Below are 72,089 nucleotides of genomic sequence, written 5' to 3'. Positions count from 1 at the left end.
TTAAAATATGAAGCATAAATTCTACATTCTTGAAAAAAACAAAACATATGTTTTATGATTAAATACAATACCTTAAGTATACAGAGAAAATATAATCAAGTTAGTAATGTATTTATAAGACTGCTATTTACCTACAAATTTTTGTATTTTATCTCTAGGAAACTACAGTCTTATCTGGCTTTACTTATCAGTTAATAATAGTCTTATTTCATGCTTAACTTAGAATAAACTATTATAAACTATTTCTAATTCTCTAAGTCTGAACTTTGCAGGTTCAACCTTCTTTAAGCTTTTATTAGATAGTTATATTAGGTTAGCAACTAGAGGCTCAAAAATTAAGTGTTTTTCCATTTAGTTGCTAGCATAGATAGGGCATTTTTAATAATGTCCTTGCTATAAGTAGGTGTTGATGTTCATTAGGGACATATTTGAAGATAATGATAATAAGAACCATAAAATCACTTGAGAAAGATCTTTGTGCCACTGGAGAAATGACTTTAAGAACTGATGGCCATGTACATTATTAATGAATGATAACGACTTACCATCAAAGCACTACTCAGAGACTTCTAATCTGTTATTAAAACCAATATTTACTTGTAAATGAAGTAGTTTTATTAAAAAAAATTGATGACCTAGGATGATCACAAAAGATTGAGTGTTTCTACTCCTTCTTTCAGGGTAGGGTAGGGTAGAAGTCTACTTCTTCACTAGGAGTTGAATGTTTCCTACAGTTCATTGAGTGAGAATATTTTATTTTATTATTTTTTTATTTATTTAAGTGTTCAACTTTCTTTTTAAAAATTTTTATTTTAAAGATGTGAGATACAATTCAGGGTTAGGTATACAAATTATCATTGTACAGGTAAAGTTGGGGCCTTACTTTGGTCCTCATATACCCTGGTTTGAGATCAGGTACGCTTAGTGGAGAATGATTTTATTGGGCCACTTTTAAAACAAGAATTTTCAAGATTCTGGAGAGCTTCCAAATCCCTTGGGATCTGAAGCAGGGAAGGGAATTGGTGACTGAATTATCTATGACAGTTCTTAAGTTCTCTTTCATCCTCATTCTGGAGCCCTGGCTTCTAAAACTCTCTCTGTCATTTCTACTCTTGTGCTTTATTCACTGTGACAGTCTGGACCAGAGTGATGGAGATTGATTGAAAGTTTCTCCAACTCACATTAGGTGAACAATGTTTGAAGTAGTTGGCAAGAAGACATTATGCATTTCTGAAAATATCAAGACACTCAGGAAAGACTTCAGCTTTGAAGTACCAGGATAGGGATCATTTTATGCTTGATTTCATGCATAGTGACAGGCATAGGCACTAGTAGGCATTCAGGAAATGCATGCTGAATGAAAGACTTAGTGAATGAAGTTATTACACGTTGAAAACAGGATGCTGATATATCTGGCTACTTTGATGCCAGATAAAAGTAACGCATTTTTGGCTGTCAAGGCATCTAAACAGACTTTCAGAATTTCACCTAGAAACTCAATATTCAAACAAGAAGTTGAAAACTTACTAAAATTCTCAAATGAACAAAGAGCTAGTGAAGGTTGGTTTAAAAAACAGATGTACACTGAGTGAGTATCAAATTTGTAGCTGTACAAATGACTAATAGCATAGAATTGAGCCTGGAAAATATCCAGGAATACTTGATTACATTATATTTCTTTTAAATACTTCTCTACAGCCTAGCTTGACTTCTTTTACATTTGGATATTTCCTTCTGGATGAGATTCACCTGTGTTTTTTTTTGTTTTTTTTGTTTTGTCTTGTCATCAGATTTCCTGTTAGATTCCCTTAAAGGGCCAACGTCTCCTTTTTCAATGCACTCAAACAAACAAATCTTTTATAAGATGATAGAGGCAAATAAATACTCATTTACCCCCTTTTCCTTTAGGTTGAATATACTGTGATCCCTCAATCTCTCCCTGTAAGTTCCTTTCCTCTAAGACACATAGAAGTATTATACAGGCCTATTATCTTCCAATGAAATGTACTGGAAGAAATTATTCAAAGCAAAAGATGCATAAAAAGAAGGATCATTATGAGTACTGACATCTATAGACTGCTTGATGGTGAACAAAGAAACTGAATTCATAAGCAAAAAATAATTTTTGATGTGGCATTTCTGTGGAAGCTTCTCTTATAATTATAGGACATTAAAGTGTTTAATAATTATTAACATTATTAGTAAGAACTTCACCTGAAAAACCAGTCACTGTAACCCAGTCATCTGTAAAAATCATGGCAGATTCTTGTCTAATAAGTACTTCAAGCTTTTATCCACAAACAAATGAATGTGAATTTATCCAGTTTTTAGGTTTTAGGGCATGCTAGATGGCAATTGTAATATCAGAAATTTTGTTAAGTATAAAAATTGCTTAAGTTATTTTCTTCACAAGTAAAATAAAATTATTTTGTAGTTATTATTATGTCTTCCTCTGAATGATAAATGTCTCAGAATTTGGGGTGATAATGATGACAATGATAATAATAATAACAGTAGTGCCTACTTAGTGAATACTTCATATGTTTCTCATTTATTTTGCTAATTCACAGACCTTAAAGGAGATGTAATCCCACGTTACAAGGGAAAATTGAGGCTTAGTGAATTACAGTTGCCCAAAGACACTTAACTAACAGAAGAGTGAGAAATCCTAGTCTTTGATGATAAAACCTATCTTTTTTACCCTATTGGCAGTGTGTGTCTCTGTGTGTGTGTGTGTATGAGTGCCTGTCCATATATAGAACCCAATTCATTATGAAATACAACAAAAAGCTGTTACTTTTGGGACTATTGCCATTGCTAAAGCAGACACAGCTCTTGACACTGACTGGTTTCTCATCAGCACTATTATGCCTGGGAAGGTGTCATCAACCTGTTGATCATACTAGCTGGAGTAAACCAGTAGACACTAATGAGGACCATTCTCCAGGCTTCCTAATCTGATAATTTCAGGGATTCACACATGTAATTCAGAAAGTTTATTGTACAGTTATCTAGAAGCTTAATTGTTTCATCCATATACTTTATTGAATTCTTTCTATAAACCAGGCATTGTTTTAAATTCTAAGAATTATTATTTTTTTCTGTTTTACTGATGGAAAATCTGGCACACAAAGAGTTTATTTTTTAAAATTATTTTTATTATAAAGATGTGAGGTACAATTCACGGTTAGGTATACAAATGTTGATTATGCAGGTACCCTTGATGAGGTATGCCCCTCCTTCCCCTAGCAGTTTCCCTCAACTGCCAATCCCACCACCCCTCCCCTGACAGTTTCCCACAACTACCAATCCCTTTCTTATAGTGTTATAATTGTTCAAGGTCTGCTTATGAGTGAGAACATATGGTACTCTGTTCTTTGTTTCTGTGATAGATCACCGAGTATGATCAACTCTAAATCCATCCAAGTTGCTGCAAAGTCAATATGTTTGTCCTTCTTTATGGCTGCATAATATTCCATTGCATATATGTACCACGTTTTTAAAAATCCAGTTTAGTGTCAATGGGCAACATGGCTGGTTCCATGTTTTTGCTATTGTGAATAGAACTGCAACAAACATCCATGTGTAGGTATCTTTTTTGAGTTCCTCTGGGTATATTCCCAATAGGGGAATTGCTGGGTCATATGGAAGGTCAATTTCTAGTTCTTTCAGAAATTGCCACACTGTCTTCCAAAGAGGCTGCACTAGTTTGCATTCCTACCAGCAGTGTAGAAGCGTTCCTTTTTCTCTGCATCCTCGCCAACATCTGTTATTGTTTGTTTTATTAATGATGGCCATTCTTACTGGGGTTAGGTGGTATCTCAATGTGGTTTTGATTTGCATTTTTCTGATGATGAGTGAGGCTGAGCACTTTTTCATGTGTCTGTTGGCTGCCCATAGATCGTCACTTGAGAAATGTCTATTCATGTCTTTTTTTTTTATTATAAAGATGTGGGATACAATTCAGGGTTAGGTATACAAACATTGATTATGCAGGTACCCTTGTTGATGAGGTATGCCCCTTCCTCCCCTAGCAGTTTCTGTCGACTGCCAATCCCACTCCCCTCTCCTGACAGTTTCCCATTACTGCCAAATGCTTTCTTATAGTATTATAATTGTTCAATTCTGCTTATGAGTGAGAACATATGGTACTCTGTTCTTTGTTTCTGTGATAGATCACTTGAGTATGATCGTCTCCAAATCCATCAAAGTTGCTGCCAAGTCCATATATTTGTCCTTCTTTATGGCTGCATAATATTCCATTGTGTATACGTACCACATTTTCTTTATCTGGTCCAGCTTCGATGGGTAACATGGTTGGTGCTATGTTTTTGCTATTGTGAATAAAGCCGCAACAGACAATGTGTGCAGGTATCCTTTTTGCAGAATGATTTGAGTTCCTCCGGGTATATTCCCAATAGGGGAATTACTGGGTCATATGGAAGGTCAATTTTTAGTTCTTTCAGAAATTGCCACACTGTCTTCCAAAGAGATTGCACTAGTTTGCGTGCCCATCAGCAGTGTAGAAGTGCTCCTTTTTCTCTTTATCTTTGCCAGCATCTGTTGTTGTTTGTTGTATTAATGATGGCCATTCTTACTGGGGCTAGGTGGTATCTCAATGTGGTTTTGATTTGCATTTCTCTGATGATGAGTGAAGCTGAGCACTTTTTCATATGTTGGTTGCCTGTATATCTTCTTCTGAGGAGCGTCTATTCTTGTCTTTGCCTGCTTTTTAATGGGCTGTTTGTTTTTTTCCTTTTGGTACATTTGAATTCCTTAAGATTCTAGATGTTAGGTCTTTGTCAGATATACAGTTGGCAAATATATTCTCCTAGTCTGTGGGCTGTCTCCCTGCTCTCTTGATGGTTTGTTTTGCTTTGCAGAAGCTTGTTAGTTTGATGAGGTCCCACTTGTCTAGTCTTATTTCTTAAGGTATGGGCATTTAGGGTTCTGAATAGGAATTGGTTGCCAGTTCCAATTTTCATAAGGCTGTCTCCTGTGTTTTCAAAGATTCTTATAGTTTGAGGTTTTACGTTTAGGTCTTTGATCCATTTAGAGTTAATATCTGTGTATGGTGATAGGTAGGGGTCCTGTTTCAATCTTCTGCATGTGATCAGCTAGTTTTCCCAGCACCATTTACTGAACAGGTTCTCCTCTCCCCAGTGGTTGCTGTTGGAGGTTTTGTCAAAGATGAGTTGGTTGAGAAATTGAAGCTTTGCTTATGGAATCTCTATCCTGTTCTGTTGGTCTATATGCTTGTTCTTGTATCAATACCAGGCTGTTTTGATTACTGTAGCCTTATAGTATCGTTTTAAGTCAGGAGATATAATACTTCCTGCTTTGTTTCTTTGCTAAGGATTGTTTTGGCTATTTGTGGTCATTTATGTTTCCATATGAATTTCTGTATTGTCATTTCCAGGTCTGAGAAGAACAATGTTGGTATCTTAATGGTTATTGCGTTGAATCTGTAGATTGCCTTTGGTAGGATGAACATTTTAAAATGCTGATTCTTCCTATCCATGAGCATGGAATATTTTTCCATTTGTTTGTGTCTTCTTGGATTTCTTTGAGCAGTGTTTTGTAGTTCTTATTGTAAAGGTCTTTCACTTCTCTGGTTAGGAATATGCTGACATATTTCATTTTTGTGTGTGGCTATTGTGAATGGAATTATGCTTTTAATTTGGGTCTCTGCCTGCTTGTTGTTGGTGTATAGGAATGCAACTGTCTTTTGCACATTTATTTTGTACCTGAGACTTTGCCAAAGTCCTTTATCAGTGCAAGCAGGTTTTTAACAGATTCTCTTGGATTTTCAAGGTGTAGGATAATATCATCCGCAAAGAGGGATAACTTGACTTCCTCTTTTCCTATCTGGATACCCCTGATTTCCTTCTCTTGTCTAATTGTCCTAGCTAGGACTTCCAACACAATGTTGAACAAGAAGGGTGAGAGTGGGAAGCCTTGTCTTGTTTCAGTTTTCAGAGGAAATATTTCCAGTTTCTGTCCATTTAACAATGTTAGCTGTGGGTTTATCATAGATGACCCTTTCTATTTTGAGGTATATTCCTTCTATACCAGGTGTTTGAGGGTTTTTATCAAGAAGGGATGCCACAAAGGGTTTAAGTAGGTATTCTACAATGATAAATGACAGTGCTAAGATTATAATCTGATCCCCTGACCACATAGCCCATGGTCTTCTCCATGACAGAGACATTGCTGGGTGCTAGGAACTGAGTGGTGAGACTCTTTAACCCTCAAGAACATAGAAGAGAGAGCTACAAGTAAGCAGTTTACTGCTTTAATCTATGAATACTCCATGAATTTTCTAAATCAGCACTTCAATGGACAGTATAAACTTCCATTAGGTTGTAAGAAAACTTTTTCCTTGTGATGAATTTGACTATTAATAAAGCCTTCAACTAATAGAAGTCAGGCTGACAATAAGTGCCTACTTTATTCATACCTTTAAGCTTAACTTGACTTGAAATCCTACACCTGGTTAATTTATGAAAAAACAAATATTTTAAAGCCAGAATACTTAGCTAAAGATAGTAGCCAATAGAATATCTGTTCTATGTTGATATTTTTCCAAATTTTTTCATGTATATGAATTCAGATTCATAAGCCTTGTATAAGATGAAGCTCGCACATCTTATAATAATATTTTTCAATCAAATACTCTCGTGAGGTCAAATTATAAATGAGATGGCAAAACTAAAAAAAATCTGTGAGCTAAAAGTCAGAATACAGATCAAGATATATGGTATAGAGATTGGATAGAGACAATGCTTATTGCTTCATTCGTTTGTTTCTTTCGAAACCCATAGTGTTCCATAAATGATTTAGAGTGGCTCACAACTAAAACACACATAAAAATATGTTAAGAACAATATAATTTTCAAATAAAAATATCAAGTAAATATAAATTAGAAGGGTAAGGGAAAAATCATGGGCAGAATTAAGTAGAGTTTGAGGTAATTATATCTCCGATTCACTTCTTAAATTGCTATATATGAAAAAGTAAGAACTTACACTCCTACATTAACCACATTGTGTATCTCCACCAGATGATTTGTCTGGGTAGATGCAGACTTCCCTGGGCATTCCAGTATAATTTTTAGCACATGTGAGTGTTACAACATTGCTCTGAAAAGCACAGGCCTATTCATTTGTAAAACAAAAGCTGAGCAGACACAAAATCAAGAAATGATGTCACAGTCTTAGCTGAAACATCAAGTTGGTCTCATTATGTTTTTCATCTCCATAGATTGAATTTTCCATTGGAAATTGTATTGTGATTGACTTGAAGTGCACTGTTGACACAAACTTGATGAACTACAATGCATTTGACTGTAGTAGACATTTCATTGTCAGGAGGATTGGCAGTGAAATGATTGAAGTGGGCGGCTTACTGGGTACCATCCACACTCTCCCACCGCCTTACTGTGATCCAAGAAACCAGCCACTAGACTGATGGGACTTGGGAAACCACCTGTGATCACTAGTGGAAAGTTCTCTATGTTCCTGCAGCATAATCGGCAGGCAACAGCTTCCTATTGTGGTTGGTATCATTGTCATTATTTCTGAACAGAATGGGAAGGAAGTCAGGAATTAGGAGAACAAAGGGAATAGGTGGATATGGTAGATATCATGGGGAGAACAAAACTCAGGAAAATATTAGATGGAGGGGAGAAGCATTTAAAAAGGGAGAACTGAGATGAAAAGAGAAAGAGAGAATGAGAGAGAAACTGATAGAAAGTAATAGATTTGAGTAGTAGAAACAGAGAGAGAATCAACAGAACACCTTTCCTTGTCTTAATGTGACTCAACCAGTTCCCTGTGGATGCCAACTTGTTCATTTTTGGGGTGCTGGAGGAGAACAAGCAATGAGATATTAGAGGTCACTGTTTCAGTCACTCTTCAGGAACTCTCTAACTGCTGTGAACCTGCAGGCAACTGTGTCCACTGGGGAACAAAGCCTAGGGGAGGAGGAAGAGTGTCTCAGTGTGCTGGTGACTCATTCTGGCACTGGCTAGGCCTTATGAAAGTAATTTAGCTCTGCTGGGCTGAATCTAGTCATAATTAATAACAGGATACCTGTTTATATGGTAGGCCTGTATTACTGACAAAGTGTTGCCTTAGGCAGGGGCAGAGGAGAAGAAACAAAGGGAGAAGAAAATAAAAGGAGACCAAGAGACAATGACTTCTAGTATTCTTTAGGTTGTAGGGCCCTTGTGGAGGGTTTGTGGGTACATGTGTATATAACTCAGGTTTAAAGGAATGAATATTTCAGGGCCAATTTTGTGCCAGACAGAATACTGGAACCCTTACAGTCTGCTCAATAGTCTTGTGCAGTAGCTGTTATTATCCCCCTTTTACTGAGGTTAGGAAAATAGCTTACTTGGTATAAACAGGTTCAAACTTAGGTGTACGTGACTTGAATTTTAATACATGTTTTTAACATCATACTAATTGTAAAATCTAGGTTACACTTAAAGAGATGCGTCTTACCTATGTATTTAAAAGCAAGTAGTCATGACTAGACCCTACCAGACTCATTGCCTCTCTTTTGCAGTGTCTAACTTTGTCTTAAATCCCAACGTATTACTCTATGCTTCAACCTTACAAAACACTGCATGATTTTATAGTAGAAAGAAAATGGATTTTGAAATCCAACAAGTCTGGCCTCAAATTTTACTTTCACATAGTTCATTAGCTATGTAATTTTAGGAAACTGTACAATAGGATCCATAATACTAGTTTTTTTGAGGATAAAATGGGTAATGAAAACATACCTAGCATAATGCTTTCCACTTAGGGGGCATTAAATTATTGATTTCCTTCCTTTCCCTAAAATTTCAGATAGAACTCACTGGTTCCAGAAATTCCCAAACTATGCTCTGCAGAACATTAGGAGTTCTGAGAGAGGTGATTAATGTTTTTTCATAACAACATTTTTCATGGTCAGCTATGTTGGCATGAAGTGAATTGCTATTTCTTCTTGTTTCTATTCCCTCTCCCTTCCCTCCACGTGTCCCACCACACAGAGCTCATAGATCATTTTCAGGTGGATTAAGGAACAAAATACAAAAAAGTAAAAATTGAAACCAGTTAGAAGAAAATATGGAAATGTATTTATATATTTTTTTCAGAGTGGGGATTTCTTTAAAAAAAGACAAAAACCCAAAACATGAAGGAAGGAATTTTGAATATACTAAAATTCAAAACTTCTCTATGACAAAAAACACAATTAAAAAATTATATATAATTCATAAACTGTATGAAGGTATTTCAATGTACTAACTGACAAATACTAAGGGTTCCTAAAAATCAACATGAAAAAGGCAAGCAGTGCCATAGATAAAAAAGCAAAGCATTGAATTGACAGTTCACAAAAGAGAAGTTGGATGGCCAAAAACATCTAGAAAACAAAAACAAAAACTCAGCTTCAGTAGTTGTTGAGGAGATGCAATCTAGTATAAAAGTGAAATCAAATTCACAAAAATTCACCTTCTAATTGTTAGTTATAATTTCTTCAATATTATACTGAAAACTTTAATCAGCATGGTATCACATCTAAATACACAAACAAATGAGATAAACAGTATAAAGATTGGGAAAGAAGACACAAAACTGTCATTATTTGTAAATGGTGGCAGCACATTTACCAAGAAAATCCAAGACAAACTATTAGAACTAACATGATAGTTTAACAAGTTGATTTAATTTAAAGTTAAAATTTTAAAAATTAATTTTCTGAATTATATCAAACACATGGTAAAAGATATTATAGTTATTTATGCTGTTCACTAAATATTTTTGGTTCTGTCTTTGTACATGGTAGGATTTTACTTTCTTGTCTCCTTGGAAGTTGTTTGATCAAGTGACTTGATGTGAACAACAAAGGTTAAGCAGACTGCCTATCTCTTCCAGGTAGAGGCTTTAAAAATTAGCACAAGATTTGCTGAACTTTTTCTTAGTTCCTCAGAACAGAAATGGCTATAGCTTTCCATGGGGCAAACTGATAGAGCAACCATTATCTGGAAGACATCTTCCAGAGGAGGACCTGGGGTAAGGACAAAATATACCAGTGACCTACCTGATATATGATAGATATGCAGCATAAACAAGAAATAAGCTTTGCTTTTAGTTACTGAAATTTTAGAGTTACTAAAATGTAGCATCCTTATCTCATCCTAACTGATATGATCAATTAACATTTGTTAATCATTTACTTTGTGCTAGAGACTACTTTAAATTTTCTCTCTCTTTCCTCAAGAATCTCTCATCACAAGACTCCTATGAGGTATTATTAGAATCCTTGACTTGATAGATGAGTGAACTATTTCCCAGAGGCACTGAAAGATTAAATAATGTGCTTTAGGTAATACACCTTGTAAATGTCAAAGCCAGGATTTGAACTCAAGTATTTTGGTTTCAATACTTAAACTTTTGCTGTTAATCATGTGGTATACTATCTTTCTTAGAAAAGGTACTATGCAAAATTTTACATATCATTTATAATGGGAAACAAAATTATATCTAGAAAAAAACTTATAAAAGATTAGCAAGATTTTTACAGAAAAAGTTTAAAAAGTTAATGAAAAGAAGACTTAAATGATTGGAAAGATATAATATGATTATGATACCATGATTTGTGGATGAAAAGTCTCAAATTCATTATGATAGAAACTTATCTCAATTAATCTGTAAGTTCAGCACATACAACAAAGAAGTCATAAGTTTCTTTTGAATGGAATTTGGCAAACATTTATATGGAAATATAAAAGATCAAGAACAGTCAACACAGTCTTGAAGAAGAATAATAATGGGGGATTTGCTTGACCAGATATTAAAACTTCTGTAAATCCATACGAATAAAAACGGTGAGGGTTGACACAGAAATAATCATATGAATGGAAAAGAAAGGGGAGTTTAGAACCCAATCTGTTTATATGATGAAAGTGGCAATAAAATTTTGGTGAGAGCAGGATGGATTATTAAGTAAATGGTACTGTGGCAATTAGTTACTGACATGGATAAATTTTATGTCTGTACATTTATAAAAATTGAATTCTAGATAGACTAAGGGTCTACATTTAAAAAGTAAAATAATAAATACTTAGAAGAAAACATGTAAAAATAATATTTTAATGATATTAAGTAAGGGTTTCTTATACATGATGCAAAAGCACAAACTATTATGCAAAATATGAACAAATTTGTCTACATAACTTCTGTAGGATACCATAAAAAATATGAAAAAGAAGACAAAACCTACAAGAAATTTGTAATGCATATAACCATCAAAGGATTAGTATCCAAAATATATAAAGAGCTTCTACGAATTGATGATAAAAATAAAAACAATCCAATAGAAAAATAAGCAAAAGTCATGTTAGGTAACTCACAGAAGAGGAAACTGAATGCCAATAAAAATTTGAAAAGATTCTCAATATTGCTAATATTCAGGAAGATAGAAATTAAAACATTCAGACATACCCTGAACTACCTATCAAGTGAGTAAAACAATAATTCTGATGACACCTACTGGAGAGGTTGTGTATTTTCCATGGGGTTGTAAATGAGGAGATGGTCACTTGCTGTCACTCAACGATTATGTCATTAGGGAGAGACTCCAGTGTTTAAAAGGAGACTTATACATAGTTGTTCTTCAACACCATGCTATAGAACTGTGCAAATAAAGTAGATATTCAGGTATTAACATAGATAAACCAAAAAATTTTAAGAGGAAAAAAATAGGTTAATGAGATATAAATATATATAGTTTGTATGTAAGCTTTAAAATACATGAAACAGTAGCATATTTTCTTTATGCAGGTAAATGTCTCAAAACTTACTATATTCAAAAACTTCAGAAAAGTGGTTGTTTGGAAAGGAGGAAAAGGGACACAAAAGGGAGGCAGGGTTTAATTTTAGCTGTAACATTTTATATCTTCAAAAAAGAGATCTAACACACATTATAGAAAATGCTAATGTCTGTTTAATGTTAGTGATGTGTTAACTGGTAACTAAGGTAGTATTTTCCATACTTTTTATATTGAAGTATTTTTTCGTTAAAATTTAAATCTAAAAAAAATCCTTAGATAGTATCTTTTTTTTTTTTTGAGTTGGAGTCTCACTCTGTCACCCAGACTGGAGTGCAGTGGCCGCTCCCGGCCACCGCAACCTCAACCTGCTGGGCGCCGGCGATCCTTCCGCCTCAGCCTTCCGAGCAGCCGGAATTACAGGCATGCGCTACCACGCCCGGCTGATTTTTTGATTTATTGTAGAGATGAGGTCTCACTGCCCAGGCGGGTCTCGAACCCGCGGGCTCAGGCAATCCACTCACCTCAGCCTCCCAAAGGCGCGGGATTACAGGCTGAGCCACCGAGCCCGGCGATAGTACCTTTTTACATATATATTGCAGTACAAATATTCTCAAATCTTACAGCTAAGCTTTATAATTGGTTGGTTGTTTATCATAAATGAGATAGGCATTTTCTTTTTTTTTTTTTCAGGCTTTTATTTTAATTCACGAGTTTAAGTAGGTGACATTACTTCTAGGGTCTTCAGCAATAATCATGTATGTTCCTAAAACATTTAATCTATTTATATATACTTATATATTATTTTTTTAGATACAAGTTCTCACTGTGTTACTGGTCTTGAACCCCTGGGCTTAAGCGATCCTCCCATTTCAGCCTCCTGAGTAGCTCGTACTACATGCATAAGCCACTGAGTCTGATTTGCTCTGAAAACATTTTAAAGTCTACAGACATATTTCAGAGATGTTGGCTTTATTGTCACACATTACTCCAGAGGTAGGCATTACAATCTTCAATGAAGAAAATGAGACTTGGAGAGATTGCCCAAAGTCTTTATCTAAAAAGTAGCAGGACTATTACTTGTATGTATGATTTCAGTCTCTAAATCAACTGCTTGCTTCTTTATTTTTTGGACTCCATTTATTTTTGTTTTGTTTTGTTTTGGTGCACAGTGGAGTTCATATGAGGCCAAAGGTAGTCTAGAAATACAGCTGTTAGCCATGGCCTCAATGATCTCTTTTTTTTCTAGTATGCAAATTACCCTCGAATGGATGGGAATGCTAATAATTTTAAGCCTTACTACATAAAGGCAGTCTATAAAAACTGTAAAAGAAATACTTGAGCAAGCTGCATAAATTCTATTAAGAATAAGATGCCCTTAAGGCAACAACTATATGGAAGAAAGAAGCGACAAAGGTGGGGTGAAATGAACAAGGAACAGGATAGTGGAAAGGCTTTTGGTAGGTGACCACATACTTGGGTGAAAAAGGTCAAGAGCAGAACTCACTTCAGCTCCGGGAGGAAGAGAAAAGCAGGATGTTGGAGGATAAAAGAGGAGGAGAGATACATGTGATTCTGGGATGATGAAACTCTGCTGACAAGCACTTCTTGGGCTTCTCAGGGGCACCCAGGTTCGCCAGCATCTGCTGTAATCCATCCTTTCTGGTCATGCAGGTTTTCAAGGAGGGAGCCTGACATTTAGGAATGAGGTTCACAATCTAATCTGGTGCAATGTGTGCACTGACTGTATGTAAAATGGGCAACCAGCACCACTGAAAGTAGAACCAGACAAGATATTAGAAGAGTAAGAAAAGAGGAAAAACTTGGACATGTGGGAGCTGCATGAGGAGAGTCACTGAAGCGTGTGACATGTAGGTCTTCTGCCTGCCAAGAGGAGATTGTTAAGTGGTAAGAGTCTGTTGCTTTCAGCTCACAGACAGTTCACAAACAGAAAGATGGGAATGACAGTGCAGTCGTCACTGTTAGAAATGACAACTCTTTTAAAAAAAAAATTTTATTTTGAAATTGGGGGGTACAATTCAGCGTTAGGTATACAAATGTTCATTGTGCAAGTGTCCTTATTGATGAGGTGTGCCCCAGAAATGACAACTCTTTGCAACACTGTTCCCCCAATTTAAAAAGTATCAAATCAGACATTGGGATAAGTGTAATAAAAATATATAATATGAAAAATTTCTATGTAAATTACATTCTAAAATATCGGAAGTAAAGACATTTTAGCTAGGTTCTAGCTGGAATTTGTACATGAAAATTGGGAAATGAGCTTGGAAATATTTTTTATAAATGTGTATATATGAATGACCTTTTTAAATACAAATAGATTTTAAAATACTACACTATTACTATTACTAAATTAAGAGATGCAGATCTTAAGAAGAGAAAAATAAGGACAATAATAAAAATCAATATACATGAATAAACTCATTGCATTTATTTAGCAAAATACTCATCTTTATGAGAGACATTTGTTAATAGTAATTCAACCAATTTTTCATTTATTCATTTATAAATATACATACTAAACTCATTTATTGAATACCTTTTGTGTGTCAGTATAGGGGAGGTAAATCTTTACCTTCTTAGGAGTCCCCATAGGTGAGTGAAGACCCATTCTTTTTGAGAAATGGTGAAATCTAAATGCTTATTAGTAGGTTGGACAAAGAGTGGCAATCGTAGAAAAGTAACTAAAATATATAGGAAGGCTAAAGAAGGTGAGTTATTTTAACAAGGCTTGTTTATACAAACTTTTCTTGGTTTCTACTTCCTGTCTCTGGTGACAAAAAGTGTTTCTTCTCTCCTGGCACAAGGAGGACAGAGTGCCTCTTTTATGTCTGCTGTTTTTCAAGTGCCTTTTGCTAAAAAAAAATCCTTATGCCCGAATGGCATTTTTTGGTGTAGCATATTCTGCCTCCTTTCTCCAGGGATCATTCTAGTTGTTTAGGACATATCAATAAATTAAAGACACAAAAATCCTTGCTCATATGTCCTACATTCTAGGAAGAGGAGAAATAAACATAATAAATAAATGAATTATATAACACATTGAAAAAGGTGGTAAGTTCTATGAAAATCTCGTAGAGAAGGGGACATATGTGTATGTGTATGTATGTTGGGGAGTGAGGAAGGGGGCTATAGAGTAGAATTTTGTTGTAGGAAGGCCTCACGAGGAGATGATATATATATATATATTTTGAGTTGGAGTCTCACTCTGTCGCCCAGACTGGAGTGCAGTGGCCGCTCCCGGCCACCACAGCCTCGACCTGCTGGCTCCGGCGATCCTTCTGCCTCAGCCTTCCAAGGAACTGCGCTACCACGCCCGGCTGATTTTTTGATTTATTGTAGAGATGAGGTCTCGCTGCCCAGGTGGGTCTCGAACCCATGGGCTCAGGCAATCCATTCACCTCAGCCTCCCAAAGGCGTGGGATTACAAGCTGAGCCACCGAGCCCGGTGAGGAGATGATATTTAAGCAAAGACTTGAAGCAGAGGAAAGATCATTTGAGGCAGTGAGAACAGCCAGTCAAAGCCCTCAGGTTGGAGCAAGGCCAGTCTATGTAAGGAAGCACGAAGGCCAACACAACCAGAGCAGAGTGAACAAGAGGGAGAGCAGAAGATAAAATCAGTGAGGTCACAGGGTCCAGAGCACCCAGAACCTACAGGTTGTTGTCAAGGTTTGCCTTCAGGAGTCACTGGGGAGTTCTGAGCAGTGTGATAAGATCTGACCTCGACTTTAAAAGGGCCGCTCTGCTGAGAACAGACTGTGGAATGGTGAGTGTGGAAGCATGTAGACTGGTAAGAATGCTACTACAGCAATCCATGTAAAAGATGACAGATGAAGCAGGTAGGAGCAGTGGAAGTAATGACAAGTGATTGGATTCTGGTTTTATTTTATAGGTAAGGCCAACAAGTTTGTCAGATAAAATGTGTAGAAAGGATGTGGAGCGAAAGAGAATGACAGAACTCAAGGAAGACTGACATCTTGACAAGAGCATCTGCAAGGATGGATTTGTCAGCTGAGGTGGGAATTCTACATGACTGGGTTAAAAGATTAAAAGTTTTAATTTGGACCTCTTAATTTGAAATGACCATTAGATACCCAAACAGATGTGTTGTGTAGGCAGCTCAACAAAGGAACCTGGACTGTAGAAGAGAAGTCTGGATTGGAGACATAGAAGTCATTCTGTGGCCCAAAGTCATGGTACTGAATGAGATTACCTGGATAATAAATGTAGGTGGATAAGAGAAGTGGTCTAAGGACTAAGATAGGGGGTCCTTCAACATTTAGAGGTAGGGAGAAGAGGAGAAACTAACAGTAAAGACCAAGAAGGAAACCTCAGTGGGGTAGGAGGAGGGGCAATGAAGTGCGCTATCCCAAGACAAATGAAAAAATGTTATCAGGCAACCCCCTTGGGTCCACTCCCACTGTGGGAGCCTTTCAGTCCTCTCCATAAATCCTGCTTTCTAAAAAAAGAGAAAATGCTATCAAAGAGAGTGCTCAAATGTGTCAAATGCTGGTGATGGGAGCCAGTAACAGAGAAGCCATTGCTTTGCGTTTTGCTGATGATTAGTAATGGTAAGCACATTTGCACATACCTGTTGCCCATTTATATTTTTTCTTCTTTGGAAAACTGCCTATTCAGGTCTTTTTTTCATGTTTTAATTGGGTTATTTATTGCTATTGAATTGCATATGTTTTTAATGTATTTTGAATATTAGTCTCTTATCAAATATATAGTTTGCAATTATTTTCTTCCATTCTGTAGGTTGTCTTTTCGTTTTGATTGTTTCCTTTGCTGGGCAGAAACTTTTATGTTTGATATAGCTCTAATTGTTTATAATGATTTTTGTTGCCTTGTGGTTTTGGTGTCATATCCAAAAAATCATTGTCAAGGCCACTGTCAGTGGGATTTCTCCTATATTTTCTTCTAGGAGTTTTATTGTTTCAGGGCTTACATTTAAGTATTTAATTCATTTACAGTTAGTTTTCATGTACAGTGTATGATAAGGGTCCAATTTCATTCCTTTGCACATGAATATCCAGTTTTGTCAACAAGATTTGTTAAAGGAATTATCCTTTCCCCATTGTGTATTCTTGGCACTCATGTTAACTATTAGTTGTTCTTATATGTGTGGGTTTATTTCTAGGCTCTCCATTCTGTTTCCTTGTTTGACGTGTCTGTTTTTATATCAGTACCATACTGTTTTAGTTACTATAGTTTTGTAATGTATTTTGAAATCAGGACTTATGATGCCTCCCGCTTTTTACTCTTCTTTCTCAAGATTGCTTTGGCTGTTTGGAATCTCTTGTGGTTCCATGTGAATTTTAGCAATGTCTTTTTTCATTTTTGTGAAAAAAAAACATTTGAATTTTGTTATGGACTTAATTGAATCTGTAGATATCTTTGGGTGGTATAGACATTTTAACAATATTAATTTCAGAAACACATAATATTTTCCCATTATCTGTGTCTTCTTCAATTTCTCAAAGTCTTATAATTTTTAGCATATAGACCTTTCACATCCTTGGTTAAATCCATTCCTAAATTTTTGATTTTTGTTTTTTGTAAATGGGAATGTTTACTTAATTTCTCTTTAAAAATAGTTTATTGTTAGTGTATAAAAATGCAACCGATTTTTAAAAGTTGACTTTATATACTACAACTTTACCGAATTTATGTATTAGTACTAACAGTTTTTGGGCGGAGACTTTAGGGTTTTCTATATATAAGGTCATTGCTGGAACAGTTTTTTAACAGTGCTTGTATTTTAAAAACATTTTTCAAAGCTGTACTAAAAATTGCTAATAAGCTTGCCATTTAGAGTAGATTTTATAAAGTCAACAACATTAATTTGTCCAATACATATATTCTTGTTTTTACTTTTTCCTGTTTTTTTCTGTGATGCAGCCAAGAATATATAATTCCTAGATCATGTCAACATGATATAGCTTATAATTGTATTGCATTATTCAGTCGATTATGTTCTCATTTGGATTTATTTTTCTTCACAGCAATAACTATGGTAATTTAGGACCAATAGTATACAACTTTTTCATATATTTCTAAAATATGATCATCTATTAATTGAAAAAAACTTTGCTTTAACCAAGCCAAGCACCTTGGCTGAAGGTTTACTCCCAATATGAGAACATGCTATTTTTAAAGATACAAGTGCTGAGATATTTCATCCTTAGATGTGAGTTTACTGTGACAGAACAGTCTGAATTCGTCACTCAGTTTGCTTACTAAACAAAGTTCAGCAAGTAACTGATTCTTCATCCCTCTTTACATCCAAATCTTTGTAGTACCCTTCCACCATGGCTGGGATGCCCTGTTGCACTGTACTTACTCTCCTTGTTCTCTCCCATCAGCATACAGATGATTTCTTGTTTCTTCAATCCCATCTTATGGGTATACTCTGCCATCTCTTCCTATTTTTTTCACCTGGTGCCATCTAAAGCCTACAAATTAGAATTGCTCTCTTAAAGATCACCAGTGATCCTTTTCCAGGCTTATAATATGCAAACTCTTAAGATCATTCACCTAGGTTACTTGCTTTGGTGCGTGGATATTAGCAGACATAACACAGCAGAGACTTGAGATGGACATGTGTGTTGGAGTATGCTCTCTTGTGCCTCTGTCATTGCCATGGGACCTTGCCTGAGCTTTTCTGCTAGAGGGTGAGAGACATGTGGTACAGAATCATGTCACTCCTCTTCTTTCCAGATAAGACTAGCTTAGGTTAGCCAACTGCCAGGTGATGCCCAAATATCTGAGCAATAAGAAATGATTGTTAAATGTCACTGAAGTTTTGTGACAAATGATTACTGATACTGTGCCCTTTTCTGACACAGTAGAGTCATGCCATTAAAAAGAATTGACTTATAGGCAGTGTAGCTTAGAAAGTTTTATATTTTTCTATCATTGACATATTTCTAATTTTATACTATTTAATTGTCAATAAAATATGGATATTTTCCAGGAAGAAAGTTAAGGGAGCTTATATTTACTGAACTTGGTGGCTTCACCCTCTACTTTTCTGAAAAGATTGAGTTCAGTAAATATAAGCTCCCTTAACTTTCTTCCTGACAACACTCTAATTTGACTTTCAATTATTATCTTTTTTTACTTCTTCCAAGCTCATAAGAAGAAACATCTATCCCTTTCATGCCACACTGTTCTCGTGAGTCTATCCCTTTGATTCTCTTCCTTCTAAACTTCATCAAATATCTTTTTATGCTCTAATCTTCACTGTATTTTGTCCTTTCCCTCAGTGTATAAATCATCTCATGTTTCTTCAATCTTATCTTTAAAATTTTTTTAAATTTTAAATCTGTAGGGTACTATTCAGGGTTAGGTATACAGATGTTCATTATGCAGGTACCCTTGTTGATGAGGTTTGTCCCTCCTCCCCTGGCAGTTTCCCACTACTGCCAATCCCTTTCTTATAATATTATGATAGTTGTTCAAGGTCTGCTTATGAGTGAGAACATGGGATACTCTGTGGTAGAACACTCAGTATTATAGCCTCTAAGTTCATCCAAGTTGCTGTGAAGTTCATAATTTTGTCCTTCTTTATGGCTGCATAATATTCCATCATGTATATGTACCACATTTTAAAAAATCCAGTCCTCTTTTAACGGGCAGCATGGTCGGTTCCATGTTTTTGCTATTGTGAACAATGCTGCAATAAACATACGTGTGCAGGTATCTTTTTCATAGAGTGATTTGAGTTCCTCCGAGTATATTCTCCATAGAGGGATTGTGGAGTCGTATAGGATGTCAATTTTTAGATCTTCTAGGAATCGCCACACTGTTTTTCACAGATACTGTACTAGTCTACACTTCTACCAACAGTGTAGAAGTGTTCCCTTTTCCCTGCATCCTGTCCAGCATCTGTTGTTTTTTGAGTTATTGATGATGGTCTCCCCGACTGGCGTTAGGTAGTATCTCAGTGTGGTTTTAATTTGAATTTCTTTGATGACTAGAGAGGATAAGCATTTTTTCATATATCTATTGACTGCTCATATGTTTTCTTTTGAGAAGTGTCTATTTGTGTCTTTTGCCCACTTTGTAATGGGGCTGTTTGTTTTTTTCCTTTCGGCATGTATGAGTTCCCTGTAGATTCTAGATGTTAGGCCTTTGTCAGATATGCAGTTGGCAAATATTTTTTCCAGACTGTGGGCTGTCTCCCTGCTCTCTCAGTCATTTCTTTGACTTTGCAGAAGCTTGTCAGTTTGATGAGGTCCCACTTGTCTGTCTTCTCTCTTATAGCATGGGGTTTTGATCAGGAAGTGGTTGCCAGGTTCAATTTCCATAAGGATGTCTCCTGCATTTTCTAAGGTTCTTGTAGTTTGAGGTTTTACATTTAGGTCTTTGATACATTTAGCTGATTTTTGTGTATGGTGATAATGGAAACGACAATACGGGAATACATATGGAAACATAAACAACCATGAATAGCCAAAACAATCCTAAGAAAAAAAAAAGCAGGAGGCATCATGCTCCCAGACTTTAAGCTTTATTATAAAGCTACAATAATCAAGATAACCTGGTATTGGTACCAGAACAGGCATATAGACCAATGGAACAGAAACAAAGCATCAATTTCTCAACCAATTCATCTTCGACAAAGCCTCCACCATCAACCACTGGGGAAAGGAGAACCAATTCAGTAAACGGTGCTGGGAAAACCAGCTGACCACATGCAGAAGATTGAAACAGGACCCCTACCTATTCCCATATGCAAATATCTTCAATCATATCTTATTTCAAGCTTCTGTGTCTTCAGGTTACCATTCCAACTCTATAGTTACTATTATTGTACATATCTTTTCAACTCATCCTACTTTTTCACCAGGAGCTCTCTATATTCTATCAGTTGGAATTGCTCTCTTAGAGACCATCAGTGATCCTTCTCCAGGCTTAGAATATATAACCCCTTAAGATCATTTAACACAACTGATTGCTCTACTTGCTTTTTCATGAAGCTCTTTCCTAGATTCATGAGATATAGCACTCAGTTTTTTTTTTGCCTCTTGTTGATCCTTATTTGCTTTTCCTTTTCTAATCTGTCATATTCAGACATCCCCCAGAGCTCCTGTTTTGGCTCTCCTTTCCTCTCCTCTCTTTTCCTTTCCTCTCCTCTTTTCTCTTTGCCTTTCCCATTTCTCCTTGGCAATTGCACAAGCTTCCTTAACTTCAACTTATCATCTTTATGCAGAGAACTCATAAAACTACATCTTTTGACTCTATCTGACTCCAAGTATGTTTTTTCAATTGCTTGCAGGATATATCTAGTACCTTACATGTAAGGAGCAACCTTACATGTTCAATGTCAAATAAATATTCTCATGCATTAGAACTTTACAACCCACTGTTGATCACTGTCTGAAAATATTAAATGGAAAATTCCAGAAATAAGCAATATTTGTAAGTTTTGAATTGTGTGTTGTTTGAGTAGCATAATGAAATCTTGCATCATCCCACTCAATCCTGCCCAGGATGTGAACCATCACTTTATCCAGCATATCCACATTGTCTATATCACTTGCTTGTTAGTCACTTAGTAACTTGGCTAGCAGATCAACTGTCATGGGTGGTGTCCAGTGCTTGTGTCAGGTAACTCTTATTTTATCTAATAATGTCCCCAAAGAGCAAGAGTGGTGAGGCTGACATATTGTGATAATTGTTCTATTTCATTATTAGTTATTATTGTTCATCTGTGATACCCAATTTATAAATTAAACTTTATCACAGGTATGTATAGGAAAAAACATAGTATTTTAGGGATTGATTCTATCCATGGTTTCAGGCATCCATTGGGGGTCTTGGGAAGTATCCCCTGCAGATAAGGGGTGCCTACTGCACTATAAGAATGGTGTAATCATCTTCTTAGAATGTTAACTTTTGATCTATTTTTAATTCTTGCATCTATTTTATATTCAACCTCTAGTCCTTTTCTATATCCCGTGGTGTGTTCTTTTTCAATATTTCCTTCAAACTCTTTTCTTCTGATTTCCCAGTTGTTACCTTGATTTAATTCTCATTATTTCTCAACTGTATTGTTGCAATAATAATTCGTTAACTGGTATTTTTCCTGATCCAATATGCCACATCTAATTTCTAGAATCTTTCTAAAGTAGAGCTCAGATAAGATTATTCCTTGCCTCCAAAACCTTTACAGGCTCTCTATTACCTACAAGTGAGAGTCTAAACCAAGTTTTTTTAAGACAATCTGAAATATATTAAGCTGGGATAATTGTTGAAATGAAGATTTCCAGGCTTATCCTCAAATGCTCTGAATCAGAATCTCTGGGAATAGGGATCTGGCGTGTGCAACCACCTGCTTTCTGAACGATTAGCTTAATTTTTTTTTTTTTTTATGGAATCTTTTTTCCCCCAAATTCTAAAGATACAGTTCAGGGTTAGGTATACAAACGTTGATTATTCAGGTACCCTGGTTGATGAGGTGTGCCCCTCCCTCCCCTAGCAGTTTCCCTCAACTGCCACTCCCACCCCCTCCCCTGACAGTTTCCCGTTACTGCCAATTGCTTTTTTACAGTATTATGATAATTGTTCAAGGTCCGCTTATGAGTGAGTACATGTAGTACTCTGTTCTTTGTTTCTGTGATAGATCAATGAGTATGATAGACTCTAAATCCATCCAAGTTGCTGCAAAGTCCATATGTTTGTCCTTCTTCATGGCTGCATAATATTGCACTGTGTATATGTACCACATTTTAAAAAATCCAGTACAGCTTTGATGGGCAACATGGTTGGTTCCATGTTTTTGTAATTGTGAATAGAGCTGAAACAAACATATTCGTGCAGGTATCTTTTTATTGTAGAATGTTTTGAAATTCCTCCAGGTTTATTCCCATAGGGGAATTGCTGGGTCATATGGAAGATCAATTTCTAGTTCTTTCAGAAATCGCCACACTGTCTTCCAAAGAGGCTGCACTAGTTTACATTCCCACATCTTCACCAGCATCTGTTGTTGTTTGTTATATTAATGATGGCCATTCTTACTGGGGTTAGGTGGTATCTCAATGTGGTTTTGATTTGCATTCTTATGATGGTTAGTAAGACTGAGCATTTTTTCATGTGTCTGTTGGCTGCCCGTATATCATCATTTGAGAAGTGTCTGTTCATGTCTTTTGCCTATTTTTTAATGGGACTGTTTGTTTTTTTCTTTTGGCGTGTTTGAGTTCCTTGTAGATCCTAATGTTAGGCCTTTGTCGGATACACAGTTGGCAAATATTTTCTCCCATTCTGTGGGCTGTCTCCCTGCTTTCTTGATGGTTTCATTTGCTTTGCAGAAGCTTGTCAGTTTGATGAAGTTCCACTTGTCTATTTTATTTCTTATGATATAGGCATTTAGGTTTCTGATCAGGAATTGGTTGCCAGTTCCAATTTCCATAAGGGTGTCTCCTGCATTTTCTAAGATTCTTATAGTTTGAGGTTTTATGTTTAGGTCTTTGATCCATGTAGAGTTAATTTTTGTGTATGGTGATAGGTAAGGGTCCTGTTTCAATCTTCTGCATGTGGTCAGCCAGTTTTCTTAGCACCATTTACTGAATAGATTCGCCTCTCCCCAGTCATTGTTGTTGGAGACTTTGTCAAGGTTGAGTTGATTGAGAAATTGAGGCTTTGCTTCTGAAATCTCTATCCTGTTCCATTGGTTTATGTGCCTGTTCTTGCACCAGTACCAAGCTGTTCTGATTACTATAGTTTTATAGTAAACTTTGAAGTCTAGAAGTATGATATCTCCTGCTTTGTTTCTTTTGTTAAAGATTGTTTTGGCTATTCGTGGTCGTTTATGTTTCCATATGAATTTCTGTATAGTTATTACCAGATCTGAGAAGAATGATGTTTGTAACTTAATGGTTATTGTGTTGAATCTGTAGATCACCTTTGGTAGGATGTACATTTTAAAATGCTGATTCTTCCTATCCATGAGCATGAAATATTTTTCCATTTGTTTGTGTCTTCTTGGATTTCTTTGAGCAGTGTTTTGTAGTTCTCATTGCAAAAGTCTTTCACTTCTCTGGTTAGGAAGATGCCAGGGTATTTCATTTTTTTTGGTGGCAACTGTGAATGGGATTATGCTTTTAATTTGGGTCTCTGTCTGCTTGTTGTTGGTGTATAGGAATGAAACTGTCTTTTGCACATTTATTTTGTACCTGAGACTTTGCCAAACTCCTTTATTAGTGCAAGCAGGTTTTTGACAGATTCTTTTAAATTTTCAAGGTATAGGATCATATCATCAGCAAAGAGGGATAATTTGACTTCCTCTTTTCCTATTTGGATACCCCAGATTTCCTTCTCTTATCTAATTGCCCTAGCTAGACTTCCAATACAATGTTGAACAAGAGGGGTGAGAGTGGGCAGCCTTGTCTTGTTTCAGTTTTCAGAGGAAATGTTTCCAGTTTCTGTCCATTTAGCAATATGTTAGTTGTGGGTTTATCATAAATGCTACTTACTATTTTGAGGTATGTTCCTTCTATACCTAGGTGTTTGATGGTTTTTATCAAGAAGGAATACTGGATTTTATCAAAAACTTTTTCTACACCTAATTAGATAATCATGTGGTTCTTGTTTTTATATCTGTTGATGTATTTAATTATATTTATGGTCTTGCGAATGTTGAACCAGCCCTGCATCCTGGGGATGAAGCCTACTTGGTCATGGTGGATGATATTTGAGATCTGTCTTTGGATCCAATTTGCTAGTATCTTGTTGAGGATTTTTGCTTCTATGTTCATAAGGGAAATTGGGCTACAGTTCTCTTTTTTTGTTGGATTTTTACTGGTTTGGGCATCAGTGTAATGTTAGCTTCCTAAAATGATTTGGGGAGAATTCTATCTTTCTCAATTGCCTGGAGTACTTTCAATAGGGTTGTACTCTTCCTTGTATGTTTTGTTGAATTCTGCTGGAAAGCCATCCGGTCCAGGGACTTTTTATTGTAGGTAGTTTTCGTATGACAGAGTCAGTTTCCTGGGTTGTTATTGGTCTATTTAATGTCTCAATGTCTTCTTGTTTCAACATGGGGAGGTTGTGTGATGTCAGAAAGTCCTCCATTTCATTTAGGTTGTTAAGATTGTTTCCTATACAGGTATACAAAGTAATCTCTGATAATCTTTCGTATTTCTTCTGGGTCAGTTGTGATTTGATCTTTTGTATTTCTGTTTGTGTTTATTTGGGCTTTTTCTTTCTTTTTCTTAGTCATTCTGACTAGGGTTCCATCAATCTTGTTAATTCTTTCAAAGAATCAGCTTTTGTTTTGTTGATGTTTTCTATGATATTTTTGTCTTTTATGTCTCCTATTTGGGCTCTTATTTTGGTGATTTGGATTATTCTGCTAAAGTTGGGACTTGGGTGGTCTTCTCTTTCCAGCTTCCTTAGGTGATTTGTTAGAATCTCAACTTGTGATCTTCCTGTTTTCTTGATGTGTGCTTGTAGACATATAAATTCCTCTCTTAGAACTTATTTCATGGCATCCCAGAGGTTTTAGTAAGATATTTCTTCATTTTCATTTGTTTCCAGGAATCTTTTAATTTCTGCTTTAATTTCAGTGTTGACCCAGTAGTTGTTCAGCATCATGCTGTTTAGTGTCCATGTCTTTGTGGGTATTGGGGAAATTTTGTTGTTGTTGATGTTTATTTTTATTCCACTATGGTCTGAGAAGGTGCATGGAAATATTTCAACCTTATGGAATTTGTTTATGCTTGATTTATGGCCAAGGATGAGATCAATCTTGGAGTACGTTCCATGTGGTGATGAGTAGAATGTATATTCTGTGGTTGTTGGGTGGAATAATCTGTAGGTATCTATTAAGTCCTTTTGATTGAGTGTCAAGATTAGGTTCTGGGTCTCCTTGTTGATTTTTTGCCTCAGTGATCTATCCAGGGCTATTAGTGAGGTATTCAAGTCCCCTGCTATAATGGCGTTAGAGTCAGTATCTTTTTTCAGTTTACTTAGTATTTGCTTTATAAATGCTGATGCTCCTGTGTTGGGTTGATATATGGTTAGGATGGATATGGATATTTCTTGTTGATGGATTAAACCTTTTATCATCATGTAGTGTCCTTTTGTATCTTTTAAAATTTTTAAAGGTTGTTTTGTCTGATATTAAGATCATGACTCCTGCCTTCCTTTGTGATCCATTTGTCTGGAAACTCATTCTCCATCTTTGAATTTTAGTCTGTATGCATCCCTTGTGTTGAGATGAGTTTCCTGGATGTAGTAAATAATTGGGTCATGGTGTCTTATCCAGTTTGCCATTCTGTGTCTTTTCAGTGGTGCATTTAGTCTGTTCACATTCAGGCTGATTGTTTAGCCCTGTCATGAAGTTCTTAAGTTTTTTTTCCTTGCATGTTTTATTTTGGCTTTATGGTTGATGTATGTTTGTGTTTTCAAGTTTCTTGTTGAGCTGTATTCTCTGTTGATTCTGTGTTCTGCTGTTCTCTTGGGAAGTGTGTGGTCATTCTTTTTTTCTGTCTTCTGTGCTTAATACCTTTTTAAGTGTCTCCTGTAGAACTAGTCTAGAGGCTGCTTAATTTCTTAGGGATCGGATGTCTGGGAAGGATTTTAATTATCCATCACTGATGAAGCTGAGCTTGGCTGGATAGGAAATTCTTTATTGAAGTTGTTTTTCACTGAGGACTTTGAATATAGGACTCCAGCTCCTTCTTGCTTGTAGTGTTTCTGCTGATAGGTCTGCTACTATTCTGATTGGTTTTCCCCAGTAGGTAGTCTGACCTTTCTCTCTTGCTGCCTTTAGGATTTTTTCTTTTGTGTCTACTTTGTGTAGGTAAATTACTATGCATCTAGGTCTTCTCATTTGATGTCTTGTGGGAGTTGTCTGTATCTCTTGTGCTTGGCTGGTCACAGCTCTGGTGAGATGGGGAAAGTTTTCTTGGATTACCTCCTGGAATACTTTCTCCAAGTTGTTCTACATTTCCCTTTCTTCTTCTGGGATACCAATCAGGCATAGGTTCAGCCTCTTGATATAATCACACATCTCTTATAGGCTTCTTTCCATGCTTTATAGATCAGGTTAGTTCCATGTTGTGGTCTTCAAGTTCTGTGATTCTTTCTTCAGCTAGATTAATTCTGTTTCCATGTTTGTCATCTTGTTATTTCCTGGATGAAATTTTTATTGCCAAAATCTCTGTTACAAGTTCTTTCAGTGTTGCATCTTGTCCTTCTTGAGTCTTATTCGCTCTTTCCATTCATTCTCTAATCCCTTTGATTTTCTGGGTCCAGTCATTGGTGACTTCCATTGTTTGGGCACCAAGGTCTGATTTTTCAGGAGTTTTCTCTTTGTTACACTTAAAATTGCCTGTGGTCTTCCTTTGGTTTTTCCTCATTTGTGACAGATCTCTTGTTTTTCTCTTTAGTTCTGTTATTCAACATCAGTGGGAGAGGCTTTCCCTTCTGATGTTTGCTCAGCCTTCTATTCTTCCCTGATCTGGGCTCTGGATCTGTTCTATTTTGAAATAGGATGGTGGGTGGGAAGATTTACTGTGTCTTGTAGTTTTTGAAATTCAAATAAAGTGGGGGATGGGGTGATAGGATTCAGAAGCTACTTGAAAATTACAGTGTTCACTGATTTTGGTATGTGTTCCCTGAGACCCACTCCCCACCATCACTCTGTATGATGATGCAATGCAGAAACCAATGCAAAAAACAATTGAACATACACACTCTCTCTCTCTCTCTCTCCCCCCAAAACAAACTGGAATAACAACAAAGTGATATAAAACAAACAACAACAGAAAACCAAGAAACCTGAACACACACACACATACATGTCTAGCACAAAGTGAATGGAGAAGGAAAACAGAAAGACTTGGAGGAAAAAAAAGGAATTCAGATTGAACCCTCACACGTATATTGACACATACTTTGAACTATAAAAAATAAAAATAAAAAACTTCAGATGAACAAAAGAGCAAAAATAAACCACCACCAACAACAAAATCGAAAGATGACTAGTCAATCATTCACATACACACATAAACAGAAAACAACAAACAAAAGACTAAAGAAACAGAAAAAGAAAAGAAAAAGGAAGACAAAAAATGGGGGGAATGCTTATCAAATCCTCATATATGCATTCATGAGAAAAGAAAAAATATTTAAAAATAGATGAACTAATAAACAGGCAAAAACTTTTTTTTTTTTGAGTTGGAGTCTCACTCTGTCACCCAGACTGGAGTGCAGTGGCTGCTCCCGGCCACTGTAGCCTCGACCTGCTAGGCTCCGGTGATCCTTCTGCCTCAGCCTTCCAAGTAGCTGGAACTACAGGCGCGTGCTACCATGCCCGGCTAATTTTTTTGATTTATTGTAGAGATGAGGTCTTGCCTGCCCAGGCGGGTCTCGAATCTGTGGGCTCAGGCAATCCACTCACCTCAGCCTCCCAAAGGCATGGGATTACAGGCTGAGCCACCAAGCCTGGCTGGCAAAAACTTTTTAAAAATTAAAAAAATTAAAAATTAAAAATAAAACCTGTCTCTTGTGGCAAACTCTGTAATTGTTCCTCTAATCTGGTCTCTCCTGCAGCACTGCCACCTCTTTCATTCTCTCCTTATTGTCCAGAGCAGGGAAGGAGGAATGGCAGTGGAGTTGGGTGGGGCTGGAATCCTCCCCTCCCACTCTTGTGTGGTCAAGGAGATCTCCTCCTTTGGGGAAGTACAGGATTGTCTCTTCTCCAGGTATGTACTTGTAGTGGTGCCCCAGCCAGGCCTATCCTGGGATGGAGTTCTCCTATTGTGACTGATGTCCAGGTTCCACCTGGGTTTGGCCCTCTTAGTCATAGCCCAATTGTGTGGGTCTGATGTTCAGGGGATTGCTGGGGAGTGGGGGTTTGGGTCAGCCCCAAACTTGTCACTGATATCCTTGGAGTCCTTCCTCATCCTTTTCTGGCCACACCCTTTGTTCAGTGCCTGGATCAGGGTAGAGGATGGGGATCCTGGGACTCAGCATTTGTCAGGTCTCTCCAAAGTTTGTGCTTTCAGGATATTCCCTCTGGGTCATGATCAACCCCTGAGTAGTTGGTCCGCCAGTCACAGAGATTAGGTCTGTTGTTTCGTGGTGAGCAAGTTGGAACACTTTCCTGCCCTGCCTTCAAGATGGTGGTGGGGTGCCTCTCTTGTCCTCTTCTGTGGGTCTCTGCATCTGGACTCCCTCTGCAGCCCCTGCCGCCAGTGCCTGGCCAGGCGCCGAAGTGGTGAGGCAAAGCCTGGGGTCAGCAGTCTTTCCTGCTGCAGTGGTGAGGCAGAGCCTGGGGCGGTAGCCTCTCCCCACCACTTCTTCACAGGAAAACTTTTGTTCATTTAAAAAAAGTAGCACTCAGCTTCTGTGACCTGGGAAGAGCCGGGGATCAAGGAGAGAAGCTGTAGCACCTGCTGTTGCACCAGGGCCTTGGCCACTTGCTCATGAGCTCCCACTTAGTCAGTCTCTCCCAGCATTTTCTTCTCAGCAAAGGTTTTGTTGATTTAAACAAATGGCACTTGGCTTCTGCATTCAGGAATCACTAGGGCCAAGCCGAGCAACTGAGGCACCAGTAGCTACACCAGGAGAGCCCTGGTCACTAGCTCCCTAGCCCTCACTCAGACAGCCACTCACATGCCCACTCACTCACTAGCATGTACACAGAATTATTTTCCATACACTCACTCACTCACTCCAGGACTCCCATAGTCTGATGGGCTCAGATGCCATCTTCCTCCTCAAATCAATTAGCTTAAATTTGATTGCACTTTGATTTGGATACATAGATTATTTCCTTGAACCAAACTCAATTTGTAATTCCACTTGGGTTTTTTGTTATTCAATTCTACCTGTTTTTTTTCTGATTATTTTGAAAATAAGAGATGCATATCGTCTTATTTTTCAAATTTTTGTTTGTTTTTACATACTAAGATGATTATATTTAAGGATTAATACTCACTGTTACTTTTCACAGAATAAAGTTATTATTTTGGTACTTCTGAGGGAGGAAAATGTCCTGCAGTGACTGAATCAAGCTTTTCTTGTCCCTTGTCTTTTGTCTTTCCATCACTTTTGAGGAGGTGAGGGGTAGAGCATGTCATTATTCATTCAGGCTCTGGGACATGTCTTTTCTGCTTTCTCTGGAGTCTACACAGAAAGCGAAATATACTTAGTGTCTCAGACTAATAGTTGATAAACTGGTCTGAAGTGAATGACCATATAGGCCAACGATAACTTACTGCACCAGTTGCAGAGAATGTTGGTTGTCTGCCAATGCCTATTATTTTCTTATTTCTTTATTAATAGAATTCCTCAATTTTAACAGGACACATGGCTGCTCAAATAAAACTGTATTTCCCAGCCTCTGTTGCAGCTAGATGTGATAACATGACTAGATTCCGGCCAAAGAAATGTTATTAAAGGTAGGTACAATCCAGGTAATGTCTTTAAAACAGAAAGGTTGTGCTTTCAACTTTTCCTTCTCTTCCTCTAGTTGAAATACACAGGCACTGGAGCAGTCATTCTGGACTACAAGTTGGCAATATTGATTTGAGGATGAGAGAATAATAAAATGGAAAGATATGAGGTACTTGATATACCCAACTGTAATATATTCTTTGGATCACCCAACTAGGCTTTCAATTGTGAGGGGGGAAAAGTCTCATATTTTATAAGTTACTGAATTTTAAGGTTTCTTGTTATAGCAGCACAACCTCAGCATTGCCTAATATATCCAGGTACTGTGAAACATTGATAAATCAAAAAGTACTTATTGTGATAAACTTGCTCTGATTCATTTACTGTACTTACTGAGTTTGCTGAAGACAACTGTCCATAATATAATTGTGCATCAGTTAAATGGTTGTGACTTGTTCTAAAATATTATTCTTATTTTTATATTAGTTTCCTTTATTCATGTCAAAATAATCAATTAGCATTGGTTTTAAGAGCCCATTTGTAGGCTCATGCTCATTTCAATCATAAATAAAGTTGAGTAACAGATTTCTTTGAGAATAACATTAAGTACAAGAAATATGTAGACACAAAACAGTCTCTACCACAGAAAGGTTTGTAATCTATTTGGAGAGATTAGGTATAAACTTTAAAAATTCCTCTCACTCTCCAGATTAGTATATGCCATGGGCCTAATATCTGCTAGAGCCCAAAGGTGTTGTGGGGATTTGCTAGGTCCTTAGAACTGCAGCCTAGGAAGACATCTAGCATGGTGTCCTTTAAAAGTGGATGAAAAGGTATCAGGAATGGTGACTCATGCCTGCAATCCCAGTACTTTGGGAAGCCAAGGAAGGAGAGTCACTTGAGCCCAGGAGATTGAGGCCAACTTGGGCAACATAATGAGACCTAATCTATATAAAAAATACAAAAATTATCAAGGCATAGTGGCACATACCTCTATACCCAGTTACTTGGGAGGCTGAAGCTGAAGGATTTCTTGAGCCCAGAAGGTCAAAGCTGTGGTGAGTCGTGATCATGCCACTGTACTCCAGCCTGGGCAACAGAGTGAAACCTATTCAAAAAAAGAAAAAAGAAAAAAAAATTGGGGTGAAAAGGGATGAAATTCAAGTAAAGTGGTTAGATCAAGATTACTTTAAACATCTTTCATTTTCAAGTATTAGAAGTGCTGGATACAATTTGACAAAATTAAAAAAAATACATAACTGAGTTTATAGGACGAAAGAGAACGTTTTTTTTTTTTTGGAGTCTCACTCTGTCGCCCAGACGGGAGTGCAGTGGCCGCTCCTGGCCACCGCAGCCTCGACCTGCTGGGCTCCGGCGATCCTTCCGCCTCAGCCTTCTGAGTAGCCAGAATTACAGGCATACGCTACCACGCCCGGCTGATTTTTGATTTATTGTAGAGATGAGGTCTCGCTGCCCAGGCGGGTCTCGAACCCGCGGGCTCAGGCAATCCACTCACCTTAGCCTCCCAAAGGCGCGGGATTACAGGCTGAGCCACTGAGCCCGGCTGAAAGAGAACTTTTCAGATGGCAAAAATAAAAATGAAACTGAAAATGAACAAAGCAACAAGTTGCCAAAATATTAGCCAGATGGTCAAAAATATTACTTAAATCTTAATATGTGTGAGCTTTGTTAATTGTTTTTATTAAACAAAGTGCCACTCTTCAGTGTTGGCTGAGAAGGAAAAAGAAGATTCCCAAGTTATTGAGAGTTAACCACAAAGTTTTAGTTTACTCTCCAAAGAATGCGACTTCCTTGTGAAAAAAGACACTACGAATTAAATGAAAAATATATGCCACAGATTGGTAGAAAATATTTGCAAAGCATATAAAGAACAAAGGATTGATGTCTAGAATATACTTAGAATTCATACAAATAAGAAAGAAAACCACAATCAACCTTAATGGGAAAATATGTAGTATACAGACAGGAAGTTATTAGAGGAAAATCTCCCCCAAACAGGAAAATATGCTCAACTTTATAATGATCAAAGAAATTCAGATTGAATAAGAGTAGATATCATTTCATGTCCATTGGATAGACAAACATCAGTAAGACAAACAGTAAGTATTGATTAAAACAAAGGTAAACATAAATAAATTGTTATGAATGAGGAAATTAGTGTAAACACTTTGGAAAGCAATTTGCAATACTTAGTTTTGTGGGTGTCTTTAGCTCTTTATGTTTATCTCTTAAAAAAAGAACAACAATTCAAGGCAATTATAGCAAAATGTTAACACCTGCTTAATCTCTGTGGAGACTACATAAGTATTGAATTGTTTTCTGTTTGAGATGTTTTATAATTAGATATCTTAAAAAGGAGAGAATAGGGAAGAGAAATTATTCTTAGGATGATTCCAGAATGTTCTTGTCACCTCAGATTAAGCACACATTAAATTCAAGACCTCTAGGTGATATATGTGTTTTTAACCTTTATAGATAAACGGAGGGAGTTTCAGACTTTGTGTTTAGATTTATCTAGCAGACAGAAAAAGATTTTTAATATTTTTAAAAAGCAGGTGCTTTTAATAGATTCAATACTAAACACCATGCAAAAATGTCATGAGATATAATAGAGATAAGTGTAAGCATATCCTTGATATTTTGCATAAATAGTAACACATCTTTAACACTTATGGACAGGTTACCTTCTTGCTGACTGCCTCAGTACACACTCGCACATTTCATAGTCACTTGAATCAATATAGCTGACATTTCCCATCTTGCTCCCAACCAAGCTCTTGCCTCCGTTTCTGCCTTTGCCCAGATCTGCAATCAGTTTTACCTCCCTTCTCTTATGACCCTTGATTGGCTTGACCTGACAATACCTTCAGGCTGTAGGTACTCTTGGATGAATCTACTTAATCACTAGCTCTATGTTCTCTGGGCTGATGTCTCCTGGTTCTTGATAAAACTCTTACATACCTAGCCCACCAGTTTTGTCAGTGCATTTTCCCAACCTGGCCCAGACTTCGTGTGAGCAGTTCCACCCGTGGCACTGCTTAAACTTTGAAGGCAGCTGTCTGGTGAGCCCTAGAGGTTTGTAACAACAGTGAAGAAAAGAGACGAAGATCCAAAATACAGCTTTGGGAATGATAAAAACATAGTCCATGAAAAAAAACAATGGCACTGAATGAAATTATCCCAGACGAAAACTTGGAGATAAAAAACGAAGAAAACAAAGGCTGGGCCAACCCCTTCGGGTCCCCTCCCACTGTGGGAGCTTCTCTGTCTTCTCAATAAATCCCTGCTTTTTCACTTAGAAAAAAAGAAAGAAGTTAACAAAGGCCGAGCTCTGGGACAACCCAACATGCATGGTCCAAGGCAGTGGAGGAGGATTCAGCAAGGAGAACAGGAAGAAGAGATCAAGTGAGTAGGAAGACAACATGGAGAGAATAATATCTTGGAAGCTAAGAAGTGGGAAGTTCCAAGAAAAAGAAGGTGGCAAAAATGTTCATTGTTTTAGGGTAGTTCATAAGAGTTATGTCAGTGGAGTTGAAAATTAAGACATCAGTGGTTGTTTCTGCCAGAGAACAGAGTGAGGCAGTAAAAATCAGACTAAAATGTAATAAGATGAGATGAGGAAGTGAAAGTGGGTATAAGCCATACCAAAGTTTGGCTCGTGAGCATCAAAATCATTTGGATAGTGTGGTGAAACTGTTAAAAAAAAAATTAGAGATTTCTGAATCTCACCCTCAGAAGTTCTAATATAGTCTGAGCAAGGACCAGACATTTGCATTTTATAAAGCATCCCAATTTTAATACAATCTGGACTATATTTTTAAAAAATTATAAAGAAAAAGAGAAAAGCTGTGGAGAGGAAGCCTAAGTATTGGTGGGGGTGACAAACACCTTATAATTTAAAATTACTTTCTTGAAAAAGCTTCTCCCTGGGACAATAATGCATTGATTGGTGAATAGAAAGAACAGTTTGCTTAGCAGTTGTGCTTGTTTTCATTATAAATTATTTAATTGGCTTTTGGTAAAATCACTCTCCTGCGAGTTTGGCCACCATGACCTAACATGTCCCAGGGCCTGATGACTCTTGGATAAACTAAATGTTGATATTTTAGCCTTCAGTAAATATTTATTGTTTGATTTTAGCTCTGCAAAGCCTAGAAACCAAGTACTTTAGAATTTAAAAAAATATGAATTATTTTCTGACCTTCATTTTTATCAGTCTCCTTTTCTCTTCACCAAGAACAAAGATTACTAGTTGATAACTTCTAGACAATCTCTGGGAAACAAAAACGAAACCAAACCAAAACAAAAAACCTCTTACTGTTTTCGATCTTTGCAAACAAAAGCCTTTTACTATTTTCAAGTCCTTGAGAGCCATTTCTTCCTAAAACCTTGACATCTGAATTCTAACTCTCCTATTCTACTAAAATAGTCCTATTTAAGATGTAGGGGAGTAAAAGCAATATCTTTTTGCCACCCATCACAAGGGTCATGGCTGAATACCTCTATAACAAAGACAGATTTACATGACAAAGGCATAACAAATTTATTTAACAAAGCTTTATATGACATGGGAACCTTCAGAAATGAACACCCAGGGGAGATTTTGTGTGTGTTTTTTAAGTTTTTTTTTTAAACTAATGGGATCTCTCTATGTTATTCAGACTGGACTCAAGCTCCCTGGATGGAGCTGTCCTTCCACCTCAGCCTCCTAAATAGCTGGGACTACAGATGTGCTCCAAAGCACCTGGCTTAAAACTATGTTTGTATGTTGTCTGATGAAAGAAGTAGATAGTTGTGGATAAATATAAATATAATTGGACAAAAAGGGTGTGATATAATGTTAATAAGCTGGGGGGAGCTTAGCAAGACCTGCTTGTTCAGATTCTCCTTGGCCTCTCTGTGTAGCATTCCTTTCCTGTGGGTTTAGGGCAAGGACACCTGGCATGTGAGGGTCTTACCTAACTTTCAGGGGAGGTAGGTTAGAGACTGACCTTTCTAGGTTTTATGGCTTGCTTTGGGGAAGAAAGGAAGGCAGAAGAAGATCAGAGAGACTGTCTTACTTCTATACAGAAATTATAATGCTTTGTAGATACAGGTATCCCTTGCTAACCAAATCTTACTGGTTCCGGCGTTCTTGAGAGCAAATAGCAAGAATTCAGCTAGTGAAATATACTGGTCCTGTCTTAATTTGTTGGAGTCTTTGACCTCAGATAGTGAGAGGAGAGTGCCTGGTCCCAGAAAAGTTTCTTGTATATAGTGGGTGCTTAAGGAATATTTATTTAATAGATTTAATTAATATTCATTAATTCCACATTGGAGTAGATTTCAGGTGAGCATGGTGAATTTATTTTTAAACACTGAGATAGAGACATCATGGAAATGTGAGATGGGAGCTAAAGAGGGAACACAACTCGAAGCAGAAATTGCATAGAGGTGTTAACTGATGCCAAAAGGTAAATAAAGTTCCTTAGGGGGAAAAGAAAGGATGATGAAAGACAGAGCTGCAAAAGCTCTGGGGATGCAAGCATTTCATAGTGCTTACCAGGGTAGGGCTGAGATAATTACAGAATGGGTACTGCAAAAGCATTAGCAGAATATGCAGGGAATGGGTGAGGTGGTGAAGAGGGAGTGGGAAGGTGAAATGATTGAACATTTATTGAATGACTATTATGTGTCTGCTAGAGATTGATAGTCAATTTACATATTTTGCCTCATTTAATCCTCATAATATTCCCTATGAAAGAAGTAATATTATTCTCCTTTTATGGATGAGAAACTTATGCTCAGATAATTTAATAATTTTCCCAAGATAATATAGCTGGAAAGTGGTATAGCTGGTTTAAATATTAAGCACGGAGAGTGCATTTTGTTCCATGTCTGCCTTATTTACCATTGATCCACTGAACCCAGGTTGGTCCCTGGTACGGACTGTGCATTCTGTAAACACTTATTGATCGTATTAAATCAAGTTTAGGTCTGTTTGATTTCAAAGCGCATGGTCTTTGCACAATACCTTATTGAATAATCACAGAAACCAAAGAAGGTGAAAGTTTGAATTCAAAAGTGAATGCTAACTCATTCAGAGATGTTGAGTCATCACAAGGATTTAGAGGAGTTTATTGAATTTCTCAGTATGGAGGTAGTCACAGGCAACTTTAAAAAGAACATTTTTCATAGAGTAGACTTAGAAGTCAGAATGTAATAGGTTGGAAAGTGCCTTGCCTCAGCATACTCTGCAATTGAAACCTGTTCCCTATACATGGCAGCAACACTCCATTGCTTTGAGATAATTGCAGCTCATTAGTTCACTTCTATTGCCTCCAGATTTTTTGGGTGGGAATCAGATACCAGCCCACCACATTCCTCCTAGCTTCAGGGTTCGCATGCTAAGCTTCCAGAGTGCACTCACTGATACTCCCTCATTAGTCTTGAGAACTCCTCTATCCCCAAGGAGGAGACTTTAAGCACAGTCACAGAAAGAAACCCACTAAGACAGTCCTCCCCTATCTTCATGTTCATTCTTTATATATTTTAAATGTGGATGAGGAATTCAGGTGTTGTTTCCAATTAATTATTTTAAAAAATTCTATAAATGGTCTAGCACATCCTTTGGAATGTAACATCTGTTGTGTTTGGTGCATCCATTGAAACATACAATTTAGCATCCTGTTATATCAGCAATTTTTTGCAAAGCAGTGTAATGAGTGCTATATAAGAAGTATCAAAAATTATGGAGCAAAAGAAGGAGTGATCAAATCTCACCTGGAGTGGGGATGCGGATAGGCAGGACTTCACGGGAAATGCGATGTTTGACTTGGGATTAAAGGATGGCAGTGTGTGGGTGGCATGGGGCTTTGACAGTGGGAAGCACATAATGTTCTCCCTGTAGCTATGTCTTCTTTACTGGTCTCTTTCCAAATTGCTTTAGTATAGGTGGTAACCTACAAGTGCATAGCATTGCATTTTTGTATTAGGTGGAATACAATTCTTTTTCTTTTTTTTCCAGTTTATATATAAAATAGTTTTGCTGCCACTGCTGTTGGCTCACTTTAAGGTTTTCTCATGTGCATTTGGTGGAAAATAAAATGAAATGACTTGAACAAAAATACAAAGGAAAAATAACTACATAAAGAGGTTCAGGAAATAAAGCTTTTCAGAAACCAGTAATAGGAAGGTTTACTATTAAATATATGGGGTGACTATCAGGAATGTTTTTGTGTCTATTGAATTGCTTTATATAGACAAGTTGAGTCACAGACATAATTTAATGTGTTAAAATACATCCTCACAGATTGAACCAAACCGCATAACATTAATATAAATGTGATAACAGAATAATATTTCAAGTTGAATTTTAGACCATGCAGATAGAATGAAAAAATGTTGAAAATGCTTGTCATTTAGGTGATCACAAAGGACCCTGTTTTGAGGTGGTTTGAGTTTTAACCTTGGAGTGCATACCTGGGTTGAAAGCCCAATTTTGCTATTTGTTGTGTTTTGGCTTCAGGGAAGCTATTCTTTCTAAGCATTAGTTCCCTTATGTCTAACATGGAAATGATATCTTTGTTACATTTTGTTATGAAAATTAAATGAGCTTATGTATCCTATGGTGCCTCACAAAGTGTCTGGACCAAAGTAGTTGCTCAATAAAAATTGGCGAGTTTCTCTTGTCCCTTGTTTTCTTTTCTATTCCCCCTTTACCTCTTCATGTCTTCCTTTCTACCTCTCCTCCCACCAAAAGTTATAAAAAGAAATCTGTATTTGTAATTAACAATGCAAGAGTTAAGGCTCAATTCTTACATAAAAGAGTAATAGAGACTCCATGTTGAAGATTTTACTATTACCACTATCAGTTTACATAAAGGAAACTGAGGTTTGAAGGGATTAAATGATTTGCCAAGATTAATCTTCAATTAAGTTCAGATCTAGAACTTTAACCCCCCATCCTTTGACTCTAAAGAGCAAGTTTCTAAACAGCAATTCACACTGACTAACGGTGACCTTACTGTGAACTCAACTAAATTCCTCTGTCCTTGTTTCACCTGTTGCCTTTAAGCCATAGCTTCCTCAGCTGTACTTGAATAGCAGGCTTCCTTTTCTTTCTTTCTTTCTTTTTGTTGTTGTTGAACTGACCTTACATTTATCCTTATTCAATTCCATCTTGTCAGGTTTGGCCCATCTTTCTAGCCTGTCAAGATCTTTTTGACTCAATGATACTAGCTTACTGTCATCCAGCATATTACTTATCCTTTTAAGCTTTGTATCATCTGCAAATGTAATACACATATATTTTCTGTCTTCATTCAAGTCATTGATAAAATTGTTGAACAAGACAGGGCTGAAGCCAAAGCCCACGGACAGTGACATCATTTTATTAATCAGCATCCACAAGAAATGGCTTTTCAATTCACTTCAAATCCATCCAGTTGTATTAGCATTCAATTTCTTTTCCTCTGTCTCTTTTACAAGAATATTGAAAAGACTTTGTCAAGACTTTTAGCCTTGATGAAGTCTAGATACCTGATATCCACTGCATTCCCTGATGTACAGTTACATAACCCTGTCAAAAAGGAGACTCTTCAGTTTTCAACCTAACTGAATACATCACATGTTGTTTGCTAAAACGTTTCCTTTTGAAAGAGGATAAAGTCCCATTCAATATTTTTATTGACAGTTGCCTACTTTAAATGAAACTTAAATCCAGATAATAGTACTCTTGATTATAGCTGTCACTGTATAGAGGTTTCACCTAATGCCTTTAAAAATACAGTTAGCCTTCCATATCCATGGGTTCTGCATCCCTGGATTTAATCAACTGGGAATAGAAAATACTCAAAAAAATTTTGCATTGGTATCAAACATGTACAGACTTTTTTCCTTGTTATTAATCCCTAAATGATACAACTATTCATACGGCATTGACATTGTATTAGGTATTATAAGCAATCTAGAGATGATATAAAGCATATGGAAGGATTGTATGTTACATGCAAATATAATCCCTTTTTATATCAGGGATTAGAGCATTTGTGACTCTTGGTGTTTCAGGGAGTCCAGGAGCTCATTCCCTAGCTAGCTGATACTGAGGGGTGACTAAACTATAGGCTTATCCCTCATTGTCTTAGGCATGAAATTAAATAAAACAACTGTTTATTTTTATAATTCACACATTCTCAAGACAGCATATTTAAAATTTCTAATTATCCCAAGATCAGGAATTTGAAGATCAATTCCAGGAAGTTGACAAAATTATATAGTTTTATATTAAAAGTGACTGACAAAACACAATTTATTTAAATCAAAAATATTTAAAATTTAAAGCATATGTGATTGTATTATTAGAATAGAAATATGAAGCATATTTTCTAGGCATAAAGATAATGATCACAGATTATGGAGGCTTACAAATCTGTAAAACCCCTTCTGGCTTTAGGAACTTTTAGTTTACAGATTTGGTGGTATTGGGAAAACTGGGATATGCATAAAAATAAGTTTATCAAGTAACTAACACAATGTTTATGGGTTTTGTCTCAGTACTGAAAAACAGTAAGCTATACTTGAATGAGTTCAATTTCTAAAAAGTTAGCCTAGAAAATGACCAGATAAGATTCTCTAGATTTAGAAAATCATGTTTACTCATTTTTTTTTTAATATGTGAGGATTACTATTTTAGAATAGTATGCTAGTCTAAAGATTCTGGGATAAAAAAGTAGGCAAAGAGGTAAATAAATTTTCCATATTGAGGCTGAATTTAATACAATAATTTCAACCTCTATACTACAATGAATTTCTTCCTTCATACTATTTTTAAGAAATATTATTTCAAACTTAAAAATAAGACAAAGTGAAGAGGGTCAGTAGGTTTATTCATTATCACACTGGGGCATTATTTAATGAGCTTACCTAAGGATATTTAATTAAATTAATTAATTTATATGAGTTAGGATCTCACTCTGCCTCCCAGGCTGGAGTGCAGTGGCATGATCATGACTCACTGCAGTCTCAACTTCCTGGGCTCAGGTGATACTTCTGCTTCAGCCTCTAGAGTAGCTGGGACTGTGGACACATGCCACTATGCCTGGCTAACCTTTTTTTTAGAGACGAGGTCTTGTTATGTTGCCTAGGCTGGTCTCAAATTCCTGAGTTCAAGCAATCCTCTTTCCTTGGCCTCCCAAAGTGCTGGGATTACAGGCATGAGACACCACCCCTGGCCTAGGCTATCTAGGAGAAGAGTTCTGTGCTTGACTTTGTTAGTTTTTATATGTTTGAAGTCTAGACACATGTTAACTTGAATATTTCTGTTCAGAAAGAGACGATAAGAAAGAAAGAGAAGAAGATAAACTAAAAGGTTATGGTTTTACTGCTCTGCAAGACACAAATCAAATTTTTATCTTACCTAGCAATCTTATTTTTATTCTTATATTGTTTTCTCAAAATGCCTATATTTGCCAGTTCCTCAAAATGCTCTCAGAACCAGCTTTAAGATCTTATTGCATGCCTTGTTATTTAGTTAATATATTTTGTACGTGTGTTCCAAAATATAGATATATTTGTAAGGAAAGCAAATCTTTACCTTTTTGAAAATTATACTTTTATACAGACAAAAGGCAAATAGAGTGTTATAAGGCCTAGCTTTCTGTGATCTGAAATAGCTAGAAAATAGGAGCCAGGTATGAATCATTTCTTTTGAGTCTAATATATTGATGTTTCTTCAAGGTAGATAACTTTTAATTAGGGAGTAAAAGTATGAACAATCTGTTTCATTTCATTAGGCAGGCGGATATGAAATTGACATTTTTATAATTCGAACAATTGACTATTGGAAACCTCATATGATTTAACCTAATCATTATTTGCGATCAAGAAAGAAACGTTATTGAAGAAATTTCTCTGTAATTGCCTAATAGCAGGAAGAAACAAGTTTGTGTATGATTTCTGATGCAACAGAGCCATTATCATCTTGAAGTTTATTCTTCTAATTGGCACTGAATAAATTTCCCATATTATGAAGAGGAATGAATGCTCATGTGATGCCAGAGAAGAAAATATACAGCATTTGGATGCCCAAATATAATCTTTATGGTGATGAAACAAACAATACATGCAAGGCTTGCCAAAGTGAATAATCACTGCTGTAAAAAAGTTAAGGCAGAGCAATGTTTAGCTTTCGAGGATAATGAACAGATGGCCTGTTTTCATAATAGAAATGACGCTGGGTCACTTATTTGAGTTAGTTACTGTGATTCATTGGTCTTACATCACATGTTGGAAAACAAGATTAGTTATAGGAACATTTGGATGACTTTGCTTGTCAACTTCCTTTAAATACACTTAAAGTATTGAAACCCTGAAATAAAAGAAGTGAGATGGAAATACTGGATGAATTATATCTTGTTCATTTATGGAATCTGGTATTGATCTCAACAGCAATTTTGTAAGCACCATAGAATGAGACAAGCCACATGGTTGTAAGCCTTGGCATAAATTTTTATTATGAAATTCTGTGCCTTTTCCAAAGTAGCACTTTGTCCTTGGATTGTCTTCCTGTACTTCCTTTACCTTAACCTATTAAGCGGACTCTTTCTGTCAGTTAAGTGAATCTTGAAATCTCATCTCTTTTTCAGAATCTGTCAGTACTGACTATACTGTAGAACCATATGCTCATGAAGCTTTAGCTAATCTTTCTTCAGTTTTGAATTTCATTGGATATATGTCTTGCTGTATATGTGTGTCTTACTTAGAAGTTCTTATTTTGTTGATTTTCATAAGCATGCCATCAAGGTTATAATAATATCTCTAGATAGGTAACTAGAGCAGTGCACATATACCAAATGAGATATTGCATGTGAAGTATTTTTTGAATTGTAAAATAGCATGTAAATAAAAATAATAATTCTTAACCTGTTTCTATTGGATTATAAAATCCCATAGAGTAGTGGCTAGGCTATATTTAAGAAATTCTTTGTTATCTCATTATATGTCAATTACCTGCAATTACTTGTGTTGATGGTAGCTAGAAAGGGGAAATAATTAAAACCAGCAAAGCTTTTATAGGTTCGTGGTTCAGTTTGAGATATAAATAAAAAACTTACCACTTACTGTAGAATTCTAAAAATTGTTAATTACTATTGTGATATGATAAGAGCTTTGTGCTCTTTGCTAGAATCTCCCAGTGCGCATTGCAGTAAGAGCTTAATAAAATGTGTTAACGAATGACTGAAAATGTGGCTATATGGAAGATAAAACTGCTATTTAACTTGGCTATTTAAAGCTTTAATGTTTGCTAAGTTTTATTTTCAGATATAACCCATTTGAAATAGTGGTCAATAAATATAGATGTATGAGAAGTTAACCATTGACTAATTGGAGGAAGACACTGAATATTTAACATACCCCAAATTACCTCTGTGGCATTGTAAGCTCCTGCATATATAGGTATACTCTATATACTTTTTTATATGTATACACATACATCTACACACACACACACATATGTATGTACTTATAAATGCTAGAAATTTTTGTTGTTTTATAGTGTTTAGGTCTTTCTTATTCATTCTTTTTACCTCCTAAACCAACTTTTTTTTTCACCTGTATTTACCTAGCAATTAATCTTCAAAGAAATTCTGTGCTTATGTATTTTTTAAGAAATTAGCTGTGACTGTCTCAAGATAGACGATATATGTATGGTGGTCTTTCATTATGATATTATACATATTTAAGGTATTGATTGATGATGATAGGGTAAAATGACCATTTAGATGTCACATCAATGTAAAATGAAAACCAGCAATTACCAAAGCTGTTTGAAAAGGCTCAGGTTGATAATTTTTCACAATAGTACTATCATTTTATTCTTGAAAGAAATCCATTCACATTTATAGTAAACTTTAACAATCACTTTCCCCTACATTTCACTTTAGAATGCTTTTCTACAATAAATGCTCATGGATCATAGAAATAAAATGAAAACTACAATATAATTGCACATCAAACCAAAATAGCCCATCATGCTTTGTTTATACCTAGGTACTGATCATAATGCAGAGAATAAAAATAAAGGAAAACTCATATGTGTACCAAGTTTTGCAGCTACTGTGTGCAAAAATTCTGGATTTGTTCCCTTGGTGATAAAGAAGTCTTTAATTTAAATACAGAAGACTTAGATTTTGTTCTTTCTTCTGCCAAAGAGAACTTTAAAAGAAATCTAATGACAAGACAAATATCTTTTTCTTAATTTGATTCTGAAAACAATTGATCTTAAACAGTTAAAGATTTTTATAGCCTATATAGACTTTTTAAAAAGTCTATATAGGACATTTGCACTTGCTAATCTCCATTTTATCTTCTTTCTGTACCAGGATAAATTCTAGTGGTCTTTAACATTTCAACATGTGTCCCTTGAAATCTGTTTATTATAAGATTTCATATTACCATGTTCTTCTCATTTTATAGCAGTTATTAATTTTATCTTTTGTATGATTATTTGATTGTCCTTCCTATTCCTCACACCAACTGTAATCCTGGAGATTAAGGACTGTTTTCATTTTTGCCACTCATTTTTTTCTATCACTAAGTGTAGTAGCTGGATCATTGTAGGCATTAAATGCATCACAGTTGAATGAATAAATATGGATGTTAACCTGTACTCGGTAAATTTATGGAAGATAAACCGTGGGAGGAGAAAAATAAAATGAAGGAAATTATATTGAGGATGGTGGAATGAAGTAGTGAAATATTATCCTTAAGTTGAAAGGTAGTGCGCATCAATCATTATATCCTAGTATATCCCATCACATTGTTTAATTTGAAGTTATGTAAATAAAAAATGTAATGGATGTAACACCTATATTTTAGTGAGGATTTTTTTATCCATTGAAGACCTACTCACGGTGCATAAGACCTAATCACGGTGCATAATGTCCTTTGTTATAGTTTTACAACTCCCTATTAAAGAAAACTATTGAATTGACAATAATTACTAGGTGTTTGCCCACTGTTTAATTCCTTAAACCATTATTTCTCCCTGTAGAAAATGGAGGAAATCACTAGTATAGGAAGTTGGATATAATACAGTTTCATAATAAAGTCTCAGATACTTTAGAAGCAAGGAATTGTCATTGTAAAAATTTAACCAAATAATTAAAAAAAAATCTTCCTTCCAATATTGTCAAGAGACTGGAAAATAAGAATATTTAAATTGGGCATTTCAACTCTACAGTATATGCTTAGCATTTATTTTGGCTGTTTTATTAAAGAACTTTGAAGTGGTCAAGCTTGACAAAGAGGCTGATCCATGTTATGGGAAGACATGTTCTTGATTCAGCCTCGTTTTTGGCTTTAATGTATGTTTCGGGTACAGAAACTCTAATTCTCCCCTGGACAGTATTACAAAACAATTTGTAATAATGAGTGACAATGACACCAGTAATTCTGATTAAAAAAAAAAAATACTATGTTATGTAATATGGAAGTGTCCCCACACAAATACTCCTGGTGGCTTGGGCAGTGGGTTTTAACTGCCTCTCCTGTCTTCATCCCTTAAGTCTTTTTGTCATGAATCAGGTTCAGATACCAACTTCCTGGTGTTTTCACAATGACGGATAATGTGGACAGAATTACCTCCCTCTGGAGAGTCCTCAGAATCTGTTACGATGGGGCCGACAACCTGCTTGTCTGCTGCAACCTAATACGTTTTGTCCTCTAAAAAGGTTCTGGTTACAGATAGTAAGCTCAGTTGACTAGGTTGCTAATGAGGCCAAGCTCAAGGGCAGAGCTTTAAAAGAGTTGGTCAGCTTTGTACCATTTTTAAACCACACACTGTACCTAAATCCTTTCCAATTGTCTTATAAAATGCATGCTGTCATTCACAACAGGACCTGGGCAAGAGAGGAAACGGATGATGGCAAATCTATCACTACTGGTAAATAAACAGGAAAATTAGGTAATACTAATTTTTATGTGAAGGAGGGCATTATTATTATTATGGTAGATTATTTTCCCCCAAAATTGTGATTATTTAAGTTATCAGGCTATTGAACTATCCCATTATCTGATTCTCTTGTACACAGAAATGCTCAGATTTTATCCAGGGATGGATGTTATACTAACAAATGTGGAAGTCATATACACTGGACTGCCAATAAAAATTTACTAAATGGGTTTGGAATTTTAAGTGCTAAAAAGAATAATGAACCAAAGGGGGTTTACTTTGTTAATTTGCATAGTCTTCCAGTTTTCAGAGCGAACACTAATTATGCTTTTGAGTGACAGTAGAATAAATAATTCCTGATATTTCATTAATAACAATATAACATGTATAAATTATATTAAATTCAAGTCACTTTTCTTGACTTGTTCTTTGAGTACTTGCTTTGTTGCAACTACTTATAGAATATTTACATTGAATGTCCTAGTTATCAGTACGAATAGTGTTTGAGAAAGATAATATTAGCCTTAGTCACAGGTTTATTTTATATATATATATGTGTGTATATATTCATATAGTGTCTGGTCATAAGACTTTATAATGTCCCAAGAGAAATATGTACACAAAGGAAAATACCTAAAAGATCCAATACTCTATAAAGATGCAACATTATAAAAACTCCAATGTAGGTTTCTGCTGGAGGTGGAGAATGCCTTTTACTTTTAAAATAACAGAGATGGACTAATCCTCCCATCCTGGTCCAATCTGCGCATTAATATGTCGCCAAAATTCACCTCCCACATAGTGCAAAAATATGGAGTTAAGAGTGTCGTAAAAATTGTTCTGAAACCAGTGAACATTAAAGAACTTTATCAGGAAAAATTATAAATTTATATAAATTATAAACCTCATAGGGTTAAATCTCTATGTCCTAGGACACATGTAACTTTTGTAAATGATGATTTCCACTGAATATAACAAACTTTATAAATTATCCAATATGATAAACAGATAAAATAAATGAGAGTAGTCATACCTCGGGAGAATGAATTATCTAAGAAAAACTCTAAAATAGTATGCCTAAAATGTTCAAAGTTATTTCTTGAGAAATAAAGATTATCCACAAAATAAGAATACAGCATCAGAAGACAATATCAGGCAGAGTTCAGATCATCCACCCAAATAAACATTATATAAATAAAAGACATATAGTTATTGAAATAAAAATCTTAACAAATGAATTAACAGTAGAACAAACCAGGCTGAGGAGAGAATTATTTAATTGAATGTCAGCTTTGAAGGAATCATCCTGAACATAGCACAGTGAGAAAAAAACTGGAAAATATTTAAGAGAAATTAGAAGATGTGAAAAAGTCCTAAGAGCTCTGACTTGACTAATGTCTAATATGCAAAACAGAAGAGAAGGTGAATTAGGAGACATCATGGTTGAGAATTTTTCAGAATTACACAAAAATTTGAACATTCAGAAAAAGCATTCAACATCATGAGACATATAGATAATAAGAAATCCATACTTAGACTTGATTTATTCATTTATTCAATAAAACAATAAAAACATTGACTACCTAATTTGTGTCAGGTACTGCTCTGGTGTTTAGAATTGGCCAAAACAGACAAATTTTATACCCATATGGAGTTTACATGGTAGTGTGTGGGTAGAGGAGAGATTATGAACAAATAGATAATACATCAGGTAGTTTTGGCAACAAGAAGAAAATAAAGCATAGCATAGGGAGTAGAAAATACTGGGAGTGAAGCAGGGTAGGTAAGGTTCTTATTTTATATAGATGTGCCAGAAAATACCTTTCTGATAAGGGCATATTCGAACAGACAGGTTTGAACGGAGTGAGCCAGATATATGCATACAAGTAGTCGGTATACAAGTGGGAAGTTGCCTGGTATGATGAGAAACAACGAGGAGTTCAGTGCAGCTGAAGTGAAGTATTAACCATAAAAGGAAAAATTGATAAACTATGCTGATATTAAAAAGTTTTGTTCCCCATAAGATGACATTTAGTGAATTAAAAGGCAAGGAACAGCAGAGTAGAGAAGGTATTTGCAGTATGTACATGCAGTTAAAAGACTGCTACCCACAATATATAAAAGCCATAGTCAAGTTTATAAAGTAAAATAGTTACAGCATGCTAACATTAATTTGTCATTGAATAAAACATTTGTAAATAAATTTAGTATGGCCCAATCGTACAGTGTTTAGAAAGCCTATAGTAGTGTAGAAATGTCCTAAGCCTTCAAATTCATTCACCACTCACTCACTGACACACCCAATGGCACGTCCAGTCCTATAAGTTTCATTCATGGTAAGTGCCCTATACCGATTTACCATTAAAAATATGTTTACAGTTTTATTACTGTATCTTTTCTATGTTTCGATACACATTTACCATAGTGTTACAATTGCTCACAATATTCAGTACAGTAACATGCTGTATAGGTTTGTAGCTTAGGAGCAAGAGACCATACCACATAGCCCAGATGTATAGTAGTCTATGCCATCTAGGTGAGTGTAAGTATACTCTAGGATGTTTGCACAATGCCAAAATCACCTAATGATGCGTTTCTCAGAATGTGTCACTGTCATTAAGTATGACTGTATATAAGGATATTCATGGCATTACTATTTGTAATAGCCCAAACCTGCAACAAATCAAAATGTAGTAGAATGGATACACATTGGGAATATACTCCTACAGTATAGAATGTTATACCACAATAGAAATAAATGACTGAACTACTGCTGCTTGAAGCAACATGAATGACTCATAACATTAAACAGACTAAGTGATATACAAAGTATATATATAGTATAATTTCATTAACCTAAAGTTCAAAACTACAGGCCAATATCCCCAGGGAACATAGATACAAATATCCTTAAAAAATACTAACAAACTTAACACAGCAGTACATTATATATATGCCATGTACAATATCAGTATCAGAACAATACAAAATGATATACTATGTCACGAGGGATCTATTTCTGGCAAGCAAAGATGGTTCAACATACACAAATCAATCAATGTCATACATCATAGTAACAGAATGAATGATAAAGACCATATGATCATCTTTTTTTTTTTTGAGCTGAGTCTCACTCTGTCACCCATATTGGAGTGCAGTGGCACGCTCCCGGCCACCGCAGCCTCAACCTGCTGGGCTCCCGCAATCCTTCTGCCTCAGCCTTCCAAGTAGCCGGAACTACAGGTACACGCTACCACTCCTGGCTAATTTTTTGATTTATTGTAGAGATGAGGTCTAGCCAAGTTGCCCAGGGGGGTCTCGTACCCAGGGGCTCAGGCAATCCACTCACCTCAGACTCCCAAAGAGCTGGGATTACAGGCTGAGCCACCGAGCCTGGACACATGATCATCTTAATAGATGCATAAAAAAGTATTTGACAAAATTAAATACGCTTTAAGGCAAAATTACTCTCGAATTATATATAAAAGGAACTTATCTCAATACAATATATCCATTTATGAAAAAGGCTCACATTTAACATCATGCTCAAAGATGAGAAACTGGAACCTTTTCCTTTAGACCAGGATTCCCATTCTTGCCTTTCCTATTCAATGTGATTCTTGAAGTCTGGCCTAGAGCAATTAGTTAAAAAAAAAAAAAAAAAAAAAAAGAGGCATTCAAATCAAAAAAGCAGTAAAATGATTCCTATTTGCAGATGGCAATCTTACATGTCAAAAACCCTAAAGACTTCACAAAAAATGTTAGAACTAATAAACAAATTCAAGACAGCCAAGTTCTTTTCTATATTTTAACAATAACCTTACCAAAAAAGAAAATTAGGAAAACAATTTTGTTTAACATAGCATTAAAAAGAACAAGATACTTAGAAATAAACATATCTAAGGTGTGAAAAACTAGTTCACTGAAAACTATAAAACATTGATGGAATAAATTTGAAAAGACACAAATAAATGGAAGGCTATCCCATATTAATAGATTTGAAAAATTGACACTGTTAAAATGTCCATACTTTTCAAAGTAACCTATAAATTCAATGCAATCTCTATCACAAACGTAATGGCATTATTCAGAGAAATAGAAAAAACAATCCCAGATTCATTTGGAACAACATAAGACCCCAAGTAGCCAAGGCAATTTTGATCAAGAACAAAGATGGAGGTAACACCTCTCTGATTGCCAAATATATTACAAAGCTATAGTAATCAAAACAGCCTGGTATGGAATAAAAACAGACATACAGGCTAATAGAATAGAATAGAGGTTCCAGAAGTGAACTCACACATACAAGGTCAATTGATCTTTAATAAGAGTGTCAAGAATAGTATGAGAAAAGTAATCATTTCAATAAATAAGGATATTGGGAAAACTGACCATCCACATGCAAAAGAATTAAATTTGACCCTCCTTTCACATCATACTAAAAAAATCAACTCAAAATTGATTAAAGACTTAAATGTAAAATCTGAAACAATAAAACTCAAAAGAAAACAGGGAAAATGTTTCTAGGCATTATACTGGGCAATGATATTTTGCATATGACACAAAGCATATGCAACAAAATAAAAAACAGAAAACAGGAATTACATCAAACTAAAAAGTTCTGCACTACAAAACAAACAACAACAAAAAATCAACCCCCCCAAAAAAACAAATAACAAAATGAAAAGGCAACTAATGGAATAAGAGAAAGCATTTGCAGACCATATATCTGATAAGGGATTAATATCTAAAATATATAAAGAACTCCTATAGTTCAATAGCAAAAACGAACAAACAAATGATCCAGTTAGAAAAGTGAGCAAGGGATCTCAATAGATGTTTTTCTAAAGAAGACATAGAAATGGCAACAGGTATAGGAAAAGATGCTCAACATCACTAGTCATCCGAGATATGCCAATCAAAACCACAACGAACTATTATGTCACACTTATTAGAATGGCTATTAAAGAAAATGACAACAAGTGTTGGAATGAGTGGGAAAAAAGACAATCCATGCATATATATATAAGTTGGTGCAGCCAATGTATTCCATAAATTGAAATATAAAATGGTGCAGTCATTATAAAAAAACAATGTGAATGTTTCCAAAAAATTAAAACTAGAATTACCATTTGATTCATCAATTCCATTTCTGGATATATATCCAAAGGAATTAAAATCTAGATCTTAATAATAATTTGCATCCCATGTTTATTACATTGTTATTCTTATCAGTCAAGATATGGAACCAACATAAAATCCAGGAACAGATAAATGGATAAAAAATGTGGTATATATATACAACAGAATACTATTCATTTTTGAGCAAAAAGGAAATCCTGACTTTTATGAAAACATGGATGAACCTGGAGAAAATGATGCTAAGTAAAATAAACATGACACAATACGACAAATATCCTATGATTTCACTTACACGTGGAACCTAAAATACTCAAACATAGAAGCAGAGAGTAGAATGGTGGCTGTCAGGGGCTAAGGGGAGGAGGAACTGGAACTTGTTCTTTAATGAGTATAAAGTTTCTTAAAGCTTCTGTTATGCAAGATAAATATGTTCTGATAATCTACAACATGGGGACTATGATTAACAATACTATATTGCATCGCTAACATTTGCAAAGAGGGGCTGGAGTGGGGACTCAAGCCTGTAATCCCAGCACTGTGGGGGGCTGAGGCGAGAGGATTGCCTGAGCTCGGGGTTTGAGACCAGCCTGGGCAACTTGGTGAGACCTTGCCTCTATAATAAACCACAAAATTAGCCGAGAGTGGTAGTCTGTGCCTGTAGTTCTGGTTACTTGGAAGGCTGAGTCCAGCAGGTCGACGCTGGGGTGACCATGAGTGTGCCACTGCACTCCAGCCTGGGCAACGGAGTGAGACTCCAACTCAAAAAAAAAGCAAAAAACTGCAAAGAGGATAGATCTTATGTTAAATATTCTTACCAGAAAAGAAAAAAAAATCAAAGGGGTAGAAGGAATCTTTGGAGGTGATGGCTAAATTTATCAAATTGATAAGTGATGACAGTTTGATGGTTTCACAGGTGTGAACTTATCGCCATACACACCAAGTTGTGTACATTAAATATCTACAGATTTTCATATGTTTATCACACTTCACTAAATTGATTAAAAATTTATCTTCTCTATCATGTCAGACTAAAGGTGTTTGTTTTATTCACTAGTTAAGATTTGTAAATATTAACTAAAATCGACTTGGGTCACAGAGACAGAAATATAGTCAATACCATTACTACTATTGTTGTTATCATGTAAAGACTATTATTTAATTTTACTGAGAGCTGCATAAGTAACTTGTTTATAGTTATGTAGATATAGCAGTGGGAAAGCTTGGATTCAGGACCACTTCTTTATAATGCTAAGACCAATGCTCCTGAATACTAGTCATTTTATTCTCAAGTCAACACCTACACTGTTTATTTGACTAATGTTTAATCACCTTATTTACTTAGTTGAATATTAGGGTCACATGAAATGGTTGCTCCAGCTCTAAGTGCCCTCAGAGAGTTCAGAGCAGCATAAAACACAGCATGCACATGGAATTCCTCTTTTAACAAACCTGGCCTTCACCCAGGGGTGACTTTGCCCTCCAAGGGACATTTAACAAGGCCTGCAGACATTTTCGGTTGTCACAACTGTGAGATCATCTGGGGGTAGAGACTATAGCTTACAGCTCTCAACAAAGAATCATCTCTATAGTGCCAATGCTGAGAAACCCTGACTTAGAGGATGACTTTTTTTTACAAGACTTCTTCACAATTAATTTACTTACTCAGAAGGAAGATTCCATTTGAAAGGTATCAAAGTCCTTTTTTGTCCTTTATTTTCTACTGATAGGTAACATCTGGTAGCCCCAGGATTGTTGGAGTGCTTATATTTTTACAACAAATAGTGAAAGGATTCTCTTTTGAGAATTTTATTTAGGACTTAAAGTTTTTATCAAAGCCATAGCCATTACCTGTTCATCTATAGTAAAAATGGTAGATGATAACTATTATTAAATGAATGTCTGTTTTGGGCAAGGTTTTTTTTTTAAAATTTGTTTGTAAGGGACAGGATCTTGGTTATGTTGCCCGGGCTGGATTCAAACTCTTTGACTCACTGATCCTCCTCCCTTAATCTCTTGAGTAGCTGTATCTACAGGTGTGTGCTGCACTGGGTTTTAGGCATATTATTTTTTTATATTATGTTGGTGATCTTTCAGCAGTTTAGGTATAGGTTGAACATCCCTAATCTAAAGATCTGAAATCTAAATACTCCAAAATCTAAACAAATTTTTGATCACCAATATGATGACACAAGTGGAAAAGTTCACACTTGACCATATGAGATGGGTTATAGTCAAAACTTGGATGTACAACACAGTTTGTCATCCTCAAAGGAAAAAGATCTTCCCAGCTCCCTTATTTTTGGCACATATCTAGACTCCTCCACTAAGCCCTCCCACAAAAGGTAATAAAATGGCATATTACGGGGCAGATGCACCAATGGCAGATTCCCCACAAAGAGTCAAGACCTATGTGGCATTACTCAGTGTGTTCTTTTGCTTATTCTCTCTGCTCTTTGGTGTAAAGATATTGTGGAAAATATCAAAAAGACCTACAGTCCCCTATGTGTAACAGTTATTTAAAAAAAGAAGGATCATTTATGTTTATCTACAGCACAGAAAGTCAAGCTGTGGAGAAACTGGCAGCGGCATAAGTGTGAAACATCTTCAGTAGAGTATGATGTTGGCATGACCGCCACATATGACCTGAAGAGAAAGAATGATAAACTGTTGCAGTTCTTTCCTGAAAGTGATTAACAGAAGCCAATGAAAAATAGAAGAATGACTGCATAAATCCAAAAATGAAGACCTTGATTGTGCATTTGAAGGAGTGAATTCGTATCACTGAACACTTGCCACTTAATGGTGTGTTGATTATGAAGCAAGCAGTGCTATATTATGATGAACTGAACATTGAAGGGAACTGTGAATATTCAACATGCTAGTTGCAAAAATTTAAGAGGAGAAATGGCATTACATTTTTAAAGATGGTGAGAAAGCATCTGCAAATCATGAAGCAGCAGAGAGATTTATTGACACATCTGCCAAGGTCATTGCTGATGAAAATCCGATATCAGAACAAGTCTATAATACTGATGAAACATCTCTGTTTTGGCAAAACAGAAAGACACTGACTACAGCTGATGAAACAGTACCTACAGGAATTAAGGATGCCAAGGACAGAGTAACTGTGCTGGGTGTACTAAAGCAGCAGGCATGCATAAGTGTAAACTTGTGATGGGCGAAAACCTATGTCATTGTTTTCAAGGAGTGGTTTTCTTACCAGTCCATTGTTATGTTAACAAAAAGGCACGGATTCCCAGGAACATCTTTTGTGATTCATTTCACAAACATCTTGTATCAGTCGCTCATGATAACCACAGGGAAGCTGGACTGGATGAGGGCTGCAAGTTTTTTTCTTTGACAAACATTCTGATCCTCCTCAAACTAGAATCTTCATCAAAAATATTTATGCTAAATACTTCTCCCAAATGAGACTGCGTTAACTCAACCATGTGATCAGGGTATCTTAGATCAATAAAGACTAAATATAAAAACACTTTCTTGAACAGCCTGCTAGCAGCAGTGAACAGAGGCATGTGTGGGGGAGGTTTTCAGAAGGTGTTTAGCATGAAGGATGCTATATATGTTGTTACCAACACTTGGAACGCAGTGAATAAAGACACAGTTGTGCATGCGTGGCACAACCTCTGTCCTGCGACTATGTTCAGTGATGATGACGAACAAGTTGATGACTTTTGTATGTCAAGTGAGAAAAAAATGATGTCTGACCTCTTTACACATGCAAAAAAATATACCTTCAAAATTCATCGGTAAGCTAAGAGAAGTGAAGATTGGAGTTTTTAACAGTGATAATGAGGCTCCAGTTGTTCATTTTTTGATTAATAGTGAAATAGATGAAATGGTTCTGAATCAAAGTGAATGTGATGATAGTGGCAATGAAAATGACATTGTTAGCACTGCAGAAAAAATGCCTATAGATGACATGGTGAAAATGTGTGATAGGCTTATTGGAGGACTAGAGCAGCATTCATAATAGAATAAGAAATCACACCAGTTTATAAAACTAAAGAGAGACTTCTAAGACAAGACCGCTGTTAATAAGGCAAATGACTCTGGAGGAAACATTTTAAAAAGCCATGCATCAGAATGCTACCTCATCCCTAGAGAGTCCCCTTTTTGGTCCTTCAACTGCTTCTGATGTTTCTTCTCATCTAAAAAAATAAAATGCAGTGTACAGCAACCTTTTAGTCAAAGCATAGCATCCTAGGTGGAGACTGAAAGCCTGTCTTTGTTACTGCTGTTGTTTAACAGCTGTTACAGGTGTTCTGGTGATGAAAATGTACTGCTTAGCTGCACTGGACATGTTATTTTTTCACAGTATTAATCATATATCATAGTTGCCATTATGTGTGAATAAGTGTAAGAAAAATGATTGTTTGTTGGTAGCATATAAATTCAGTCAGGAATGATGGCAATGCCGAACAAACCTAGATTGTCCACAGAGGTGACTGAGATACTGTCACCATTGCTTTCTGATGGTTCAGTGTACAAACTTTGTTTCAGGTACACAATTATTAAAAATATGATATAAAATTGCCTGCAGGCTATGTGTATAAAGTGTGTTTATGCAACATAAATGAATTCTGTGTTGGACTTGGGTCTTATCGCCAAGGCATCTCATTACATATATGCAAATATTTAAAAATCTGAAATTCTGAAACACTGTTGATCTCAAGCATTTTATATAAGGAATATTCTATCCATACTATTATCTGAATTTTACAGAGGAAGAAGCTGAAATTTGGAATTAGTAACTAGTCAAGATCACACAGCTAGTAAGTGGTGAAATCTAGCTCTGTATGGTTTCAAATTTGGTGTTTGATCCATACTCCTCGTTGCCAAATCTTCCAGAAAGTCCTAGTTTTAATCTTTCTGTTGTATAATTCTGTTAAAGAACATACAAACAAAGAAACAACAACAAAAACTACACCCATGTTAAAGAACTCAATCTTTGTTAAATAACTTGAGACATTTAGGTTTCTTCTTACCTTAGGAAAAAAGTCCTCCTTTTAGTTGAAGGCAATTTTGTACTTATGAACACTCTTCTAATGCTTTTGTAATGATAATGCATTATAATTATAACTGCATCTCTAGGTACTTAGGTTCTACTGTACCTGTAGCAGCACTAACAGTCACTGATAGTTCCTTTCCTGCTAGTCACCTAAACCTTGGTGTCCTTGATGTATCCAAGGAGACTTAATCATTAGTTTCTTAGTCGTTGAATAGAAAGATCACAAGTAGCTGAAGCACTTTAGTAGCTGCTCCTTCAGGGAACATAATTGTTACTCCATGTTTTATTTCATATGCTGAATTTTTTTGGATCCGTGTAGCTCGCATTTTAATCTCTATATTTAGAACAGAATTCAGAAATGAACAGGCAAGTAGCTAGTACAATAGATAATACATGGCATATATCCCTAACTTTGTGTGGCTCAGCACAAAATTCTGTTGTTTAAATCACTTTCACAAAATCCATTAAAATTGAGATACATTACAAGTTCTGGATCTCCTCTGTTTATAACCCAATAAAAAAGGAAGGCTTTTTTTATTGCCCACACGCAGTCTGCTAAAGAGGATTCTCATTCAGCTAAAGTGAAAAGGCATTGACTTTTTTGTTGAATTTGGAATTTTAGACTCTCCAAATGCTCAAACTTGTTTTTTACTTTTGCAAATCAATTTTTAAAATTTTCTCAATTTGAGATAATCTGAAATGAGAGATCTTTCAGGGGAAAAAAAAAAAAAAATATATATATATATATATATATATATATATATATATATATTTGGTGGACTCATTTTAGATAGAAAAACTTGCTGTTTTTAGACAATAGAGATTCTTTGAACTAAAGGGAAATTAGTTTTCTGTCAGCTTCCCTTCCAATAGTATATATATATAAGAGTGGCTTATTGGCAAAACATACAGTTCAGGGGTAAGGGTAGGAGATGGAGAGTGAGATTTTTCTTATTCTTTTAAAACATTTTTTATTAAACTTTTTTATTTTACAGATGTGGGGTACAATTCAGGATTAGGTATACAAGTGGTCATCGTATAGGTAGAGTTTAGGCCTCCCTTTTGTCCTCCCTTTGTCTGGTTTGAGATCAGGAACCCTTATTGGTACTGTGTCCCCCCCCAACCCCTCCCACCCCAGCAGTATCCTGCTACTGCCAATCCCTTTCTTATAGAATTATGGTAAATATTCAGGGTCCACTTACGGGTGGAGAGAGATTTTTCAATTTGGTAAGTTAAATGACTCTCTTCTAAACAGGAGAGAAAATGTTCCCACTTTTTTTTTAATGAACAGGTAAATGACTTAATACAGAGTTGAAAATCAAGAAAATCCTGAACCCAATCCCTGGATGCTTGCAGTGGAGCAGTTTTGGAGATTTGAAAGACATTTGAGTGACGCTGGTTATTATGAAAATTGTCAAAAATTTTAGGATGATTTTGGTCATACTTTTCTTCTTCTTTTTATTTTTTTATTTTTATTTTTTTTTTTGAGTTGGAGTCTCACTCTGTCGCCCAGACTGGAGGGCAGTGGCCGCTCTCGGCCACTGCAGCCTCAACCTGCTGGGCTCCGGCGATCCTTCCGCCTCAGCCTTTTGAGTAGCTGGAATTACAGGCATGCGCTACTACGCCTGGCTGATTTTTTGATTTATTGTAGAGATGAGGTCTCTCTGCCCAGGAGGGTCTTGAACCCGCGGGCTCAGGCAATCCACTCACCTCAGCCTCCCAAAGGAGTGGGATTACAGGCTGAGCCACCGAGCCCGGCTTCTCTTCTTTTTATTTTTGAGTCAGAGTCTCACTCTGTCGCTCAGGTTGGAGTACAGTGGCACACTGGCTATGCAGCCTCGATCTGCAGGACTCAGGCCATCCTTCCATCTCAGCCTTCCAAGTAACTGGAACTACAAGCATGCGCCACCATGCCCAGCTAATTTTTTTCATCTATTGTAGAGATGAGATCTTGCCAAGTTTTCCAGGCTGGTCTCAAACCCCTGGACTCAGGCAGTCTTCTCGCCTTCACCTCCCAAAGTGCTGGGATTACAGGTGTGAGCCACAGTGCCTGGCTTTTTGTATTAATTTTAAAAAGCAAAAATTCCATTTTATAAAAAATGTAATATCTCTCATATATGTATATTCATATTTAAAGGTGCTATAAAAACCACTGGGCAATTATAGTGTGCATTTCAATTTGTATTTATTTTGCTCTTTCCCCAAACGTTTTCACTCATTTGGGGTGGAGGAGGTGGGAATGAGATGGGAATATATGTTTTACTTTATTTGGTGTCTTATTTGCTTTTCTGCAAATTATGATCTACAGGTTGGGTTTTTTAGCCACTATAAAAGACAAGGTAGTTTCAATAGTAATATAACTGGAATATGAAATGGAGAAATGTGATGAAATTCATCTTAATTTGGTTAATGATAATGGGGCATTTGCTGGCAAGACAGTTTTATTTGCAGGTCTTTAATGCATGGACTTACAAGAGAAACAAAGAGAGAATGTTCTTCCCTGAATCTTATCTTTAGTCCATGTCTTCAGGGTGACAGCTGATGTCTAGTTATTTCAGTTCGTCTGAGTACAGTGCTTATCAGTTCCAGATCATTAATTCAATTCCCATATGGGCCAGTTGGTTTTGTTCAGTTCCATGCCACAGGTTAACTCTGAACTGTCATCTTACAAATGGATACCATTGATCACAGAAGACAGAACCAGAGATTGTGAATGAATAAGTTCAAATTCATCACCACTGCCAGAAAAGTAATCAAAACACAGGTCTATTATGGTAAATTAGTTTCAACTGTATACAAAAGAAAATAATGTTAGAATTTAAGGCCTATGTAGAATCTTTAAATTAGTTCATTTAACTCTCAAAACAACTTGTTGAGGTAGATATTTTGTCTCACTTATGCGAAAATGAGACACAGTGGCGTTAAATATAGCAGAGGGGAAAGGTGATTTGCTTTGGCTACAGACAAAACTTGTTTGAAGTCTGGTTTTGATCATATATAACAGTGTGAGGTGGAAAACTAGTTAGTTTCTTAAAACAGGATGAAAAATATTTGCCTTACATTGTAAAGGTGAGAAGAAATGATGTGTAGACAGCACTTAGCATTAATTCTGGCATATAATATTCTTAGTAAATGATCTGCTTGAGATCACACAATTAGTTAAGTGGCAGAACCAGGCCCCGCACAAGGGAACTCCGACTCCAAGTTGAGGACTCTGTCCCCTATAGGACAGCTGATGCTGTGTGAAATGAAGGATAGAGGTGGAAAGTCACCATCATTTATCTCTATACTGTGGTTCCCAAGCCTGCCTGTGTGTTAGAAGCACTTGAGAAGTATGATCGGGGTGCTTGGATTTCTCCAGATATGTTTTTCACTTCTGGGCCCATGGATGTCCTGCTACATAATATGTTTCCCAGTCAAATGAGTAAGGTCTTCCCAAGAGAATCAATGTGGAAATGGTATGAGCAACTCTGCCCTACTTGCTGATAAAACAAAACAAAACAAAACAAAACAAAACCACCACCACCAACACACACACACACACACACACACACACACACACACACACACACACACATATACACACACAACTGCTGAGTTTGGACCTCTAAACTTCCTCTTTCCAAGAGCTGTAAAGTGAATGTGACAGTGACCCCACTTTGACCAAATAGTCAAGGGCATTATGTCTGTAAATGCTTTTTGGTTATGAGCTGGCTCTTTCAATGAACAAGACAGAAGGAAATTGGGATCATTAATAATTAAGTAGGGTCGAACTGCCCTGCCAATCTGAATTCCTCATGTCAGAATAGTTAAGTGAGACAAGAAATACATTTGTATCTTATTTATGTTACTGTAATTTTCTGGGGGAGAGGTGCTCTTTAATCCATTTAGAGAACTTTTAGAAATACAGATTTGAAAGCCCTTGAAAGCCCTACCAGATTTAGGAGATAAATTTGTGAGTGAGTTTCAAGACTCTATGTTAGTTAAATATACTGATGTATAATAGATTTGAAAAACATTGGTATCTATGACAAAGACTTCTTTCTGTGAAAGCCTTCACTTTTTACAGAACCAGAAAGTTCAGGAGAGGAAAACCTAGAAAGAAGAATTAGAGCAAATGAACAGAAAGAAGCTGAGACAAGGCTGAAGTTTCCTAGTGTTTCTGGGGACATTCCTATTTTTGGATCTAGTTTCTTTTTAAAGCTGACTTATTATTCCAGCTCTTGAGACATTTGTATGCCCTTAAAACTATGAAAGAATAAAATATTTATTACTTAAACTTTTCTCTGCCTCCCAAGGATGTGAAAATCTTGTTGCATGGGTGGAGCACACAGGCTGGGGAGCTGGAGCTGCCCTCTTCACTGAAACACTTATCTCAAACTGAACCCTTGGGGGATGTCCAGACAGAAGTGTCCAGTAGGCAGCTGGACCTGAGCGTCTGAGCTCAGGGGCTTGGTGGGGCCAGAGCTATAGATCTGGGAGTCATCTTGGAAAGAGGAAGCTTAGAGGTTCAAATTCAGCAGTTTTGTGTGTGTGTGTGTGTGTGCGTGTGTGCGTGCGTGCGTGTGTGTGGTGGTGGTGGCTTGGTTTTGTTTTGTTTTGTCAGCAAGTAGGGCAGAGTTGCTCAACAGCTTTTCATAAGAAAGGGGGCTCAGGCTTAGGTCCCAGAGCACATCTGGAGGGGCTGGAAAAGCCGGATTTGGAGAGAAGAGAAATACTGCACTGAAAGAGAATATTTTGAAAAATAATTTACCTGTTTACCTGTACTGTAAGGAACATAAATCCTCTTTGAAGTCTTCCCACAAGCAAAGACCGGGGACTGTTTTTGGGTCCAGGGAACATCCCATGGTTCTAGGCAACTTAATGGCACAAAGGAATATCTCATGGTCCCCTAGGAGAGAACAGAAGCCACCCAGGACCCAAAGACAAAGTAGAATAGTTTGAGGAACACATTGGATGAGGTCTGTAAAACAAACAAACAAGCAAGCAAACGAGTCTTCCCACAAAATCTTCAATAGCACATCTTTTTGTTTGTAGATTGTATGTTGAAGAGCTGGATCTATGTTTGGATGTCTGGAATGTTTCAAAATGCTAGCTCCTTCTTCCAGACTGGTGTGAGGTACGATGAATGGTTATCCAGAAGGAGGGTCAAACCAATATTGATTACAATGAGTTGCTTTCTATAACTAGCAACCAAAAAAACTCAAAAAACAAAAGAGCAGCAATGAGGTCTGTTTGTACTGAATATGAATAACACAAACTTAGCTTTTCAGTATAATGCACACGCTAACTTAAATTTACTGATTCTATTTGTGACACCTATCTCTTTGTGCTTTTCAACAGTGGCCCTTGAGTGTTTATTCTCAGTACACCTGATATTTATACGGGAGCTATCAAATAGAGCTTAGGAAGAAGATACTGCCAGCATTTTCAACTGGGCACAGTCGTCATCTTTATCTTCCTGTTTTAGGCGGCTGCTTATATTATGATGAACAGTCTCATTTCACTTCACAACAGCTGCATTTTATGGATGTAGCTTGTTATGTTTGCAAAAAGCCCATAGGTTACAGGTTGGCTTGAGTGCAAAGTATTCTGATTAATGATCATCTTCAAAATGACAAGTGATAAAGCACTTGAGTATTCAGTGGATGGAGAGACAAGCTTGTAGCATTATTGGAGGCTTCAGCATTTCTGAGTGATTGTAAAAATGGCTTTTCAAAGATTGGCTAGCACTCACATCCTCCAAGAGATTAGAGTTTGGTATAGGTGCCCCTTCTCTTATCAAAGCATTGTTAAAGATAAAGGTCAGAGTATATGCATGATATTTGAAAACTGTGGGAGACTTTAGCACAACACATTATTGTTTCTATCTTTTCCATTTAGGTTATAAACCCATAAAATGCAGGATTCCCTTTTTAAATCACAAGACAGTATATTCAGAGTTTTTAGTCATATCCCAGAAGTATTAATAAAGAAGACGATGCTGAGAGATTGATTTGTTTGTAGACTATTTTGTTATTGTTATTTTGTTTGGTTTTGTTTTTATAACTTTTCAGAAAAGGAGAGTAACTGCTTGTACTGCTAGCTTCTCCCCTGGACACTCATTTGGGGCACACTTTACATGAAGCAGAATCTCTCATTGACAATAACTCCCTTTCATTTCACTCTATTATTAAGAATCCTCTTCTTCAAACCACCTCTTAAAATTTACATCTGGAATAGGAAAATAGAGGATTCTAAATATGTCTTTGAAAATTAATTTTACAGTAAGTCTCCCTGGCGTCTGGGGAATTGAAACTTAGCTGCAGATTCTCTTTAAGTGGACTCTCTGGATGCAGGGCAGGCTTCAGTCAGTGAATAAAAGGAAGAATGTATTGAAAACAAGGGAATGTTAGTGATGGCAATCAGCAAGCATTAAACAGCTCATGTTTTTAAAAATGAGCTCTGAATCAGAAGTCATAATCGCTCAGTCACCTGCTGGGTTCATTTGCCCTTTAGAAATAAGGACATCTCAAAGTGTAGAACATTTTAATAGAATACCGTCAGGCAAGCTTGTTACTGAGAATTTTATTTGACAGGCTAGAGCTTGTTTCCAATATTCTTTTCTTGAATTACATGAAAAATTGTATTCTAGGGTACATTGTGGAGGGATAAATTATGGATGATATAAAAATAAAATAGTGATTTTGTTTATCTGGTTCCTTACACAGATTATCTTCCTGTGGCTGTGACTACCAGATCCCCTGATACGGCAATTAAGTAGTCAGTTCATTTAAAAAGGTTACTTCAATGACAGGCAGAAAAAATAAAATACCACAAATAGATGCCTTGTTTGAGCATGGAGTTCGGTAAAATAAACCTGGCAGAAGCATTATAGTGAAATGGCAAGGCATCCTAACTAATTATTATTATTTTCTTTGTAAAGTCTTTGTAAAGACTTTCAGACAAATCGACTTTCCAATCTTGTCTTCTAAGAGTAACAGCATTAGCTCAGTTATTAATAATTTTTATCTTTGTCGAAAAATTTGAACACATTTTCTATTTCTGATGAGAGGGAAAGAGTTCACTATCCTTCTGACTTTCAATCTGTGTTCATGAATATATAAAGTTCTGCCAATTCATATGTACACAATTTGGCCTACAGTTCACAAAAGCAAAGCAGACTGAATTGGATGGGAAATGGTGAAAAGCAGTCTTCCATAATCTGTTCTTTCTCTGCTTGGCAAGAGCCTGCCTCAGAATGGTGTCTAAACCGTCCATCGTAAGGGTGCCTTGGGATCTCAAAATACCATCCTGCCTTGTTTTTCTACTACACATTCCCAGCAGTATTTCCTCCATCCTATCGAAGAGTATCATAAATAATAAGTTCTTATACTTTATTTCATAATTATTATTATATGACTCTGCTAATTGTAGAAAATTTAGAAAAGACAAACAGAAATCCTATAAATCTACCTCCAGACAGAAATAGTATTGACATTTCAGTCTCTTTCTTTCTTCCTTCATACCTACTCCTGTCCCCTTTCACTCCTTCCTACATTTCCTTTATTTACAGATTAAATCAAACTGTAAATAAAGAGGACGGTCCTTTGTACAATGAGTCAGAGAACTCATCATTTGGCCGCAGAATTTCTACTTGGCCATTTTGGCTCATCAGTTCCTCCGGTGTGTGATGGATGTACACATACATAGACATTGCTCAATGTTTAGGATGCAGCTTATGGCTACTGAGCTACTTCTTATATAGTCTTTACTTAAGGCCTGATATATATCTTGTAACATCAGCATTAGCAATTGGATTATGTGGCTGCTCTTATGAGACAGTATCTTATTTTGGCTCTACCATAGGCTCAATTCCTGGAGACCTTCTGGGAGGAAGTAGCAGAAATGTTTTTTATTTTTTTTATCTCCAGCATAATAAAAAGTCATATAAGGGAAAATGGGCTATTTATGAATAATGTAATAGCAGACATAGTCATGCTCAGTGACCTTAGAGAAGTCTCTCAAAGTCCAAGCATCCGTGTCCTCATCTGTTAAATATAGATGATTATAATGTCTAGCTTACAGAGTTTTTGTGAGTCTCTCTCTCTGTCATTCTCCCCTCACATTTTGTAGCATTCCTCCAAAAAAAAGCTGCAATATTCAGTTTGATGAAGGTTAAAGTGTCTTAGGTTGAGTGCCTGGGAAGAGACTCTAGATGACATCTGAAAGGAAGTAGAGGGGCGGAAACAGGCAGAAGAAAAAGTTAATCTTTGATGCGGTTGTCACAAAGGTCTCAGGTAATCCCATAGGGAGCTCTGGAGCTGGGATTGTCATTCAGAGTTGTTCCAATCAAGGAAGGGTCTGGGCCTTTAGTCCCCTGCATTGAGCCGCTATTGGATGGGGGTGTGAACTTACAGTAGGGGTTTCCCCTTGATTGAGGATAGTTCTCAGAGAGGGAGACAACTCTGAGGTGTCAGCAGCCGACACTCTTGACAGCTGTGGAAATGAAATGAGTGCCTTGGTTACTAAGGGGAATATCTGAGCAATGCATCATCACATCCACCACTTTCCACCCCTTACGTTGTTTAAATACATTTGCTTCTTAGAGTATGTTCATTCTGTTTAGGAACAGATTCTCCAGAATTCTGTTTTTTAAAATTATTTCCTGGGAAAGCTTATAAGATAAAGGTTAGTAGGAAGCAACCACATCTCCTACTGCTGCTGCTCATTGTATCCCCCCCTCTACCACACAATCTAGAATTTTTTTTAACACTCAGCTGACACCTCTGCTGGTCTGGTGGTTTACCTGGGGGCAGTCTAGACTCTTATCCCTGAGAGGTCTGAGTCTTCCATTATTGTGTTTTTCTCAGGAGGTGACTGTTGTTTTTCCCATTTATGGTCAACATTTGGCAAGGGAGCCCCAAGTCACAGTCCAGTGTCAAATGTCTTCTTCCTGCCTAGATTAGCAGTTCCTTCTTCATGATGCTCAGGGTCAAGTTTCACTATGCCTGTCAGTGTGGTGAAACTTTGCTTGGCTCTGGTTGCTTGGCACTTGAATCTGGAAGTGACTGAGTAATAGCCATAGTTTACTGTGTTCCCTGGTGGCAGCATTCACCCTCTTGGAACCAGAACCTCTACACCGGCAGGGTCTAGATCTGAAGGGATGGAACACAAACATTCTCCAAGTGGGCCACTGGGAGTGATGGTAAGCATAGCCACTTCTACTGCCACACTTGAGTTCTAGGGTCCATGTATTTTGCCTAATAGGGACTCATGACCATGCAATAGTCATTGCTCTCCGGCATATGCTGTGTCTTCAATGATGGTATTGTGTCCTCACAGGCATCTTCAGGCTGATGCCTTAGCTGTGCCTTCAAAGACTGTCCCATTGCTCTTTTAGTCTGAAATCTTCTGGTAGTGTAGTTTGTAACAGGAGTAACGAATCCCATGGGCCTATGCCCACTGCTACACATGCTTTCTTCTAAAATGTGTCTTTTAGTCCAATGAAATGCATGTCAGTGTATCTAATACTCTTGAAGCCCTTGTAGAGTGGTACTGGTCAAAACTTGGTAGGCAGGAAAGACAGCCCACATTTGGAATATGTATTGATCTTAGTCAGTGGAGGCTACTGTCGTCTTGAGAGTTGAAGGGGTTCAATGAAATAACATTGCTGCTAAGTAGTTGATTGGATTTTCTCTAGAAATGGTTGCTACCTCTTCTCTGTCCCAGGAAAAGGACAAGGAAGCTCCTTTCATGCAAGGGTAATTTTTGGATGGCATGTAGCTTTGCTTCTGGCTACTGGAGGAATGAGTGTCTCCGTTGTGAAGGCTTTTCTGGGTGACACACTGCAGCATTCACTACATATAGAAAACAAATCTAATTGGATTATTTTTTTAAAAAGGGGGAAAAAGATATTTGCTGGAGGAATTTTGGGATAACTCATGAAATCCTAACATGTTTGAACATCTAAAAAGGCAGGAAGTAGGCTGCATCTTCAATAACTACTAATTCTGTTTTGAATTTCTCATTCTCAAATTTCAAAGTCCTAGGATAGAAGAGGCAATTGACCCAGCTTAGGCCAGGTGTCCTGCCTTAATTGTTAATATGATCAGTAAGGTAGAACCATGTTTCAGTGATATAGCCTCAGAGAGCCCATCGCACATAGGGTGGCAGCACTCAGGTGAGGGAATTCACTGTGAATCTAATAGCTGGTCCACAAATTCCTGCTACTTTATAGCCTACTAGATAAGTTTTCTAGGGGAGGGAAACAGTCTACCCAGGATATGAAGAGCCTGGTGTTTTTGATTCCTGAAATAAACTTAAATGATTGGTCCTAGCCGGGCTCAGTGGCTCAGCCTGTAATCTGGTGCCTTTGGGAGGCTGAGGTGAGTGGACTGCCTGAGCCCGCGGGTTCGAGACCCACCTGGGCAGCGAGACCTCATCTCTACAATAAATCAAAAAATCAGCCGGGCATGGTAGCGCGCGCCTGTAATTCCGGCTACTCGGAAGGCTGAGGCGGAAGGATCGCCGGATCCCAGCAGGTCGAGGCTGCAGTGGCTGGGAGCGGCCACTGCACTTTAGTTTGGGCGACAGAGTGAGACTCCAACTCAAAAAAAAAAAAAAAAAAAAAAAAAAAAAAAGATGGGTCCTGTATGTTCTCACTCCTGTGGTATTATCAGTTACTAATATTTAGTCATTTTTCCCTCTTACTCTTTCATGAATATATGAATTTTTGTGCTTTTGCAACCATGCTTTTTCAGAACCAGCATTTATTGCACATTCTGATCATTTTGGTGTAAATAGTCTAAGTTGTCATTATGTAACCTTTGTAAAGCCAAGGTGTTTGCAGCTCAGTCTTGCATGAATTGCAATTCAAAAATATTTTCTGTAGTCAGGGAGTTATTTCTAATTAGATTAATTTGAAGCATTTCAGTTCTTTACTATTGTTGATGTTAAAAATATATACACTGAGGGGAAAGTAAAGTGCATTATGCAGCAAAACTCACCAAAACTTCTTTGAAAAAACTTGGCTATTACTAGTCTTGAACATGTCATGGGAAGTACAGTCCTGATGCTTTAACATTACATTTCTCTTTCAACATCTTTCTTATAGTATATAGATTATGTTAATGATACCATCACATTGATCTTCTCCTACACTTGTAGTGGTTACATCAATAGTCCCCAGTAATCACATCTCCCTGTATGCACACTCTCCTGCACTGATCCTGGGCTTGGTTGTGTAAATTTCCTTGACCACAAGATGTGCTTTGGCCAATGGGATATTAGCAATCATGACACAAAGTACTTGTGCAATAGGACAAGCCCTCTCTTGTCACTTTTGTAAACCAGCAACCATGAGAAATCCTAGGCTAGCCTGTTGATGATACACAGTCCAGTTGATAGCCAGCACTAACTGTCAGGTGTATGTATGAGGACATCTTAGATTATCTAGCCTCAGCTAAACTGTTGATTGAGCTCAGGAAAGCTCTGCAGAAGACTAACTCTGAATGACAAGCTAATTAAAAGGTAGTTTTATGTTACTAGGTTTGGGAGAGGTTTTAATGGAGCAGTAGGTAGCTGACACAATGCCCTTTGCCTTTGATTTTATATTTCCCCTTATTTACGACATTGAGTTCACATCATTTTTTGGTTCTGATTTTGGCTATGGGACTTGCTGTGAACAATAGTATGTTAGCAGATGTAACACAAGTAGAGGCTTGAAAAAAGTGCTTGTGTGTTTTTGTTTTCTCTCTTGTCTCTTTGTCATGAGAGAGGCTTAGCTTCCCGGAGAAGAGACCTCACTCTGAATTGCTCTAGTTCCAGCTGAGGCTATCCAAAATCAGCTGACTTGCAGCTGATGTGTGAGTGAGACCAACTAAGGCTGGAACTGCTAAGCCAACCTCTTCTAAATTGATAACCCACAGGCTTGTAAGCTAAATAAATGTCTATTGTTTTAAGCCGTGAGTTTTGGGGTAAATTGTTATGCAGTGCTACTGTGACAATAGATAACTAATACATCTCTCTTGCCTAAATGTTATGCACTCACAGCAGCTGCTAAAACACTGTCTCATCTATCCAAAAATTCCCATATGGCTCTCTTGCTGCTCTAATTTTCTCAGTGTACATTTCATCCTCTTTTTTCAGGTCCACCTTGTTGACTCTATTATTTGGTCCTGTTCCCAAAGGGCCAACATCACTTATGATCTGAAGGTCTTCCTAAGTCTGAGATTTATGCAGCCTTTCACTTTTTTGACGAAACTCAGAATTTTTGAATAATCGATGGATAAAAACATCACATTTGTTGGGACTGACCCAATCAATTCTGATGCAACTTAATAGCTGGCCCATTGCAGCAGTCTCTCCAATAGAAACACAAAATGGTACTTTTCTTCTCATTTTGATGTTTAGTAATGAATTCCATATGCAAATTCTTGCTACTTTATAGTCTGCTAGACAAGATTTCTAGGGGAGGGAAGCAGTTCTATTCAGGACATGGAGAGCCTGTTGTTTTTGATTCCTGAAATAAACTCAAATGCTAGGTCCTGTATGTTCTCTTTTATGCTTCTAGTATTATCAGTTACTAATATCAGCCGCCCTTTCAGCATTTTCAATGGTATGTGCCAATCATGATTTAAATGACTCATGACTCCCACTGAGATGGTGCCATCTGGAAGTTTCTCTACTTATGGTGTCAGTATAGTCTGCATTAGTATTGAGGCTACTTGAACCAATGCAAAGACCTATAGTAGATACCAAGTCTCCAGGGATCCAGTTAGTAAAGCAGAAATATGAATTTAAATCAGTACAGTCATGTCTGATCTTTCTCTTGTCAAAAATAACTCTGACTTCTAAAAAGTAGTAAATGTGCATTGAGACCGGGTTCAAAACTAATACTCAGTGTGTGACTTTGTGAGTGAGATTTTTATATGTTTTCATTTTAGTGTATACATATAATTCTACATGATTCTGGTTTCTACTTGGATCATCTTGAGCCATGTTTTCTTCCATAAACTGCACTTCTAAACTCAGCATGATCTCCTCAATGCCCCACTGCTTCACCAGTGCTATTCTAAGAACTTACTACAAAATTGTTCGACCAGTTAAACGACTATTACACAAAAAGGCAAATAACTAATTATAGGGATACCTCTTTTCCCCAAATTCAGAATGTAATTCATATAGTCATATGGTATAAGTATTAATTAACACATCTCTTTTTGGTTAAATATTTATACTTGGGGTTAAATAAATTCACTGTTTATAAACAGTCCTTAATTCTATAAGATAGAGATAATACATTATAAAAAACATTCATAATTATTTCTCAGTTCACACAGCAATATTCTATTATAATTGCCTCAATAGAGCTTAAGATGGGTTGGACCATTGACAGTATTGAAAGAAGTTATAAGTTTAATGTATAAATTATACTGCAGTGCCCTATAGATTTTTAAAAAAGTATATTTTTCTGATTCTTGGCAACAATTAGACTACTTTATGGATGCTGTTTAATTAATCAGAAGTAGCAGGATTATTTCATACCTATTATTAGTAAAGCTATTATTATTCAAGGAGAACTGAACTATGATATCTCTAGAAAAGGATGCTTTGCTTTGTCTTAAAGATGAGATAAATACTAACTGCAGCATAACAGCACTTTCTACTGAAATGATTGACTTTCATTTGACAGTGGCTTTCCTTATAACAGGTCTGAGAGTTTGGTAAATACTTAAATACACTGAGGGAGTAGCTTTTAAGAAGTTCTTTGCAGTTCAAACAATCACCTCCTAATGTTTTATAAGAGTTTTTGAGGAAAGCTTACTGTAATACTGTCCCATTGGGTAAGAGTACTTTCCCCAAAGATAATGTGAATACATGTTTTAAAGTATATGACATGATTTGAAGTAAATAGTATGGAGAGGGGAAAATAGTAAAGTCCAAAGAAGCAAGCACACGGTCTTCAATAATTCTGAAGGATTTCCACAGAGAGTTGATATCTAAAAGATTGGTAGCTTATCAATTTAACAAGAGGAAGCCCAGGCTTATGGGGAAAGGGGATAGAGTCAAATTGACACAAATTAGAAAAAAGGACAAGGGGGTTCTCCAAATAAGGTGAATTGAATATTTTTTAAAAAATCAAAATCAAATAAAGACGATAGGATTTTATAAAGCATTCTTAAGTCTCTTTTCTTAATAACTTCCTCTTTCCTCTCCAAAGGGGCCCGCATCTTCGACAGTCATATTAAATGTCAAGTGTTGCAACACTTTCATCACTCTCAGCACCTATTTATACTGAGCCTATAGAAGGCTTCTCTGATTAGAAGCCATTGATAGACAGACTCAGCATGATTTCTTCTGAACAATCATAAATAGCTGAAGATTAGCGGTATGCATAAAATTAAAATTCCTAATAATTTCCCAGTAGATAAAATATCATTTTTAGAACATAAAAATATATTTTGCCATGAGTTTAAATATATTATACATTCAAATCCTGAGCATCAGACCAAAATCTCTCAATACTCAATTTAACACAGAAGGTGCCAGAAAAAAGTATACACATTTTAAGAAGGGAAAAAGCTGTATTAAAACTGTAATACTCAATATATACTGATATATACAAAAGATGACTACAAGTCACGCACGACTTCTGCAATTACAAGAAGTGCTCAAAGTGGTTACCATCAGCATCCAGACACTTCTGATTATGTCGGGACTTATAGCTGTGTGAGGCCTTCTGGGTCTTCCCTTGTGTACACCACACACAGTACCATGTGGCTCAAACTTATCACGAATGCATGCAGTTGTTAGGCATGTTGGAGGTTCTGTTTCACACTCACGCCTCCATTGTTGTTGTACTTCCACAATGTTCTCAGATTTCAAATACCACTTCAATAGTCTTGAGTTCCTCAAACAACAACTGTGCTTCTGCCACTGTCTTTGACTGTCCTGCTTGTCACATGGTGATGCTAGCATTCATTTGATTAATGCCATCTTTTGAGTCAATGTCACACTAAACATGGCTACCATCATTCAATTCAATTTTGAAAAGTAATACATAGATAACATCTCTTAAAATGTGTACACATATTTTTGACATCCCCAGTATTTAAAACAATTGGGTCAGATTCTTACAGGATCAAATATCCTCTCTTTGGAGATTGCATTTCTTTCATGTTACTTGGGAAGAACCATAGCATTAGAACACCTCACGACTTGAATGCTATCTTGCTTTGTAAAGCCATTACTACAACTAGGGCTCCAACTCCATCTCTCACACTCTTTCTATGACAGCACTGCTCCATGTCCAAAGATACTTGATTGCAATACAAAACACCTTTCAGTGGAGACATAGGCTGTCTTTCATTTATTATTGTCTTAAAGACCACAAGGATTTGAGTCCTTCTGGTTCTGCCTTTTGCCAGCCGTGTAAATTTTTTTTTTTGAGTTGAAGTCTCACTCTGTCATCCAGATTGGAGTGCAGTGGCCGCTCCCGGTCACCGCAGCCTCAACCTGCTGGGCTCCGGCGATCCTTCCGCCTCAACCTTCCGAGTAGCTGGAATTACAGACATGCGCTACCACGCCTGGCTGATTTTTTGATTTATTGTAGAGATGAGGTCTCACTGTCCAGGCGGGTCTCGAACCCGCGGGCACATGCAATCCATTCACCTTAGCCTCCCAAAGGCGCGGGATTACAGGCTGAGCCACCGAACCCGGTTTGCTGTGTAAATTTTATCAAGTTACTAAGATTCTCTGGGCTTCAGTTTTTCATTTGTAAAATGATCAGGATATTAGATTAATTTCTAAGATCTTTTCAAACACTCAGATTTTCTTTTAATGCTATGTTTTTCACTACTGAAAATGTTACAGTTGACATCTGGGAAGGATTTATAGGACATCTTCCTATGAACATGTGATAAAGAAGTCAGTTTTCTTTTCTTTTCTTTTTTTTTTGAACTAGAGTCTCACTCTGTCACCCAGGTTGGAGTGCAGTGGCACACTCACAGCCACACCAGCATTGGACTCTGGCAGTCCTTCCGCCTCAGCCTTCCCAAGTAGCCGAAACTACAGGTGCTTGCTACCATGCCCGGCTAATTTTTTGTTTATTGTAGAGATGAGGTCTCTCGAAGTTGCCTGGGCTGGTCTGGAACATGCGGGCTCAGGCAATTCACTTGTTTTGGCCTTCCAAAGTGCTGGGATTACCGGTTGAGCCACCGAGTCTGGCCAAGAAGCCAGTTTTCATAGCTCACAGAGTTAGCTAAATCTCTTATACTAATATATATATATATATAAATAAATAAAAGTTTGGCAATTCTGGACAAAAAATTCTGAATTTCTATGGATGTTCAACATTTTCATTGACAATTATGGAAACTTCTTGATATTTTCAAACTTGTAACTAGACTTTTCTCCACCCTTCTACCAGTGGCATTAGAGTTCCTTCCTTACCTGAGTGTCACAAAGTTTCTCTTTCCCTGGTTGACATCAAAAATGGGGCTGAAGTGGATTTAGTTTGAGCTTACTGTAGAGGAAATTTGTAATTCTAAGGCATTCAGAAATTGGACTGAGGTGTCTTCAACCTTTGGTGGGCATGTACTTTCCTCCTCATTTATGTGTGGCAATCATATTTCAGATTCTGAGACTCTAGTCTTTTTTCTCCCCAACATGTGCAGGTGTTCCTGAAGAGGAAAAGTCATGATTCTTATCTTTGAGGACC

This window comes from Carlito syrichta, unplaced genomic scaffold (assembly GCF_000164805.1).
Source record: "Carlito syrichta isolate Samal-C Ts95f unplaced genomic scaffold, Tarsius_syrichta-2.0.1 Scaffold303451, whole genome shotgun sequence".
In the NCBI taxonomy this organism is placed as follows: domain Eukaryota; kingdom Metazoa; phylum Chordata; class Mammalia; order Primates; family Tarsiidae; genus Carlito; species Carlito syrichta.
This window is presented reverse-complemented; position numbering follows the sequence as displayed.